The following is a 72,089-nucleotide window of genomic DNA, read 5'->3' on the forward strand; positions in this document are numbered from 1 at the left end:
ATTGATTATATCGATGGTTATGATTAAGTACTATCGGTTTTGCCGATTTCGATATAAAAAACCGGGTCCGCTTATCGTACACCTACCAAATCCACTACCAGACAGATCCTCATTCTGCCTCAGTGTAACAGTGCTAACAACACATAGTATGTCCGTAACCGTATTATCAGGAATACGACCTCAAGTACATTACTTGCATTGCTAATTAATTATTCTTTAAATATAGCATGCAGGACGCTACTGATAAATGGGATAAATTAAGGTGTGTCCTACACGTTAATGACAATGGAGATGAAAGATTGTTTATGGCGAGGAAACGAATTCGATATAAATTTTCTTTAATTAGTGTTGATAGACACTGGTTTAGACGGTGAATAAACATTACGTATTTTCCGCTTATATAATCGCCATCTATCATATCAATATGTTTTATCTCAGAGGATGAAAACATTAGTTACATAACTATTTATAGGAACCAATATAGCCTTCAGTTCTCATCACGTAAGGCTGGATGTTTTTAAGAAAGATTTTATCCACAATCCTCTTTAACAATAAAATAAAAGAGAATAAGTACATTTTCGGAATTCCCAGCGAGGCTCCGAGAAGATTTTCACCATCAATCCCGGGTTGTTGGTGAGAATGTACAATGCCTGCTTTGGTTGAAGGAGTGTTTCCATCTCTCATGCAAAACCGCCGGCTTGTACTTATCGCGCAAGGGAAATGGTGATCCTGAGCTGCCGTCTTTACTACACCTCTCTGCATGCTGGGCTATGGCTGGAAAACTTTTTGAAAAGTTGATTCGTTCCCGCCTGATTTCTGCCGTGGTATCTGTCGGGGGGACCGTTGCCACAACGAGGCATGGTCTGGGGTCGGTAGGAGATGATATTGAGGGTGTGTGCGTTGCTGTGGTTTTTGGTTGGGTTGGTTGGGTGGGTTTGGAGGTGTTTTTGTTTCGTTAGGGGTTTGGATGGGTAGGGTAGAATAGATTGGATTTATTATTGTTGGCAAAAGTTATAATTGTTTATTGTGGTTTGGTACTTGGGTGGGGTGGGTTTTGTTTTGGGTGTTGTATGGTAGTGGTAGTCTGAGGTGCGGAGTTTTTTTAGTGGGGCTGTATAGGGTTTCTGTTGAGGAGCGGGCACATGTCGCGGAGACGTTTTGACCTCTGGTTTATGGGTGGTTTGTCTGAAGAAGGAGTTCCATTTATATGCACAATGCGTAGATTTGAGAACGCATTTTACTGTGGATACATCACTGGGACTTGTGGGGTTTTAGATAGTGGGCGCCTCTGTGGAATGGCTCAACCAGGTTTTCACTCAGGTACGGAGCGGGACTGAAAAGGGTTTGGGATTCTATGGGGATTTGCTGGGTATGGGTAGTGGAGGTTTGGGGGGAGACATGAGTGTGGGGGCGGATAATCTATGGCGAGGGGAGTGGGGGGAAGTATAGGTCCTGGTCAGTGTTGAGTCAGTTCTCAGTCGCGAGTGTTTTGCTGCGTCTGTACCATGTCTCCAGTTAACGAGATGCGCACCGACAGGGTACATATGGTGGACATCGTAAGGATGTTAATAAGGGGTAATGATTCAGGGATAGGGGTTGGTGGAAAGTGGAGGTTCAGCTATGTGGGGGGTTTTGGGTAGCTGGGAACGGTATCTGTTACAGGGGTGGGCAAAAAATATAGTGAGCGGGTCGGGTAGTTTGGGTGTGTTTTATTGGTCTTTACGGGATCAGATTTGTTAACACAACACTTTGCTTATGCCGCGTCATATCTGCCGTAAGGGGGTTTATAGTGTAGGGCAGATGGAAGGTTTGGGGCTCTCTTCGCCTTATGGGCTTGGTCGGGTGGCTGACGGGTTTGGGCTTTAAGGTGTTGTGTTGCAATGGGGTGGCTGTAACGATTAATTGGTGGGGTCGGGTGCGTGTGGGGGAATACTTATGTTTGGGACTTAGATTAAGTGACGGGGGTGGCAAGTGAGGGTCGTGATGGTAAAGGTGGTGGGAGGATGGGGGAGGTGGCTTTATGGTCGGGGTACAATAGGGAAGGTGGTTGGGTGGGGTAGTTGTGGCTTCGGAATGGCTGGGTGGGATACTTAATATCCTTAAGGGGTATGAGTGTGTAGGTGGGATGAGTGTTATGAAGGTACAGAGGAGTAGCAGTAGTATTGGTTTTAGGGTGTGGTAATACGGGTTTGAGAAATGGAGGTTATTTGGTTCGTGGGGTATGGTGTATGTGATTGGCGGTGGTTTGGTGGGTTAGGACAATTTTGGGGGTGGGTGGGGTAGTGGTGTGACGTTTTGTTGGTTTGGGATTGACTTGAGGGGGGGAAGGAGTGAGCGGTTGTGGGTTAAGGGGTGGTTGGTGATGGGGGCAATGAGGTTATTTGGTGGGGTTTGGGAATACAACAAGAAAAATTTATATAAGAAAATGATGGTTGGTTGTGGTGGGGATGTTAGTGTTGTGTTGTGTGTGTGTAGTGTTGTTAGAGTGTGTGTGTCGTTTAGAAAGGTTTAGTAGTGGTGGGTTTTAATTGGCTGGTTTGGTTTGACTGGTGTGAGGGTGGATATTTGTCGTGTGTGGGTTTGGGAATTTTGGGAGAATGGGTGAGAGGGTTGGGGAGGTGTGGTATTAGAAATATTAAAATTAATATATGTATGTATATATGGTCTATAATAGACTCGTAGTAGTACAGTGTTGTGCTGAGGATTTGGTGTTGGGTTGTTGTTTTGTGTTTTTTTTTTAATGTTATGAGTGATGGAGCAAGTGTGGGAGGGGTGTGGGAGTTGTATGGGGGATATAGTCGTCGTGAGGGATATTAGTTATTATTGTGCCCATTAACTCTCGTTTTAGTTGTTTCTTTTGTTATTTCTTAATGTTTTATGATGTTTGTGGTTTGTTTTTAGGTTTAGTTGGGCGGTTGGTAGGTATATTGTGGGTTTGTTAGGCGGGATGTTGATATTTTGGGTTTGTTGGTTTGGCGGGTTTTGTTTGGGAAAGGGTAGCGGTTTCGGGGGCTTCGTGGTGTTTGGTTTGTGGGGGCCTATGGGGTTAGGGTAGTATGTCGTGACGTGAAAGTTGAACGGTATTTGCGTGTGTATGAGGCGGGGGGGGTAGGGTGGGTGATCGAAGACTGTCGGTTGGAAGTGGGAGTTTGTTGGAGGGAGGCTAATGGTGTGGGTTGGGGGCGCTTGGGGAGTCTTGGTCGGGGGGTGCTGTTTGTTTTGCTGGATGTAGTCTGGGGGGGGTTCGGAGCCTGGGGAGACCAATCATAAATGGGGCCATTTTTGTAGGTGGGGTGGGATGGGGGTTGGGGGGGTGCTCAGTAGGAGTGGGGGGGGACCTTGGGAGTAGGGCTTGGGTGGGTGGGACTCTATAGCATAATTTTGGAGAGGTGGACAGGAGAGGTCTGGATGGGTATGGGATTGAGGGGTTTGGTATGGGTAAGAGGGTATGGGATGATATGGTTGAGGGATGTATTTTGAGTGAGTATGTGTTTGGGAGGGGCGGGAGGCGGCGGCGTATGTTATGTGGGGATTTAGTATTGGGTTTGGTGGTTTGGTATTAAGGGGGGATGCGTGGAGAGGGGTGTGGTTTTATGTAAGGGGAATCTGAATTAATTGGGGGAGGCGGGGGTTTGGGGAGTGATGGGGTGGGCTAGATGGTGGGGATGGGGGGAGGAGTTCTAGGCTAGTTGGGGGTGGGAGGGGGGGTTGGGTGAGGTGGTAGGGGAGTGTTTTGGTGGGGTAAGGGGTTGGTGGTTTGGGTATGGGGGGCGTGAGTGCAGGGTATGAGTACAGGGGTGTTTGTGGTTGAAAGGGAATTTGGGGGGCTGATTGTGTAAATGTGTTGGTGGATGGGTTGTGACACCGCATTAGGGTGGGTGCTTGTTTGGGGTAAAGGGCTGGGGTTGGGGGTGGGAGATGGGGGGAGTGGGGAGTTGAATAGACTGGATGTGGGTCTAAATGGGTTGAATGGGGAGGGTGTGGGATGATTGTCTTGGGGATGTAGGGTTTGATATGGGGGAGTTGATGATGTGTGTGTGTGTGATCTGTGTGTATGTTGTGTGTGGGTGGGTGGGTAGGGTTGGGTCTGCGGTAGTGTAGCGGTGGGGATGCTGTGTGGGGGAAGTCAGTTTTCGGACCCCACATTCGTCGTTTGTTGGGTTGGCGGTCGGAGATTGGTTGGTAAATTATTTACACAAATAAGTAACAATACGTCACATACTTATTATTTAATAAATCGTTTGGGGTTGTAATACTTATATTAAAATTGAGTTTATGTTATTTCTAAATTTTATACAATTCTAACGGGTGGTAATATTATATTCCCCCTTCAAGTATATAAAATATTGTTTTAATGGGACTCATTCATTATTTTGCATGAATGTATCTTAAACATTATACTTATACTATATGCCTGAAATCTAGTGGGAATTATACGTTATGGCAATGCAAAGTTTGGCGTTGACCTTTAAATTATACTATTATGTTCTGTGTGAGTAAAAATAAATAAAATTTCAAATTACACAACATATTAGTTTTTAATTTGTATTATCATTTGACTAGAAAAAACGTTTCTATACTAACCAATGTAAATCAGTTAGGGCATTTATACTTTTACTAAAACAGAATTTTAATGCTAAGGACAACTTCCCTATCGAATTTATAACTTATTGTATTAGTTATTTAAAACCCTTTACCATATGATTATTTATATCCTCATATTAACTCTTATGGTTTTAAATACTCAATGATCCAGAATTTAAATGTTGTTTGTTAGTTGTGTTTATGACTTTAGAACTTGTCAGCTAATGTACAAAATTAAGCATTATTACTATTTTAATTGCATAAAATAGTGGTAAATCTCCCAAGAATATTTACATGTTATTGATACGTTTTAAAAATATACGTAGTAAATTTTTAATTAAATAGATATCTAAAAATTTGAATACCGAATATGAATAAAATTTGAATGCAGATATTGCCCCGGCTCTTAATGTACGATTCACATTGCTGTTTATATTTATCTAATATTCTCATATCCAATTGATGGGAAACACGAAATAAAAAATACAAAGTAGGTTATCAAGATAAAAGAAAATAGTGGGGTTTGTCTAAGGAAATTTTTAATAGCGTTGTACCTTTATTGATGTTTCACGGTAGAATTTGTAAATGTGAGATCTCGATTTGTTCATAGTCCATTGGCAAAAAACCCCCATGTTTGACAATTTATTCTAACACGCTACAGCAATCTCTGACCTAGGAGTTTCCAACATGGAGTGTTACGTGAACCATTAACCATCATGGACTCTGGCTACTTGTGGAAATTGTAAAGCAAGGCATGATTTGTGTAGTTATTTCTCGAAGTGACAAACAGAGTCATGCACCGTCTATAAACGGTGAGCTAATAACATTTGATCTCTTTTTATATTATTTCTTCCAGTTGGTAGTCTACAATTTAAAATGAATTATTCAAACCATATTAAAGTATGAAAAAAAATTTAAAACTGTAATATAAGAAAAGATAATTCAACGAACTGTTCATGAATTTGTATGTGCGGTTGGAATTTGACCAAGAAAAAAATGGAATATTGTACAATAAATAACAGTGGAATGGTGGACGTTTATGTGGCTATTCCTCGGAGACTACTGTACTGTATTTTATGTCACGCTCAGAAAGGGATTTCATATTAACTCCAATCACTGCTCTCTAGACCTCCGGTACAGCCTTGCTAATTTTTTCGTAGAAAATATGGACTAAATATACATGTAGACTATACAAAGAAATTTGTACATTTCTAATCAATCGTAAATATTCATATAAATAACCGAATATTTGCTGTACGGTTAAACGTTGTGACGCTATGCAATTACGCATTTAAAAAAAGTAATGTTTACAAAGAAAAAATATGTTTTAATAATCATATGCTATTTCAATTTATCCACACGATGATCCACAGAGAAATGTAGTGATTTAATTGTAGACCTTTCACCAGGGATAAGCGATTAGGGATGCAGATTGAAAGTAATTATTGCTAACTACTCTATTAGGCAGATACTATAATGATAATTTTGATATATTGGTAAAAATCATACGCCATAAAATTCAAACGTTCGAGTATTGAAATACTGGCTGTTACTTCAGTAGAATCTGCATCGGAAATTGTGTACCTTATAAAACCAGCCACTTCAGTTCTTGGTAAATATTTGCTTGACGTGTATCTAATTACAATACTGCAATTAATCTGTGTATGTGTTGTGAATAATAGTTGCTTGACACACTCTATATATCATGTCAAGTAGATACTTAACAACTGGAAAAGTCAGCCACATTATGTTACCTTTTCGCACTAACTACGCTGACGTATTAATGAGGTTTCGTTTATTGAATGGGGGCCGTTACTTTACATTCGGAGGAAGTAACAATGAATGCGTACAGCTCTTTCCTATGGCATAGCACTGGCATAGAAAAACATTACATTACAATAAGATCATTACGCTTTTAGTATTCCTCAAGCTTGGAAAATTATATTATTTGCTTGACTTGGGAATGGAATTAATTAGTACGCTATCTCTCCAAAATTAATATGTTGCAGAGCATATAACTGAAAACGTGCCCTCGCGATTGTTTACATCCGCTTATTTGATTGTGTATCATTGATTATGGAAATTTATCGTCCATACGAACGAGACCAAAATATATATTATTTCTTTCCTAATCTCGGCCACAAGTCTAAGAATTTTTTAGACAATCGTCATTCCTTTAACCAAAATTTTCTGTCTTATATTATTTTCTTTGCGTTCTTCTCTTCAACTTAACCCTACTCATCTATGTACCTTCTCACTAGCACTTTTAAATATAAGATATGTTATTCACTATTATTTGTATTCAAATTTGTTCTAGTTTTTCATTAGCGACACAACCGAAACTTCAGGCAACACACCAAATACGTCAGGTCAAGTTCGTATGGTAATAACTTATACAGTTTCCAAAATAATGAACCATTGCAACGGAGTATTGAAGGATTCGGTATAAAATAAAGAAAGAGCATGTGTACAGACGTGCATATATACAAACGGACCTTTTGACACAAAAACTAATAGCACTTTTTCTTGGCCCAAGATGAGTTGATGGATGGAGTTTCAAGATTCTAGGACCTATCTATCAAGGAGTTTCGTACTAATAGATGAGCGAAAGAATAAATAGACAATCGATGGACAACGACGTTAGGTAAAAAAGTTATTTAATATACAACATTACTATTAAAAAATCCTCGTATTTTTAAAACTGATATTGTGGCACGAGTTAAAGTTAAGTTACAGTTTGTTCAATGTAAAACTCGTATTAAAATTTAGAGATTCTTCTACAGAAAATTAAATGGTTTAAGATGAGAAACCCCTACTAGATTTTCATATCTTATGACGCGTCATATTATCTAATACACACTGGGTAGTAATGTCGTTTTATTAATAAGAGTGTTGTGTGAAACCTTACGTGGTACTGAAATTTGAATGGCTGCATCTCAATAATTCTTTAAATATTTATTAATTGTTTCCTTAATTCCAGTTTTATCTTACGTGACGGCCCAAACAGAGAGTAATCTAAATGAGACCCTCATCAAGTGCAAGGATCGGTCCTACCTTGATAATTGTCTCAAGAAGCTGCCTCCAATACTCGAAAAGTACGAGATGAAAGGAATCCCCTATCTCCAAACATGACGTCGATGCATCTTGCAGGTAAAATATCACCATATATGGTGATATTTCCTTATATCCTGATATTCCTGGATACATCCTTATTATATACAAGGTTGTACTTGTAAAGGTTTTAAAAAACGAAATAGTTATAAGCTGAAATTAAAAAATAAACAAATTACTTAAACAGAAAATATTGATACCATTAAAATGATTTTCTTTAATTAAAAAAAATTATTTTTTCTACTAGGATTTTAATAGGAAGCACATTACATTATACACCGGCCTTTAGTGGATTGGAAATACATTAGACTAGCTAAGGGAATCGGCCGTAATGGCTTCCGAAATTCCAATTATAATATTATATGAGAGAATATTTTTACTTAAAACAGATGATAACTCAATCACACGTAATGCTCTGGGTAGTTATAATTTCACTGACCTCCTTAATATAAGATAATTTTCTTTGTGACAGTTTTACACTCGTGTATTATGCATATGAAAATTGAAGTTAATTTAAAATCTTTCAACCTCATTATATTAGTGTAATTTAAGGTATAAATAGAATTTAACAATATATTTGGATTTGAATTTGGTGTTAAATTGATTTAACATCTATCTGCCTCAAATTCCCCCATAGATGTTTTAAACATTACATTGAGTTTTTAATGTTTTATTTATTAATGAGAAATATGTCGACCACTTATCCAATGTTGATAAGTATGTTTTTTTTCCTTGGGGTGGCCTACTGCCATGCACTTAAGCCTCATGGACTTTTTGCGCACCCCGGAAAACACACCATGAGGCCCACCAGTCTATAACTTCAGCAGTTCAACAAAACCGCCCGAAAACAACCTATCAAGGTCCTCCTGGGAAAATTCACCACCCCTGTCCAAACTACTAAAGATGGCAGACCACTCTCTTGCTATTGCAGGGCAATCAAAGAGCAGGTGCTCAGCAGTCTCTTCCTGCTCATTACACCTTCCACAGAGCGGATCCTCCTGAAGGATGCCAACTCTGTGAAGATGCTTCCTCAGGTGACCATGCCCCGTAATGAGTCAACGACCTTAGAAGACATTGATTTGTTTAATGGAGAGAAGGTCCGAAGCCACCTTGGAGGAAGGTGACTGTAATACCATTCTACTCACTCTCAAACCCAGATGCAAACTCCACCTTCTCCCATGCTGCACGCGCGAATCACATTTCGAGACAACCCTAGAGGATTCACACCCTTGGAACACCACAGAACGGTTGAGGGCCCGTCATAATTGTCGCTGAGCCCTGGATGGCCAGGGCATCAGCTCTTTCGTTCCCAAGAATCCCCTCATGACCAGGAACCCAACAAACGGTTACTTTGTTGATTCTGGCAAGGGAGGAAACGGTCTGATAGCAATCCCAAAACAAAGTTTGGATTTGATCACGGCAAGAATCCAGCGCCATCAGCGTTGCCTGACTGTCCGTGAAAATGTTAATCGTCTTGCCCCTATATCGCAGAACGAAGATTCTCACGAGCACATTCCATAATAGCTACGACCTCCGCTTGAAAGACTGTCGGATACGGACCCCATAGGAACCACCAGCTCCCTACATAGTCTCACTTCCCAGAATTCTAGCGCCTGTGCCGCTTTCTGTTTTGAGGCCGTCTGTGAACCATTCGAGGTCCGCTGGTGGAAGAGGTTTCTTCCCCTCTGACCAATCATCCCATGAGGGTAAAATAATCCTAAAGGGTTTGTCAAAGGAAACTTTTTGTGGCATCTGATCATAGATCATGTGCAAAACATCCTCCTGTATCAGAGTGCTAATTCTGCAGTGCCCACCGCTATCAGCAAACCCGACCCAGAGTCCCATCTGCTGAAGACAGTAGGCACTCCTCCTGGCCATAGCTCGAATTTACAATGTCCAGGGGGGCGAGAATAAGACAACAGTCCAGAGCCGCGCCTGGCGCACTAGGAAAAGCCCCCAGTGATAGCAAAGGCAGGCCATCCTTTAGATACCCGCCAGACGAGCTACCACCGACAGATACCACCGTCTTGGCCTCCGTTTTTGGCCACCATACGACAAGCTCCGTACATTAGTGCAGGTCTGAACCACGGAAACATAAAAGCCAGTACAAGAGCCTCGGCTTCAGTCCCCAGGGCCCACCTATCACACATCTGCATTGCATTAGAGACCACTTACCCCTGGCAATGACCCTTTCTAGATGAGGTCCCCAGTTTAGAACCCTATCTAGGATTACTCCAGGTACTTGACCTTAAGTATGTTTAGTTTTTTTTTCGTTGAACTTTAAATAAGATATGGTTTAATAAATTCTGTCTATTTAATAGTTCTTTCGCACGTTATGATTCAAAGCATAAAAATACTTGTAGTAAATAAAATAAATATTATTCCTAGTGTGATGATGGTTTGAACGTTTCAATATTTAAAATCAGATGACTTTTTCTCAGAGGTTTCAAGTAATCAAGCTCAAGGAAGAAAGGAGAGGAAGTAATTTGCTTCCTCTCTGGAGACAATACAACTGCCACCTCATCCTCGTTGCGTTATATTAGACTATACAGACTATGTACTGACCATACATGCCGTGAAATTTCTCCTGTCAAATCCCAAAATATTATATTTAGTCGTTAGTTACCCATTGTAAATATTTACACTCACCACCTTTAATTTCAACAATAAAATTATATTCTGCATGTTCTTTTTTTCAATACATCATTGGAATTTTTAAACTTGAGAGGTATGCCCACGGTACTTATAATTATTACTATGAAAACCAATAACTCTAAATACTGAAATATTATTTAAATTGCAAATGTTTGGCTGTATTTTTATATTTAAATTTTGTTTAGTGCATTCAAAATAGGGATGGGTTGCATGGATGAGTTCGCCAAGAAATGTCTTCTCCCACCAGGACAGACAGACGCTGGAGGCTCATGTCGCCGGCGCAAGACACACGTTCAAGTTCCTTTGCGATGATCCCTGTTTTTCAAACAGGTTAGGAGATTGACTACCGATGGACAAATTTTCATTAGCTAAACTCAGTTTAGGTATATATACAATTATCTAAATAACCTTAAAGTATATTACAAATTTGTAAACTAAACTCCAGGTAATTTTGAGGTGTATTTTTTAAAAACATTAATGTATCTTTCTTTTATGTTTTTCTATCTGAGTTTACTGATACACAAATTACACAGTCACATTTTATTTCTTCTATATTTTAATTAATTTGGGAGACAGGTCCAATCTAAATAATACAATGTAGGTGTACAAATTGAAACTTCACTGTAAACGTTCTATAATGATAGTGTCAAGTATAAAATATACTTTAATAATTTAAAAAACTACAGTGACAAATAATGGGTAAATAGATGTTAAACCATAACAGTAAAAAAACTAGATTTTATTTTAATATATACATGTAGTATACAATACATGCACACAAAATCTATTTTTCTAAAGAAATGAATATTAAAAATTAAACCTACACAAAAATATTATAGATTATATAAGTTCAGAAGAGTGAGAAATCTTTGTAATAAAAAATGCAACGTAATTATTTATAGAATAATGTAAAAAGGGTTTGGGCTGATATTACGCAAACTTTGTACATCCAGTTTTTATTTTGCTGGATTTTGTAATAGTTTAATAGTTTTTAATAAGTACTAAATATAAAATACGTTGTATAATTGTAGAATACCTGCAGTACACATCCTGTTACAAAGGCGATCAGCAAGGACTGGGACAACTGTGCTAACCGGTTTGTTAGTCTGGTCAGAGAGGAGGTCAGCCGCATAAAACTACACTATGGAGTCCAGATTACTCGAACTGTGCTGGTAAGTTCTTAATAAAAATCTCTATAGTGTATGGTATATGTTGCAGTTATAATTTCTGATATGAAATTACTAAAAAAAACTGCTATAAGATTACACCGGTAGATAGTTTTTTTCTTAAAAACATACTGTCTCTTGCTACAGATGTGACTTTAAAGCCCATTAGGAAGTAAACATTTCACCAATCACATTATATGAAGACTAATGATTGTAACTGTCTACAGTGCCAGACACGGTTTCCTCAAGTGCGTGTACGTCGCCAGCAGGCTCCAAATGCAAAGAAAGAGGAGGCTCTTTTCATCAAGAAGATCGCCGACACCCTGTCCAACATGAGGGTGTACTCGAAGCAACTGCAGGAACATCGATGTGGCGTTCTGTACTGGAGAAGGGACAAATCTCACATGGCACTTCCTTACCTCTTCGTTAGTGATGTTCTTAATCGTTTTCATAAAGTAGTTTTTACCTTGTATACTACTTGTAAATCTCTGTACATAGATTCTCTATTTTAGATTATGAGAAAAGTTTTGGCAGTTACTTATTAAATGTTTTTTTAGCTGTAGAAGTTTTTTCCCCTTGGAAAATTATTCATAAAAGAAAACCATTCACAATCCCTCAGTATTGAATTATTTTCATTCTTTTAGTTATCGATCAAGTTTGAACAAGTCTTTAGTGCTGTTGTAAATAACTAAATTTAATTTTTAGTAACTTCTGGGAATTTAAAATGAACTTTATTATTTCTCATCATATCTCCCACAAATTATTTACCAACACTTGTGCAAAACAGAAAATTTCTCATATTTAATAAATATGTTCATGTTTTCCTTCTTTGGCGTTGTAATATTTATTGTTGGCTGAGTTTTAGCAAAGGTTTTCATTTGTGGGCCTAGAAATGTTTTTTTGTCTGTAATGTCTGCTCACACGATATTTCAAAAATTAACTGGCATGTACTCTAGAAATCATGCATGAATCCTTATATATATATATATATATATATATATATATATATATATATATATATACAGTAGATAATAATAATGGGGTTCCTGGCGCACTTTCGGAGCCAACCGAAAAGCAATGTAAAATACTGTTCAAAGTACCATAAAGGAAGCTGAGAAATAACACAGCAAATCTCAATGAAAAATTAACCGAATCTACAGTCGTTCGTCTCCAAAAGCGATCGGTACATTACTATCTTACTCTGTGGAATGAAAAATTAACCGGAATCTACAGTCGTTCGTCTCCAAAAGCGATCGTTACATTACTATCTACTCTGTGGGAATGAAAAATTAACCAAATCGTACAGCTGTTTTGCTTCTACTTTCTTAAGCTGTGCTTTTGTAAAATGTTGTCAAATCTGCTACGAATAAAAGGAAAAATCTTCGAAATCTTAATAAAATTTAATCAATTTAAAACATTTTTACTAAAAACATACTGTACTTTAATAAAAAACTTTTCTACTAAATAAACAACATGAACTCACCAAAGTCTCTCTACAATTTTCTAGCATTAAAACAGTGCAACAAAGATGAATTCAGTGAATTGCCCGGTTTATTTTCAACAACAGTTGATACCGTCTTCGATACTTCCTTAAATGATACAGAATTCAAAGAACTTGTAAAGTCTTTTGCAGAAAAAACGTCTAATGGAGTGTTTTACTATCGGCAAAAAACTAAAAAAGTAAGGGATTACATATTTAATATAATTACGAAAGATATTGAAAAGAAAGTAAAAAATAAACAAACAGAGAGTTTTCATCGTTTTTTTATGACATTTTTCCCCATATTATACGTCCTTTCAAGATAATCAAGACTTAATTGATGAATTTCTTAGGAATTTTTGTGAGTATCAAGATTTATTATCAACACAATTCATTAAAGAGCATTATAGAATTTTTCTTATAGAATATAGCCACATTTTGTGTGAAACAAAACGTATTACTGTAGATAATATTCCATGTGATTCCTATGAAGAAAGACACCAACTATGGTTATCAAAAACAGTACTAATGACGTGGGGAGGGACTGCAAGTTTTAGAGTTAAGACTTTTATTCTACAAAGTTAAATTGTTATAATTTCTTTATCTTTAATAGTCTTCTTTCCAGTAACAACCAAGTGTAATTTTTCATTTTTGTTTTAATTCTTTAATCTTTTTCTCATCCAAAACAGTCAAAAATCTGTTCGGGTAAGTGTACTTTACAATCTTCCAACTCGGCAATTGTTGTGTAAACCCGAATTTATCTTTCATTTTCTCCAAATTCGTGATTTTGTACTTCTTTTTTTCTTCTAATTCATTCAACTTCTTATACTCTTTAAACTTGCATTCACCAATATCATTTAACTCTTTCAAGAACTCCATTTAAATAGTAAAAAATTCAAAGACGGGAAAAAATGAAATTCGCTATCCTTCACTCGAGAAGTCGGGGAGAATGTGAGTAAAAACCGCATTCTTTTCACGAGGTTCTTCGTTTAATTTCTCCAAATGTACTATAAAATCATCGAGGATTTCTGGTTCAAAATCATAAACAAATTCTACATCTAGATAATAAAAAAATACAGGTAATATCTTTTCATAATAAACGTGTGTATCGATACCTACAAACCTAATGTATTCTTTGAAAAGGAAAATAATTTTTTCAACGGTTCCAAGAGATAAGTAAAAATTTAATTCTGTTTTCTAAATTCTGTAACAAATTGTGTTTGTTTTTTACCTCTCCATTATTGCAATTTTGTAAGCAGATTATTCAAATGCGTTAGTTTTATTTCGAAATTTCTTAGGTTTAGGTCTTTCATACAAAATTTAAATTACAATCTCTACAAACTAAATATCTTTTTATCAATAATTTCTCCTCTATTATAAAACACTTGTAACAGTTGGCATTATACTCTTCCATTTAAAACAAAAAGATTTTTTTTATAAATGGAGATTATGGAACTAAGTCTGCCGAGGTATAAATTTTTTCAGCACAAATGTTTATGTTTTACATTTCTACAACAGAGATAAATATAAATAATTTTTCATTCTATTGTACAACTATTTGGGATATTTTGTCTATGATTACAAAGATTATTCCGGAAGAAATCAAGATTTTTCATCAGCGAAAGAGTATATTTTTGAAGTTTTAGAAGGAATGAAAGAGAATAATATTGAACATCATTAAACTACTGAATTTCTCTAATATCGTTCTTAATCACATCATAGGCTAAAAATTTCTCAGAAACCACAACAACATAACAAATCGCGTTTGTAACAGCATTTTTGAAAATCCATATTGACTAATTATATCGTTCTTCAATTGAACCAGAAATATTTGTCAAACTCTTTGTTGTATCAATGACATAAATAGGTCTATTCGCTAAAAATTCTTTAGGATTGTAATACATTTCCTTAATATTACAGTAAACTTTCTTAAAATCTTGATACATCTGATACATGATTCTGAAAAAGGACCTCCTGAAATGTTTAAGTTTTGTAATTCATCTCTGGATAATAAGAACCGTTTCAATTTTACTCTGATATTTTTTTACATTCAAACTATCAAACTTTGAAGGATTTTTCTCGTTGATTATTCTGTCTATCTGTTTGAAAAAACCTATGATATAACGAACTTGGGATTGAAGATATTTCTATAAATATTTGTGATATCGAACGAATAAGTTGTTCCGGAAATACCTTTTTGTTCAATACATTGCCAATCTAGAAAATTAAACATAATGTTTTGACTTTTTGTAATTTCATCAATCAACCTAATTTTACTCGTGGTTTTTATAATCAATTATTGGAACTCTAATAAAAAAAAATCTGTAATTGTTTATTTTTCCCATCAACAGGCATAACATTTCCAGTTGCAGTCTTCAGAATCACATCATCGGTCTTCTGCTCTTATAAAACTTAGATAAAATCCTCCTTTATAGATCGGAAATAGTAACATTTTCTCAAAAAATCCTAATCCAAAATGAGATAAATTTCCAGCTGCTTCTCAAACAACACCAAATTTTAAAATCTGATTCAAAGCCATTAGAAGTTTGAGAAATAACATCACTTTTTGAATACGAAATAGTTTCCTTTAATTGTGCTTAATTGGCCACAGTTTTTCGACTTCTTCTATGAATTTATTGTGTTTTCTTACTTCAATCTTAGAAAATAAAAAAAACGGTATAAAAATTATCGATTAATCTAACATTATCAGTTCCAAGATATGCTTGACCATCTTGTTTTGTTAAAGTTCCAGAAATATAAAACTGGAAGTTAGACGAGCAAAAGTTATCTCCAAAATCAATATTAAACTCAGTTCTTTTTATTCGGTTCATTCAAAGGTTGTTTACTAATTGGATAGAAATTTTTAAACTCCGCCCTTTCAATATCACTAGCATATTTTCTATAGTCCGCCATTTAATAAGAACCCAATTTTAAACATCATGTATAAGAAAGGATATCATTTTTTCATCGATCTAATGTACGTTTTTTATAAGAAAAAGATATAAATTTTTTAGTAAAAATAATTAAAAAGATTAGAGTCATTTTTAATGATCTACTTCGTCATATTCAGGATTCTCTTCCTTTAATTTTGCGATCTCTCGGTCACATATTTCAATAAAATTTGCCACAGGGATAGTAAACCGCTATCTATAATATTGTTCCAATCAACTGTATCTTTATTTTCATCCAAAAACTTTATACTCAAGTGTTGATAGAGACAAAGAACAGACATATGATCTTTTAATTGATAATGTATATTGTCTTGAATGAACTCTGGGGACAGAGTTTTGATATTTATGGCAATGTTATACCAATTCAATTTGTTTACGTACAATCTCATCATATCTTCGGATAATTCCATATTTTTGAGAAATGTCATCCCATTGTTCTTTTTTCAAATCTCTTTCGTGTTGCATGATAAAAAGATCGAAAGCACTGTAATGTCCCGCCAATCTCTATTTATTAGGAAAAATTTCAAAATCAAGTTTTTATAAATTGGCTCTTTTTTGCGTTACATTCAGCACATTTTCCAGAAATTTCTTTTAACTCCATTGATATTTGCGTAATATTTTATATCATTTGTTGCAGTTTTTGCCTTACACCTCACACAATATATGAGCGCCATTTATAAAGTAGAAATTTTGTCATCATAGCCGCCTAATCCCATTAAATCTGTTATCAAATATATTTCAAAAGTTTTATTAACATCTTCTTTAAAATTTATTAAAGTTTTCTTCTAGTTTATTTACTTTATCGAGATATAAAGAGTATTGATCATCTATTCTTTTAAGTAATTTCATTATTATGTGTTACTTTCTCATTGAAACGTGTACCAAAATTTTCAAAAAAGTTTACTTTCTCATTGAAATGTGTATCAAAATTTTCCAGAATTTTTAATTGTAACTACTCACTAACTAAATTCATTAACATTATTTTTATATGTATTAAAGTTTTCTTCTAGTTTATTTACTTTATCAAGTAATTCACCAACATCGTCTACTGATCTTCTATTTCTGGCTTCTAACTTGTCATTAGACTTCTGTTGTAAAATCTTTAACATGCTGTTTATGATTCTCATAATTTTGTTTTAGTTCATTAAACATTTTAATAGGATCTTCTAATTGAATCATTACAACAACATCAAATGGATTAATTCCTTTACTAACACCTGCTAATTCTTTTTCCTTTAAAATCTAAGGGATTTTTAACATTCGGATCATGTTAAATCAACAATATCGATGTTTTCTGATAATTTTAGAGGTTTTAAAATTTGTTCTTTAACAACAAACATCATGTTTGTCAATACCAGGTCGAACACCGACAATTCTTTTTTTTATTAGCCAAACTAACATAAATTCTTTTCAACTTTGATCGCTTCAGTAATTTTATCAGCTTTTTCGATATGAGACATTAAATTGGTAAATAATTTTTTTACACCATCATCAACTTCTTTTTCCAATGTTTTTATTTTATCAGCAACTTCATTTGAACTCATGAAATTTTGCAAGTTTGTTATCATATTCTGCTTTAAAATCTTCAATCTCGACCGCAAACATATCTGAATCTGGAAGGTTTTGTAATACATTTTCTAACTTGTTATCAAACTCATTTCTCAAACTATCAAAATTCAAACTATTATCTACATTTTGAATAATTTGTGTTCCAAATACGTCAAAAATATTTTGTGAATCCATATTTATTAAGTAATAATTTGTTAACAACTTCTTTAAAATCTTTACCAGTACTCAGTTCATTCAAAACAAAAACACATAAATGACCACAAATTGGGGGATCTTTATAGTCTTGAATCTGAGAATCATTGTAGTAGACGCTTGATTTTTTCAAATATTTAATCAATTCTATAGGTGGTTTGTCCTCAATTCTTCCATACGAATCAAAATAACATGCATTCTTATCATTTTTTATAATAACAAATCCAATGCGTTCCACTTCCCATAATCGAGTCTAAATTCCACAATTCCACATTCAAATTTCTTAACTTTTTCAGGTAATGTATCTCTCATGAAGATTCCTCTAAAATGTTTAATATTTTTGCAGATTTCTTCCAATTCCCCGAATGTTAAAGGTTTGATTTCAAATTTTTTTTTAATGTTTGATTTCACGTAATTCAAAGTTTTTTCATCTAATCCAGATCCTGTAACATCTTCCAACTCTTTATCTAACCAATTTAAAATGTTTCGAACAATAGGAATCACATCCTTTTTAACGATTGGAGCAGCTTTACGAAACATAAGGAACAACATTTTTAACAACTGGAATATTTTCTCCAAAATCTAATAAATCTTTCAAAAGTCCACCATTTTTTAAGTTCTTTCAACTGATTATAAGAAAATTCTATTATGGTTCCTTTATTGTTTTTCTTATGTTTTTTCGAGTTTATTGTATTGTCTATTTGTTAAAAATATCTTATCTTCGCCATTTTTTAGTTGATCTATTTTAAAATTGAATACTAACGGGTATTTTCTTCTTAAAAGCGGATTTTATTTTTTCTTTCTGATTTTTGCTGAAGTTTACGTTCACCTCCATTTATATAGTTAAAATTTCAAGTTCTCTTCGATTCCCATTCCTAGTTTTCTCTTCAAAAACATTGCTCCAGCTGTTGGAAGCGCAACAAATCTTTCACCTAAACTAGCATCTTTTGATAAAAATCTATCCATTGCTTTATCTTGCAAAACTTTATCTGCTATATGTCTGGAATTTGTGTCTCTATGTTTTGCATAACAAATATCGTGTTCCATAGCAGCTTGATCTAATTTATTTATACCAGGATCTCCTCTTTTTAGTCCTTTTTTTCGAGTTTTGTGCCAGGCCCCAGATACTGATTAAGTTGGTACGTGTAATTCAAAAGGTAAATTGTTGATAAAATCATTCAAAAGTCCACTACCCTCAATCATAGATGAACTTATTGTCGGCAAAATTCGTTTTAAATATTTAATTCAATCAGGTTTTTCAATCATTTCGTCAAGTTTGTTCGAAATAAAATCTTTAATTGCTTTCTTTTCATTCAAAAAAATTGTTATTTCCAGCCTTCTCTTGAGCATAAATATAATTAATAATTCCATCGAGTTTTGTCAAATCGTCGATATATCTGTATTCAATTCTTATTATCACTGTATTTTCTCACACCTGATCCTTCGATTCTTTTTTCCCAAATTGGTTTAATCAAATTGAGATATTTTTTACCTTTACTTGACTTTGGTTTCTTAGTTGATGGATCATTAATTTTTGTAAATTGAATCAGATTTCCATAAAATTTCAGTATACTTTTTCAAGTCTTCTTCAGAATATAAACCGTCTTTGGAACATCAGTGCCTGTTAATAATCTCCATAAACCTTGAGTTCCTTCATATGTTTTTTCATTAATAATGATATCATTATGCTCAAAATTCACGGGCAAATTTCCAATCATAAAACTTTTCTTTTTTTCTGTCCCAATACAAACCAAATTTATCATCCTTTGCTCTAGGAAGAAATTTTTTACCAATTTCACCAATTATTATATCCGTTGTTTCCAGGACTTATTGGTTCAACTATGGTAGAGTCTTCAATGATTCGAGGTCTAAAATGGTGTTGAAGATGGTAATTTTGGCAATTCAAAACTCAGATTCTGGTATCGAAATATCAGCAAATTGTCGTACAACTGGAACCAAAATTCATCAAATTTTGATTATCGCTTAAAACATTTTCAATTTTGCCCTCAACATTTTTTTATTGCAGATGTTACAGGTTGATTAATTTTTTTGAATAAATTCTTGTTCTTTTTCATCAATTCGAATCTGTTCTTTTAAATTCTTTGATTAATTTCTTTTCTATTTGATCAAGTTTTTTTTTGCTTCTTCTGAAGTTACGTTCGCCATTTTATTTAGGAAAATTTTGAAACGTAAACGTGGAACGTGGAAACGTGAACACGAAACGTGAACACGGAACGTGAAACGTAAACACGAACCGTAAAACATGAACGTGAAACGTAAACACGAACGTGAAACATGAACGTGGAACATAAAACGTGAACACGAACCGTAAAACATGAATGTGAAACGTGAACACGAAACGTAAAACACGAACTTGAAACACGAACGTGAAACATGAACGTGAACGTGGAACGTGAACGTGGAACGTGAACGTGGAACGTGAACAGATTTACCGTTTTTCTGTTATTTTCATAATGTAAATAAAAATTAAAGATAATATAAAAATAATTGTAACAAATATTTTATCAAGTAGATTTGTCAGACCACTGAGCAGCAATTTATATTAGAAAATTTATTCAGATATTTACCATTTTTAGGCTTCAAAGTTAGATTAATAGTTAAAAATCCGTAGTCTTCCTTCCAAATTTTATCACATAACTCAATAAAGTGGTTAAAACTCATATCAGATCCCACATAATTGTTATAAATCTTTCTCGAATAGTGATCATCTTGCTTAAAAATACACAACATATTCAGGTTATTTCTTATAACTTGTTTATCAACCTTTGAAAAGCATTGAGAAAGATAGATACAAGAGATATTTTTGTGACGAGACATTACGAAATATTCCTTAATAACGTCTTGATTTTCTAAAATACAATCATCGAAAACGATTAAAGAATTTGGTTTACATTCGCTTAATGGAACTATGTCCTCAGAAGCATTATAAAAATGTGATATTTTTTTTGTTAAGTTTTTCTCAATATTTTCAAATCTTTCTTGTAATTTTTTATAGGCGTCTTGTTCTAAAGATTTACTAAAAACATACAAATTGGAATAAGGAATCAACCTATTGTAGATAAAAATTCAATAGTAAAGTTGTTTTTTTTTTCCCACATCCACTTGAACCAACAATTAACAATCTGATTGGTTGATCTTTCTTATTTTCTTTCAAACGTTTGAAGTTTTATCTGATCTTTTGCTTTAAAAAATTTTTCCATTTAAATAGCGAAAATGAAGCTGTTCAAGTTGACTTCAGAAAGCTCTCAATTATTTTTAAACTTGGAACATCCTATACACTTAGAGGAAGAATCAAATTATTTTATCGGTTTAAGCGGTTTTTATTCTGACAATTTTTGTAATAAATATTAGTGAAAGTTCTCCTTATTGTATAGGATTTAGTGAGAAGAACATAACAAAATATTATGGTTTAAACAAAGGATATTATACCTTCGATCAAATAAAAAATTCCCTTAAAAATTATCTAAAAACATTCAAACAATCAGATAAATCTTTAAACTTTGACGAAAACAAGTTTGAAATGCAAAAAAAATTATCTCTCTAATAAAATTCAAATAAAATCACCAGTAAGAATAATGTTTTCAGCAATTATTGTAGATTTATTAGGGTTTTGTTCAAGAAACTATTGAGCCAAATCAGATATATTTAGGAAATAAAACGCCAAAATTTAGACCGTTCGATGTAATTGAAGTGCACTGCAATCTCGTTGAACCTAGTTTTGAAAATCATACCGAACATTTACACAAAGAATCTGAAATTTTGTACACTTTTTTCCCAAATGTTGCTTATGGATCAAAAATCAGTGAAAAAACCGAATGAAATTGATTATATTCCAATTAGAAAAAATATTAAAAGAATTCAAAAAATCGTTCTAAACTATACAAGACTCTGAGGGAAATCTATTGAAAAATGAGAGTAAAACAACAATTTATTTAAGATTGCAAGTAAACTAGTTAAATTTCTTTCTATCTAAATGGAGACAGTTGTAGATCTAATAAATAATCAACTCAAATTCAATAATACAGAAATTTTTACGATTGTTGACGAAAATAACGAAATTTGGTTCAAAGCAAAAGATGTTGCAGAAATTTTAGAATATGAAAACACGAGGCAAGCTATCATAAATAATGTCGATAATGACGATAAAACAACTTTTGAATGTATAAATTACAGGAGTCTATCCCATAGACCCCGAGAAAATATTCAAAAAACATACTATTTTCGTTAATGAATCTGGTTTATATTCTTTAATTTTGAGATCTAATAAGCCAGAATCGAAATTGTTTAAAAAGTGGGTTACAAAAGAAGTTTTGCCAAGTATTCGTAAATTTGGTGTGTACAAACTTGAAAACAAGATTAAATATTTAGAGACGAAGTTAAACACTTGCAAATTAAAGATGAAATAAAAACGAAAATAATCGCAAAACAAAGTGTAAAAATTGACTTAATGAAACCAGACCTTGTTTGTAAAAATTTTGATAAGAAAAAACACCATGTTTTTTGTATTAATTAAGAAGAATCACATGTGGGAATATCCTTATTACGTTATCAGAGCTCAAAAGAGAGAAATACCGAAAAGATTGAAAGAACTTGAAATTGATTACCCAGAAATGGAAATTTTATTAAGACATGGAGATCCAAATGTATAAATCTCTACAAACCAAATGAAAGAATCTTTGAATATTTTATACAACAGAAAACATTTTACTACAGATATGGCAGAATCTCGACTGATTTATAGAATATCTAAATTACACGATGAAAATGTTTCTAAATTTTACTAAAAACTCTCGATTTATTATATTTTGTTTGTAAATGTTTAGCATAAACTAGGTAACCATCGTAGAATTTTTTTTTTCATATTCACAAGGCATTTCGTTTTTATAACTTTCGCTGAAAAATTTTTTTAGCACAATCTTTGCAAAAAGCATCTTTTCTATCTTTACTATACTGCCAGTTATTAAATTCAGAAATATTTTTAATTTCTTTACAAAAGTAACACTTTTTCTCTTCTAAAGTTAATTTGTTCATTTTATCATATAATTCCTTACAATAACAGTCTTTTCTATTCTTTTCCTTATAAAATTCTTGACACTTTGTACATTTCTTTTGAGACTCCCATTTATATAGAAAAAAATTATTACACGATGAAAATGTTACTAAATTTTATTAAAAACTCTTAACTTATGATATTTGGTTTGTAAATGTTTAGCATAACTAGGTAACCATTGAAGAACTCTTCCACATTCGCAATGAGTCGGTTTTATTTTGACTTTCTCGGAAAATTCTTCTAGCACAATCCTTACAAAAAGCTTGTTTTTTATCTTTACTATAAAGCCAGTTGTGAAATTCTGAAATATTCTTAATTTCTTTACAAACGCAACATTTTTTCTCTTCTAACGTTAATTTTTCTATTTTTTCGTACAATTCTCTCTCATATATGTTACTACGACAATCCTTACACATAGACCCTAATCCTTCTTTTTTTATTCTTATTTTTATAAAAAAGCTTCAAAATCTTAAAATTCTTGACACTTTGTACATTTCTTTTGAGACTCCATTTATATAGAAAAAATTATAGCTTTGACTTTCTCAATTCATATTCATAAAAACTTTCCGGTTATTTCTTCATTATTTAAATCTTTTATACTATAAGTTACAGGATCTGTGTTATTAATTTGATAAATCACAAAGATTTCTCTTGACCAATTGTTCTTATATTTGTTCGAAAATGTTGTTTTTTTACTAACAATTCTTACATGTTCATTGACTTTAAATTTAGTTTTTCGTGTGAATTTCAGGTGGAACATACTTGAAAACTGTCTCTAATAACTCCTTTTCTGCATCTTTATCTACGACTTTGGGCTTCATTTTGATTGTGCTGTGAACTGTATCGTTATAATTGTTTACGATTTTTTGAAGAATATCGATCCATTTAAAGTTTTTATTAATCTCAAAAAATTACTTTCATTCTCTCATTTTGAGTTCTGTTATATCTCCTCTACAATACTTGATTTCTCTTCGTTTTCAGTATGATAAATCTTGATGTCGTATTTTCCTCAAAACATCATTAAATTCTTTATTTTTAAACTCTAAACCCTTATCTGTATGAAGTAGGTTTGGAGGTTTGTGATTGATCCTTATGGCATCTTTTACTATATCTTCGAAAGCTTTTGAAACATCCTTGCCGTTTTTTTCTTTTGATAGCTCTTGACCAAGCATATTTTGAGAAAGTATCAATAACATTTAACATATACTTAAATCCATCATTTTTGATCTGAATAGTTAGACATTATAACTAAAATCTGCTGCCCATAAATCATCAATTCCTAAAGTTATAATTTTTCTCTTTTTAAACTTTTTTCGTACTGGTGCATGAATTTCTCTAGCTTCAAATCTCGATTTCTTTCCTTATTCTTAGATTCTTTCTTTACTTGTTTTTCATAAGGATTCTTTATAAATTTTACTCTTATTTGTCTTACATTTTGAACATTTTGCTGCAATTCTATACAATCCCGTTTTGAGTTTGAACAATCTTAGAAATCTATATTTTTCGTTTTTTTCTTGCATTTGTGGCAGTGAATCAAATCAACTTCCATTTACATGTCAAAGTTTTCCAAGTTTATTTAACTCATCTAATATATCAGATTTTGCTTCATTTTTATAGCCATACGGTACTGTATCGATCTTATTTTCTAGGACAATTCTCTTATCATCTTTAGCGTTCAGTGCAAGCTTGTTTATGGTAACTGTGTACAACTCATGTTTGTAGCTTTTGATTACTGTCATCTCCCTAAATTCTTCCTTTATCTTCGAACAAACATTTTCTTCAAGTTTTCGATATTTATTGTTTTATTTACAACGCTTCTCTTAATCCCTTTGCATCTTACTGGATTTTTGTCTAGATATTTGTACGAGTACATTTTCGATCTCAATCCACAAAATTCTTCTAAAACTTCGCTATTTAACTCATCTTTGAATTTCCCTATTACCTTCTCTTATTTTTAGTAGTGAAACATTCGTGATCTTTTGGATAATCGCTCGTATCAAAGTCATCTATATTTTCTTTAATAATAATAAAAGGATCTCGTTTCAATTCTACGAAATAACTGTCTGTATCCATGTAACACAGATTCAAATCTGGATCATAGTTCTTTAATTTGTTGTAATAAAACTCGTACATTAGCAATTTTGATAGGTCAAGAACTGAAAAATCCTATGTAGATCGGTTGTTAAATTTAACCTTTTGTTTATACATGTGACTCGCTATACAGTTGTCGTCAAAGATAGTGAAGCTTTTGAAGTTCGTTTTCTTGGCCTGTTTCATTGAAAATTCTCATTTCCTAGTCTAATATCGCATCTATTTCGCACATTTTCCATACTTTTTCCAAAAACTGAGTTGTTCATCAGCTTATAAAAATCCTTCTCAAAGTCACTTGTAGCTTTGGTCCTCATATTAGTATTAAAATCAATGTACTCTTTCATAAAAGGCTTTCTGATCGAATGCAATAACTCTATTCACATGTTTCAAAATCATACCTTGTTCCAAATAGAACTTCAAATTTCTCGAATGAACAACGTATTCAGTTTTATCCAGTAGAGTTGTGCAAAGTTTTGTTTTTAAAATGTTCTGGAGCAAGAGGTAAATCCTTGTGATGTTCGTGTAAATTCGTTTGGGATATCCAAGATCAACTTCGAGAATATAGCCATTAATCTTCGTCGCCAGTGAGTTCCAAAATTGTTTCTTTCCATTCTGCAGTTGTGTAAGTTTTTGGATCCATCCACTTGATATTCACTAAACGGCAGTTTTTGCATTAGGCCATACCCATAAAGGTTATTAGCATCAACGTATAACAAATAGTTTTCGGGCTTTGTCTTATCGAAATCTTTCAAATATTTGTTATTTGCTTTCACATATCGCTTAAATTACATTGGAGAAATACCTCCACGAATACCTTTTTCAATCATTAAATACATAACGTAATCGTGTATCAGTTGAAGCTCAATTTTCGTTAATTTTTAACATAGCATCCCATGCGAGAACTTGGAGCTGTTAGATAATGTGCCGGATCAAGTTTATAGCAATTTAAGCAAATATTTCTGAAATTTTCGAATATATCAGCAAGCAATAAAACATCTTGAATGTTGTACAAATCAGAGTAATTCCCTAGATTTTTTCTCTTTTAATTTGTTCCATACATTTAAGTAGTGTTGATTAATCTTTCTCAGATATGCTCTCGTCTGTCAAAAGTGAATAGAAATCTTGAATTTTCAGCTGTTCTGTGTAATCAAGTTTTTCAATACTATCGATAAATTCGTAAGGAAATATGCCTTTTTCCAGATAGAAATTTTTAAAGATTTCTTCTTCGTCATTTGGCTGTCTTTCTATAATTTCATTCAGTCCATCCTGTATAAAATGATTTGTATGTTTGAAGTCTTCTTTCTTTAAATTTTTTCGCTAAATTTTTCAATAGACGAGGCCATGAATCTAAATGTGTCTACGAAAGAGAACTTTATAAATTTTCTAGGTTTATCATTGTCAAACTCATAGCCATATCCAGAATTTACTGAATATAATTTATATATTTTTCTTCTGAGTTTGCGATCAATCATCAACGTTTCCATATTTCTTTAGCTAATTCTTTTATGTACAAATGTGTGTCATAGTTACTCATATTGTGACAGAAAACTGGAATGTTTTGTGGAAATTTCAAATTCAGATTGCAACATGCATGAGCTGCGCCTCGAAACTTGCCGGTTAAATGACAATGATCTCTCACTTTATTATAACTATTATCTTTCCAACTATCAGGAGTAAAAACCATACTGAATTGACCCAACATCATAAGCAAGAAGACCATTCACAGATATGACAAACGTTTGAATTTTGATACGAAATTTCTTCTTCTTCTTCTAGTCAATTTCATAGGTTTCATGTTCTTAGAATTATATTTTTTTCGCTATGTATTTCGATAATTTATTGAGTTCTTCAAACAATTTTGTCGGGACGTCGTTTTTCAAATCTTCTTCATTTTTGGCACGATAACATATCGGTTTTGTACATGCGATTGGTCACATTCGACACTAAATAATAGAGTAAAACCATAAGGAATGTGCCTCTGAATCTTGGTTGTAGTCGATCCTTTGTGGATTGTTTCTTACATGTCGAAATTTTTCTCTAATATGCTCTCAAAATCCATATATAATAACGTACGGATGGCTACACTTCTTTTGGTAATTGGTAAATTTAGTTGTTTGACCTGGAAATGGCATAATTTGGCTTTACAAACTTTCATGATTTTTACAAATTTCTAAGTGATCTGTTAAATCTCCAGATTTGTAGAAATGGCTTAAACATCTTCTACACAAAAATTTTCTTTCTTTATGTTTAGACAACTGCGAAGAAACAAGCTTATTTAAATCGGTTATCAAAACATAATGAGATTTATCATCTTGTTATAACATACAATAAATTCAATATGTTTGTTTCAGCGTCATATTTTTCAGAAATTTGTAACGGAACAATATGTAGTTTTTCATCATAAGTATAGATATTAATAGACATTTTTGGATACTTATACTTGGAATATTTGTAGCTTCGTTTTTCAAACAACTTTACATCTTTAAATGGACATTGGATACTCAAAACCTGAAAAATATTTCATCATTTAAAAATTTTCTCGTATTGCTTTACACGTTCACAGTCTCTTTTAGGTTTATTTTCAATAGCGCATCGGATAGAGTAACAATAAAACAAAAGTCATCTTTATTTTTGATATTTACACAAGCTTTTTTTTTTTTTTTGGGGAAAGATATATTCCTTGGGTTACAAAAATTTTTTTTTAAAAAAAATTTTTTTTTAAATTTTTTTCCGGGAATTTTTTTTATTTTTTTTTTTTTTTTTTAAATTTTTTTGTTTTTTATCGTTTCATTTTTTTTAATTTTTGGGGAATTTTTTCCCTTTTAAAGGTTTTTTTTTTTAAAAAGATATTTTTTTTTTTTCCCCAAATTTTGAAAAATTTTTTTTTTTATTTTTTTTTCCCCCCTTTTTTTTATTTTATTTAAAAAAATTTTTTTATTTTATGGGTTTAAACCCCCCCTTTTTATGGCTTTGCCGGGGGGTTTTTTTTGGGGGGGTTTTTCCCCTTTTTTTTTTAAAAAATTTTTTTAGTTTTTTTTTATTTTAAGATTTGGAAATTTTTAAATTTCTTAATTTGGGTTTTTGTTTTTTTTTAATTTTTTAGAAAATTCTTTTAAAAAAATTTTTTGGAAAAATTTTTTCCCTAAGGTTTTTCAGTATTTTCACGTTTTAGGCCATTTATTTTTTTGAAAAAAATTTTATTTTAAAAAAGGGGTTTTTATTTAACAAACTTTTCATTTTTTTTGTGTTTTTCTTGGGGTTTAATTTTGGAAAACAGGGGAAAAAAAAAAACCTTTTAATAAGGGGAATTTCCAAAAATTTGGGGAAAAAAAAAATTTTTTTTTTTTTTTTAAAAAATTTTTCTTCAAAAGTTTTTTTTAAAAATTCCGATAATTTTAAAAACCCCTTTTGGGGCCCTTTAAGGGAAAATTAAAAAACCCAATTTTTCCCCCAAGGGTTAAATTTTTAAAAGGGGGGGTTTTTTTTAATTTTTTTGGGTCCAAAAAATTTTTAAGACAATTTTCCCCCCCGGGGGCATTTTTAAATTTTTTTTAAAAAAATTTAAAAAAAACCCAAAAAATAGTAAGGCCTTGGACTCAAACCCGGGGCGTTTATCAAAATTTTTGGTACGGGCCCCCAAAAAGGAAAAAACCTTGGGGGGAAAAAAAAAAAGATCCCGGTTTCCCCCCTTCCCTGGGTCCCCCAAAAATTTTTGACAAAAAATATTTCCTTGAACCGCAAACTTACTGATTTGACTTTGGGAAAAAAAAACAGAAAAACTGGCATATGAAAAGTTTTTTTCCCCCTGGTAAAAAGGGAAAAAACCCCCCCCCGGGGGGTTTTCCCTTTTTAATTGGGCCTTTTTTAAACAATTTTTTTTAGCCAAAAAATTCCCAAAAAACCACCGGTTTGAAAAAGTGGGTCAAACATTCTGAATCATTCGGGTAATAACAGGATGAGTAAGAGGACAACGTTCTCCGGTAAGTGAAGGTGACACTGTTCCAAAATGTTTGTTGAAATCGGGAAGGAAATAAACGTCTTTTCAGACCGAGGATAGTAATACGGACAATAGTTTTGAACGATTTCAAGTAGCTCTGATTTGTGGATGACTCTGGACGCAGATCCGACGTATAATCCAGACCTACCGGAGTACTTTTCTGCAGGGTCCTGGTAAAGTGTACAGTTCCAAATCCAATTGGTTTACGCCTAGGCCAGATGTAGGCAATTTTTCAACATCAGGAGATGACTAGTGAAGATGAGAGTAATCTATAGGACTCCAAATCCCTCTCTAACGTAATTTGGACGAGTACTCCGCTTAGGCGTGGTTCACTGTATTGACGAGTTTTCTTCATCTTGAGAGTGATATAAAATAATGTCAACACACAGAGAGGAAATATGTCACAGGCCTAATCAGAAGACGTCAACCAAGAAGACGTGTTACCATGCAATTGATATCGGTTGAGGCTAAAGGGCCCGACAAAGATGACCCCAGAAAGCTCTAGCTGGGACGAAAAATAATAGAGAACGAAGGACTCTGGCTTCCATTACACTACGGTTCCAATACGCGGAACTGCCAGGCCCAAAGCACCCCACTGCCCCCCTCAAAGATTCAAAACCTATTACATACTTGAACCTGTTTCAACATCTACAATTGATTTCGACATTTGTACTCAGAGACTAATAGGTATGCTACGGAACTATCTTGCGCAGCTCATGTAAAACACGTTTGTCTCCACATTAGTAGGCTAAAAAGATTGGTCACCAATGTTACAGTCGCTGAAATGAAGGCGTTTCCTGGCCCATTGTTTTGAATATGGGCCGTTATTTGTAAACCAAACAGATTGAGAGTTACTGGAGCCAAAAAGGTCCTCCCAATCAACCACCTGGTTTAGAAAATTGATGAGTCGTAAACAGGTTTGAAATAATTGGTTGAAATTTTTCCATATTACAGATGTTCTCTAATATACCTCAACATGGCCAACCTAGATTACAACCCATTGGGCCGGTTTTCAACCACTGATTGACCATGGGGCGAATATGATTATTTCGTCCGTCAAATTCCTACACCCCAAAAAACCAGTCAATGGTCTATTGATGAAATCCGTTGGTAGGCCACCTAAACTAAAAACGTATTACTGGTCTAACCCAGTAACCCCCCCCACAGTTTTTTTTTAAAGTACCATGCCAAAAAAAGTAACATCACGCACAGATGGGGAATATAAAACTGTGGGTGTTGTGTTGGATGCAATAACACACTATTGTGTTTGCATTTCTCGTCCCCCTGCTACAATGCGGCGCCCAGAAACATGGAAGATATTGAGCAAGAGAGCAGAATGTGGCTATAGCCCACACCAAAGTTTAAACTTACGTTTAAACCAGAAAAGGAGTCCCTAAAACAACTAAAAAGGTGAAAGTACAGGGTAGGCCCAGAAAGTATATGTGCGAAATAGGGACTCAATAACTGCAGATGGCTTGGAGGAGAAAAGAAATCGAATCAAGTCACAAGTTTATTATTCTCTCAACCAACAGTGAGGCAACATCAGTTATCGTTACACTATTCGTAGGGAATAGGAATATAATTATAAAGACCAAAAACCGAAGATTGTTCATCAGTACAACAGAGGGGATGGGTGGATATTGATGCGAAAGCCGGATCAAATGTTGTTATACGTAATCTGGACACGAGAAGAAAAAAACTTAAAACCCCCCCCCTGGAAGAGAAAGTAATTTTTAATGTTATCATCCGGACGAATGGTACTAAACGCTTACGTGTTGTACACAAAAATAAACACAGCTAACAAAAAGCCAATGTTGTCGGTATGACTTCATGGTAAAGAACATTTGTCCGAGGGAACTGGGCTGCCTGATAAGATAACTGGAAGAGCTGACGCTGGCACATGCGGCGTATGGGGTCCTGGAGGAAATAATTGTGGCCTGGAAAAAAACCTGCCTTACATAACAAAAACAGAAAGACTGCTGCTCTGTTTTGTTCAGGAAAAAAGCAATCCTGAAGGTAAAAGAAAAAGATCCAGACATGCAGTTGTACAAATTGGTAAGGTTGTCGAGTACACCCAAGAGTGTCTCTGGTCAAAACATAATTGTGTGTAAGGATTCACGCTAGGGACATTTTACAAAAGTGTAAAGACAGTATATTTTCTTAGGCTAGTATTACTTTTTATTTATTACTATTTCTATTCTAACTGTTTTCCTATTATCATCTATAATGTATATTTTATTAATTGTGAATCTTAGTTAAAATTCTCATAATTAGAACCGTATAGTTAATTTAAAAGACGCATAATGATATTTTAAGTTTTTTCTAGTTTGTGAAATTTAACATTTTTAGTTTTCTTGTATCTTTTTATATCTTTTTATAACCTTTTTATATAAGTGTTTGTAGTATTATTATTATACATTATACTTTTATCATCATTGTATTTTATTTTAAGGTAATATTTGATTAGGTTTATCTGTTGTCATATAATTTATAACTTACAAAACACATTGTCACGATTTTTTCCAAATTTTCATTTTGTACTTGTACAATAAAAAGGTTAAAACATATTTCAAATGGTTGAATTATTTTTTGAAACTTCCTGAAGTTCTTTTTAGTTAAATTTAAAATAGTATTGCATAAAGATTTTGTGGTAAAAAAGAACAAACTTTGGGACTTATAACACTTCAAAGTTAATATTTGTTTGTATTAAAAAAAGAAATAAAAAATTAAGTTAAAAAATTAAGTATTTAAAAATGTATTACAGCCAACATCTACACATAGAAAGTTAGCGCATTTAAAAATAAAGAAAACGATACCAACAACATCGTTTTATTTTGTAATTAACGAAAATATAAGTGATAATGTAAACATGTGTAAAACTGAGCAAAATGCCGTGGCGGAGTAGCGACACGCTCCCAGACAGAGGCTTGGCGGTCGGACCGCAACTACTCATACAGATATCGGTTGGCGGTCGACGCGCCAAGTGTGGCTTGCGGCCTGGCGGTAAAAGGGTTAAACTTTTAATTTCTGGCCTCATAATTGATAGATATTTGTAAATTGACATGGAATTATCGTTTAATTTGTTTAAAATGTATTGCTTGAAAAGACCGTGTATTGAGGATAAAACTTCAACATCTATGATATTTTCAGGTTTTTCGTTAAGAGTTTTGTCAATTTCTTCGATTATTTCAGACTTAGTTTTATCGTTTGTTTCAATGGACAATTTTTCAGCGATTGATTGAATTTTTTCATCATTAAATAGATTGGAGATCTTTTTTATCTTCCTTAAAGTCTTTCTTTAATTCACGCAATTTTTCTATATTATTCATGTTTTCGTGATCGGCAATTTGATTTTCTCTAGCCCCCTGTCTTAAATAATTTAGTTCATTATTGTAAATTTGCTTTTTTTTCATGACTTTTAGAATTATAATGGCGATCATAGTTTTTTTTCTTAAAATTTCTATTTTGCAGAACGGACATGATATTTTATCGCGCTCCATTTTATATAGAAAAATTTATTTATCTAAATGGTGATTGTAAACCAACGATTGTGCCTCTCACGGCGTGATATCACTAACGGATATGACGCGGGCGAAGCGATTATCGTGATGGTCGGTCTGTAGTGGCACACCTCGTGCATAGCGCATTCTTTCGGAACTAAAATGTCGGTAATGCAGATTGCTATAAAGAAATAAAAATTGTGTTTCCGTTAACTATTATAACATTTTTCTTTTTTTAAATGTAAGATAATTTTACCTATTTTAAATATGCGTACATTTTGTTACTTGTAATTTTCAAATTATATTTTAAATTAATTTGTTAAATTTTTACTTCTCGATTTGGATGTTGTAGTTTTCTTGCTCAGTATATATGTCCGCGAATTCGGTTTGGTCGGTTAGGAAGGTTTACTTCTGAACTGTTTCAATGCGAGTGGCCATAGCGGAGAAACACCAAGTTCAGAAGTATTCAGATCGTATTCCGGAACCATTTCTCTATCCGTATCTGCGCTCTTCTCTCTCTCTAGCCTGAATATAGATCCTAGCCTATAAACGGCAGAAGTGATCGTGTCATAGGCATAAAAAGAGAGGGAGAGAGAAAGAGACAGAGGGAGGAGAAAAGGTCGACCAAGAAATGGTTTTGCACTTTTTGACTTTGAATTTTTTTCTATTTAAATGGAGTTCTTGAAAGAGTTAAATGATATTGTGTGAATGCAAGTTTAAAGAGTATAAGAAGTTGAATGAATTAGAAGAAAAAAAGAAGTACAAAATCATGAATTTGGAGAAAATGAAAGATAAATTTCGGGTTTACAATAATTGCCGAGTTGGAAGATTGTAAAGTACACTTACCCGAACAGATTTTTGACTGTTTTGGATGAGAAAAAGATTAAAGAATTAAACAAAAATGAAAAATTACACTTGGTTGTTACGGGAAAGAAGACTATTAAAGATAAAGAAATTATAACAATTAACTTTGTAGAATAAAGTCTTAACTCTAAAACTTGCAGTCCCTCCCCACGTCATAGTACTGTTTTGATAAACCATAGTTGGTGTCTTTCTTCATAGGAATCACATGGAATATTATCTACAGTAATACGTTTTGTTTCACACAAAATGTGGCTATATTCTATAAGAAAAATTCTATAATGCTCTTTAATGAATTGTGTTGATAAAATCTTGATACTCACAAAAATTCCTAAAAATTCATCAATTAAGTCTTGATTATCTTGAAAGGACGTATAATATGGGAAAATGTCATAAAAAAAAACGATGAAAACTCTCTGTTTGTTTATTTTTTACTTTCTTTTCAATATCTTTCGTAATTATATTAAATATGTAATCCCTTACTTTTTTAGTTTTTTGCCGATAGTAAAACACTCCATTAGACGATTTTTTTCTGCAAAAGACTTTACAAGTTCTTTGAATTCTGTATCATTTAAGGAAAGTATCGAAGACGGTATCAACTGTTGTTTGAAAATAAACCGGCAATTCACTGAATTCATCTTTGTTGCACTGTTTTAATGCTAGAAATTGTAGAGACTTTGGTGAGTTCATGTTGTTTATTTAGTAGAAAAGTTTTTTATTAAAGTACAGTATGTTTTTAGTAAAAATGTTTTAAATTGATTAAATTTTATTAAGATTTTCGAAGATTTTTCCTTTATTCGTAGCAGATTTTTGACAACATTTTTACAAAGCACAGCTTAAGAAAGTAGAAGCAAACAGCTGTAGATTTGGTTAATGTTTCATTCCACAGAGTAGATAGTAATGTACCGATCGCTTTTGGAGACGAACGACTGTAGATTCGGTTAATTTTTCATTCCACAGAGTAGATAGTAATGTACCGATCCGCTTTTGGAGACGAACGACTGTAGATTCGGTTAATTTTTCATTGAGATTTGCTGTGTTATTTCTCAGCTTCCTTTATGGTACTTTGAACAGTATTTTACATTTGCTTTTCGGTTGGCTCCGAAAGTGCGCCAGGAACCCATATTATTATCTACTTATATATATATATATATAATATATATATATATATATATATATATATATATATATATATATATATAAGGCACGCTGAGTTTGAAGATGGTGTATGTCACTCCATGGAATTTGGCTGGGCATTAGTGAATTCTTTTACATTGATTCTTACGGGTAATTAAGATGGCAACGAAGAATATAGCAGAGTAATTAAATGGGTAAACAAACACAATACTTATGTTTGTAATACTCATGTTGATATTTACAAGTTTGTAATAAGACATTCAAACATGTACAAAATTAAAAATATAACTTAAATACACCAACAAATACAAAATTATTTCATAGTGGTATGGTATGTAGACTTTTGTTATTTTAAAACATTTTATGAATCCCCATTTAATGAATATAATGTGAATGTATCATGTGGCAAAATATGCAAGCACTAAATTAACATGAAATTTTCATTCTTTTCTTTTCTTATTGTCAGTTTTTATGTCAGCTTTTTTTGTATCTTTCATTGTCTGTCTAACTGTCCGCAGGAAATCTCTAGAATTAATTTAACATCAAATCTCAGTTCAGTCCCTTACGAAACATTGTATGGCGTACTTCTACCTTGTACATTGAAAAGTATTCCAAAAATGGAGACTTCACCACAAAAAAGTTTTAAAATTATTATAATAATTGCTGTAACAGTACAATCTATATTTTTTATACAAATGAAACAACACATGTTGAGGTAAGGGTAAGAGTAATAAATATGAATATGATGAACCAGATAGGAAACTGTTATTGAATATTTACTTTATTTACATTTATATAAAGGGTTTGTTACTGATTCGATATTTTTCAATGCAATACAAAAGATAACGTCTTACAAATTGAATATTCCGATAATTTATTTTTAATGATAATCAATAATTAATATTTAGGAAATCCAGTATACCTAACGTTTTAAAATGTGAAACTCATATCAAACACAAAAATTATTACCTTTTTATTTACGTGAAAAACAAAAAAAACAACCTTAGGAGATTTTCAACCGTAACGTGATAAACTTGATGTTTTGTAGTCCGGGTTTTTAAGCGAGAAACTCGTGATTGACCTAGCTATCTTAAATCAAATCGATTATATGCCGTTGACTGGTTGAATGAAATACGTAAAGCAATTCGTACGAATCGAATATTTGAACTAAATTCTACTCCTAATATTCGAAAATAAACCTATTTATATAGAAATCTAGAATGCGCATTGAAATTGAACTCAAAATATGCCTAAGCGAATTAGGGTATGGAACAGATAACGAAAAAATAGAAATTTAGTTTAGTATCTTTACTGGACACGTATTATAAATATAATAGCTAATTTTGATTCATTAGTATATTATACTGTATAAAATAATAACTTTTTCTAATAACTTATTTTTAAGCACTAGTATATGCCGTATGAAATTAATAAACTTTTATTAATTATAGTTGAATGTGTAACTATTTTATCAATATTTTGCATATAAGTATATTTATTTTTAAAAATGTACCCTGTATTTCTGTTACGAACGCTTTACAACCCAAAAGAATTAATGTAAAGCTGCAGGTATAATGTTTTACTAGTCTTACTAACTATTGCAAGTCAAATAAACTTAGCAAGAAAGTGGAACATATACTGTGACAATAGCTCTAACGCTTTTTCTTCCTAGCTGAATGTAAGTTATACAAACCAAGCAACTGAGTAGGAAATGTTCTGTAAAAATAACACATAATTTGCATAAATTTTTACAGCAATCTTATTTTATCAAACCACAGTGTTTTTATTATTTTTCTTTAATATAAAATTTTTTGTATATTTTTATTAGTAAACAAATTTCTTACGATATACATATTGCTAAATCTCTGGTAAATGTAATATTATCAGAAGAATTATGTATGTAAACGGGTGCGTGCAGAGGAGAACAGTCAACAGACTCTAACAGATTAATATAATCAATCTCAATTATAGATAACAGTAATTACCAGTATCACTGTCCAATAAATTCCCGGTCATACCGAATACGAACCTTCCTGTTTTCCCTTTTAATTGTTAATTTAAAGAGCTTACAATCAATAACGAGTTCGGTTTAGCGGTCCCTTAAAAATCTATCCGTAAAAAATTATTTTACAATGAATAACAGTTTTTAAATTTAATACTATTAAAACCGTTAGCTATTCAGATGGTATGTATTAGGTTTCATATGTTATTAAATCACATCAAATCTTTATCTCTACAGAAGCATTAACTTACTAAAGTATATACTGCGATATGCTGATTTCGAGGTTTTTCAAACGATATTTGTTCCAATAAGCGTATAAATAGCATAACCGCACGCAAACTAACATTTAAGACTAAAAAAAATGCAATTCTGATTATTTTGTAATTTTTAAAAACCATAGTCATTAAAATGTAATTTTGAATTCATTTTAAAAATATTCCATTTGAGTAGACAAAATGAAGTATTTTTTATACATTTATTTAACATTGAACTTAGAAAAGTGGTCATGTCCATATTTTCAAATGAATCTTCATCAATAAAAAACCATAAACCCTTAGCTGAAATAGTAGCTAATGTTAACACTTTCCACTTATTTGTTATTATATTTTATAAATAATTACACTTTTTGCTGCAAATGCAATATTGTGTATATGTATAAATTAATAAAGATGCTCAAATCTTTAACAAGATTTTAAGGTGGCTGATGGATACAAGAATATAATTCAATATACAAGTTTACCAAAGATAGAAATTGAAAAGTTTTTATACTCTACAGATATTGCGTACTCAAAACTAGACAGAATGCATGATATAAAATACTAATTACTAGTATTTAGTGTGTGTATATTACTGTTTTAATAAAAATAGTAGGTAAATTTTTTAAACAATTTATTTTTAACTAAACTTTAAGGTCTCTTTAACGGTAAAATGTTGTATAAGCATGGAATTTAATTGATTAACGTTGTTTTATTAAGACAACAAAAGCTCAAATTATGCCACTAGAAACAAGATTTCTTCGAATTTAAATTTGTTTCTAAACGAGAATCCGAGGCATAAGCTCCATGCGTTTGGTAATTTAAAATATCATTCATCATATTATATTTAGATAACTGTTTACTAAAATAGGTAAGCCTCTTGACTACTTACATTAGAGAGCAATCGAAATAAAATTTTCCTTATTAAATAATTGCTGTAATCTTTCAAGACTAATTAATATAAAAGTTTTACAATTATTTGAAACTTTTCAAGGTATTTTAGATTTATTGATTTATTCATGATTGATTCTTAAAGTAATTTGTATGCATTACAAGTACATTTTCATTTTAAAATTATTACGAATTAGAACTATGAATATAATTACTACACTATAGTTGTTAGTCAGATAAAATAATAATTATTAACCAAAACTATTTTAACAACTACTTTTATACAGCTTTTGAAATATCGACTCCAAGTTTTGAGGTCAAGACTCTGTTGTTAATACACTATAAAGAGAAAGCAAATCGCCACAATGGAAGTAGTCATTTGACAAGTCAGTGTTTCTATAATTAAATGGATTGGATCAATGTTTTTAGGCGGTTTAATATAAATTTAATATAAATTCATTGATAATTTTCATATCTTAAAACACTAGCTAATATGTATTAGAAATATCCTGATGAACTCTTTAAAAAGCGTACGGCTTTACATTTAGAGTAGATAGCAATGTACTGTTATTCTTGGTAGATTACATGTTAAATAGTGGATAAAGCAATTCTTATAATTTCTACAGTGTAAGGAAGTATAAATAAGGTAAGGAAGATCAATTTGCACAGTTAGTGGAGCAATGTGGCCCTAACCCACATTTCTCTCACACCATCATTTGTCAAATATCGCACTCTAAGGATACTTGACCTTTCTCTAACTCAGGCAGATCATCCATTGCTGTCCAATCGTAACATTGGTCAGTTACCGTGGTGCAACAACTAACACTCCATTTATCTTCATAAGTATCCAAGTGACCAGATATTTTTTTTAACATTAAAACATATTTTAAGTAATTTTGATATTCTTTCTCTCTCCAGATTCAAATTTTAATTTTGGTACAACTAACCAAAAGAACTTTTCATCAGATTATTTCTAAATTTGCTGGGATGCAGACATTAGGAACGTTACTAAAATGTAATTATGAGTAACCAATAGTTTGTAATACATTTCCCAACAATATATAAATTATTAACATTATCAAAGAAAACTATGCGACATGAAGGGTTGCAAGTTTTAAATGTTTAAGTGCATCCTCTTTTTCATTTGGAAAACACATTGTATTTATTAATGAAACCAAACATATAGACAAAACTCATTACCTCAATCTAAACATTCAACATTATTTTATGTGAGAAACAATATAAATAAACCAATGAAAATTTTCTCTTATATGTATACAACATTTTGATCTAAAACATTTATTTTAACTCATAAAATCATTAAAAAATATATCAAGCAGCTAAATATTTATTGACTAGGAATAAATGAAGAAGTTATCAAGTACTTATGTATATATGTAACATTTATTAAAATCAATTAAGTCTGTATCACCAAATGTAGAATGATTAGGTTCATTGCCGCATCTCTATGGCACTTCAGTCAGGGAGGCGCAGCACTAGTATGAAGCCTCACTCAGCAAGCTGATGGATGTATTTACACTGCATTTTAATCGGAAGTATTCCGTACATTACATGGCCAAACGCGTAATTACTCAATTTACAAAAGGTAATAGATTCCTAGTCGATTGGGCAGTTTGTTAGATGAAGAAAAACTATTGAATAATAATTAGTACTCGGTGTTACAAACAATAACATTCTTATACAAATGCGATAAATTATGCAGTCCGTGTAGGACTTTCCAAGAGGAATACGCCAGGCGTAATATATTGTGATATAGGCCATGTGACACCTCGGTATAAACGCCCCAAAATTTCAACAAATAAATTAGTTTAACCTAATACTACGAAAATGTCTTATTGTTACTTTAGTGATTATTTTAACCACCTTTATACTGGTAAGACCTCCACAATATGTAACAATGCTGCCGTACACACCAAGTGCCATCCGGATTAATATAGGAAAATATAGGCGTTAGGCCACTTCAGAAGAAAGGGACAGGAGTTCTGCTACAGCCTGTATATGCAATTAAATTGAAGCCCGCGGTGATGCGACAACACCGGTGTTTGTCGCAGCCACATGTGCGGAATGCGCTGAAATCAGGAATAGTTGTGTTTGTACGCAAGCCTTGAGCAGTCTAAAAGCACCATGTACTTTATTAATTACTAAACGAATCGCCCTAGGTGGCAGCACCTCTCAGAGTACCATCCTAAGACAAAACGCGCTCTGATTGGTTTGGAGCTTTGGCAGCGGGAGGATCGGGCGATGTTGAGGGCATGCTCGGGGAGTCGGCTAACTTGTGCGGAACGCGACAGACGTTAACTTAGGCCCTCCCTCTCTCCCTCTCTTCTCTCTCTCTCTCTCTCTCTCTCTCCCTCTCCCCTATTTTAACTTTTCGGAACCTAAATTCTAAATTCTTAATTATGCATTACTCTAACCTAATTCTTTTACTAGTCTAATCCACAGAGTGTGCTAATTTTAATAAACTCATATATTAGTTCGACTCCGTTGTTTTATTTTTGAAAAGTTTTTTATACAACCTTCCTCGCCACGAACCCAAGAGAAGATTCTTTCGCCTCCCACTGGGGCAAACGAAGGCAACCTACCACAGCCAGGACATTTATGGTTAGTAATGTGAAGTCTACTATCGGAACGTGAGCATGTAAAGTATACCAGTAGAGAAAAGACTAAAAAGTAGTATATAACCCTTATGAACTATAACGGAAAATAACCATCCATTGATTCAATATTTTTGCTATCAATTCGTTTTGCATTTATAGTATAACCTTCCATGTTTGATGGTCAAACTGGTAAGAGAAATGGACACGTTTTAGACACGTGTTATAGAAATCGTGCTGTTGTAAGCGCCTCATAACGGAATTTCTGTAGTATTTAGATTTGCTTTCTCCCAAAAACCATCAAATGAAAATAATAATAATAAAAATAATACATATACACGGAGTGTTTAGAAATTTTAAGAGGCTGAGAGTACTCATAATTTCAAACAAAAACATTTTATCTAAACATAAGTCTAAGAAAGTGTCGTTTATTCCATAATGGATACCTTCTTACTGGCAGATGTTTGAGCTTTCGACTTTTCGGATGAAGTAGCGTGGAGATGTATTTAGGGTTTCGGGTACAATGGGATACTCTTACTTGACGCGTAAAAGCACTGTTCAGAGAATGCAATATAAGCTAGTGAGCTGATCCAGTGACCATTAGTGGAGTCATCGTTCGGTCCCGTCTGTCTACCGTTTAAGGAGCGTTCCTTAACGGTAAATTCTAAATTGTAGCCAGTCGTACCATCAAAGCAGTTATGGAGACGTCCGGTCGTGGTTACTCGCAGTCTCGCAACTTTGTTCTCTCTCTTTGACAGAGCAGTCCCATTCTTGGGTCTCGATGCCCTCTTTGTAGTACTTGCTGGTAGAGTAGTGCCATTCTGAATCTCGATGGCCTATTTCTCATAATCGTTTGTAGTGTAAGTGTCTCCCCCGGGTCCCAATGCCTTTTTAAGAAACCAGACGGTTGTCGATGTAGTGCCGCGCTGAAATTACTCGGTGTAAGAGAGATAAATACTTCGTTTCTAAACATGTGTACTACCTTGATGCCAGCATCAAAATAAAGATGTTACAAGTGAACAACGTTCCATAGATCCCACCGCATACCTGGAAGCCCTGGATTGAGCTGAGGTCCTCCCTCTGATGAAGCGAGGCAAGTTTGCTTCTATCCTTATTAAGTGCACCCTTTCATCTCATTGTACAGGATGTTCATTTGAAAATTTAAAACTCGTATTAAAAGGTTTACAGCCCAAGTATCAAAAATTCTGTAAAACGGGAGTGCACTAATTGAGGGGTTTTGTTCAACATTTTAAAAATGGGGGGTGCTTACCCCCATGCCCCCCAGTAACCAAAGTCAAAATTTTGAAATGGCAATTAATAGTGTGTGACACCTCAAATTGTGACCCCACTAAACATATTCTAAGGGTGTTAAGTCTTGATAATATTTCTACATTTCATGAAGATGTAGCTCGTCCACATTATGCTCTTCCTGTGGCGACAATGGCTAGGATGCATACTACCACGATCACTGGATCGGTAGAAGAGGATCAATTGACGTGACCGGCAAGGTCTACAGTACTGTAGTCTTTCAATACGAGTTTTTTACGGTTTCAAATTAACACCCTGTATAAGCTGCCTTTCCATCTCCAGATTTAATTGTTTAGTTTTATTGCAATTCCTCTCTAGGATTTTTACGCTTTGATCAACGAGATGGTATAATCTCTTTTCTAATTTTTTATCCTTATTTGTAGTAAAATGTATTATTACATTTTGTTCTCTCCGATTAAGGATATCATTTTGGCCTCGCTGACCGGATCTCTCTTTGTTTAATTACTCTTTATACGCTCTTACAAGATTCCTTCGAGCCTAGATGTAAGTGTTTCATTTCATTGCAAATGCTTCTCTAAAGTTACGGAACCCTTTGATCGTCCGAGACTGTATGCCTCTTTGTTTTCATTTTAATATTTATCGTATTTCCTCAAATTAAACAATTTATCTTCGGGTGAGATTCTATTTTCATGATAATATCAAGCCTATTTTATATCATAATTGAACTGCATACATATTATTCTTGCTCCTATTCTCTAAGGCCATTCTAAATAAAGGGTTTATCAGTTAAGACTCCCATCGGAGCTTGGCAATAGTTCTGTTGACACAGTTATGTTCCTGAACATCAACTAGCTCCTCGATTCCGATTAGAAGCTATTTTCAATTCCTTTGTGTTATAAAAAACAAACAAACGAAAAACAAAAGTTAAAAATGAAGGAATAAGCTATGATAAGGAAGTAATAAAACGGTGTTGTTTAGTCTGTTTACTATTAATTAAACACTGTTACCTTGCCAACCATAATCAGTATTTAAAACGCACTGTTGATGGTGTTTTAAACATAAATTTGTTTCTAATGGGTGACATCCATGGTAGGGAAGTCACGTTACACATAGCAGGCACTGAGTGGAATTTAGTGACAAGTATTGACTCAGGATAGGTAGTAACCTCGGTCTCTATATTGAGGGCTAAACGGTTAACACATTAGTGACTGACAGATCTGAAAATTAGTACAGTGGAACCCGGCTAATTCGGAAACTTTCTATAATTCGAAAATCTTCTTTAATTCGAATATTTATATTGGTCCCTAGCATTTTTTCTATATAAGTAAATGCAAAAAATAGCGTGGTTAATTCGAAGTTTATTTTGGATAATTGGAACTTTTTATTCGAACCCGATGCCGATTTTAAAGTGGAATGATTCGCGACAAGACCTTGCACTCTTTCTAATCGCAAGGCACTTGCTTCAAGGCCATTGGACACAGATCTAGCCACCCTTCCGCCCCGCCGCCGGCCGTACTCGGCCCTATGCTTCCGCGCCTATTGTTTTGTAGACGTGGACTCATCGCGACTTGCACAAGTTGCGCTGCCTGCAAGACCACTCCACCCCCACCCACTCCACTCCCATGTCGTCGTCTCGTAATCCTCGAACATACAAAACTGTCTTTGGCTCAAAACATAGTGGCAATCAAAGAATTAGAGAAAGGGGTTAAGAAAAAATCTGACATTCCCAAAGACTTTGGAATTCCTCATAACACATTGTCCACCTACTTAAAGAATAAAGAAAAAATTCTCGGGAGAGTGAAATTGAGAACATTAAAGACCGGAAAAGGTTAAGGGAACCCGAAAATCCAGATTTGAACAAGCGTGTTTTAAAGTGGTTCAAAGAAACTAGGGATAAGAAGGTTCCAGTGAGTGGTCCTCTCATAAGAAGCTAAGCTGAACAATTTGCTACTGAATTGGGGAAACAAGATTTTAAGGCTAGTTCAGGATGGCGTGATGGCTTCAAAGATCGCAACAAAATTTCGTCGAAATCCATTTTTTGGTGAAAGTGGAAGCGTTAATCAACAAGAAGCCAAACAATGGAAAACAGATTTGGAGGAGATGATTCAGGATCAGGACGAAAGGGACATCTTCAATGTGGATGAAACGGGACTTTTTTTAAATGCACCCCTGACAAAACACTCGCATCTAAAGAAGAAAAATGCCACGGATAAAAACTGAGTAAAGAGAGAATTACTCTCCTGGTTGGTGCAAACATGGATGGATCAGAAAAGCTGCCTTTACTAATGATTGGCAGGTCGGCTAGTCCCCGTTGTTTCAAGAACGTCAAATCAAAACCAGTGGAGTATGGTGAACAGCGCAAGAGCTTGGATGACCAGTCTCCTTTTTGAGAAATGGTTGTTGATACTTAGACAAAAAGTTCATAAAAGAAAAACGAAAAGTTATCTTGTTTATTAGACAACTGTACTGCGCACAACACAATTCCAGTAATGGAAAATGTTAAAGTAATTTTTGTCCCTGCCAATATGACTTCGGTTGTCCAGCCTATAGACCAGGGGGATCATAAAAAAATTAAAACAGTTTTTACATTCGTTTCTTGGTTGAGTACATAGTGACTGAAGATTGTGACGCCCTAAAAATCAAGTTAGACATTCTTCAAGCCTCTCGCATGTGCAAGAAAGCTTGGGACAAAGTAGCGCCCGAAACGATCAAACATTGCTTTAAAAAAGCTGGTTTCGTAAAAAATGAGGACGATGCTGAAAAAGCCAACGACATTATAGCGGACAGCGGTACCTTCAGTTGACGGCTGGGAGGACGTCATTGCTGACCCTACCATCTCGTTTGAAGATTTTGTCAAGGTGGATGAAGATGTTGCAGTATGTGGTGAGATAACAGACGCGGAGAGCATCGCTGAAGTGCTCAACAATAAACAAGATGGCGACATGGTATCGGGTGACGAAGACGGCGAGTCATCAGTTGGGGCGGAAATAAACGTTCGGAGTGCGGCCGAAGCAGTACATCACATCATGGAACTTAGACTTTTTTTTTTAAAGTAAAAATAACGTAAGTGAGTCTATTTTCAATTCATTGAATATGTCAGTCTTTTGTCACTTTTGAAAGACTTAACTTTAGAAACCAAGTGAAGATTTCCGACTTCTTTCGAAAAAAATAATATTGTACTGTATAATGTTCCTTATCACCATTAAACTTATTTTCTTTTATTCATAAACATATACTGTAATTGTATAATTTTTAGATGATTCATGATTCAATTTTGCACTGTTTTACCATACTTTGCTTAGTAGAAATGCACAAAAAACATACATTTACAACCATTTATGTTATTTTTAATAAAGGTTTACAGCAAAGATGTGAAGTTTCATTATTTTTAGCCTTTAATTCTTAACTTTTTTAATTCGAGTTTATGGATAGTTCGAATTTTTTTATTGGTCCCTTGAGATTCGAATTATCCAAGTTCCACTGTATCTTATAAAACATAATAAACCTTTAACAAACTGGAAATTGTATTTCGAGGCCAAAAAAGTCTGTAATTGCGCGTTTAAAACCAAGTATCAAGAAAATATAATTCGATCTAACTAACTGGCGTTTTACACTTAAAACGGATGGGACCTGCCAATTTTAATCAATACGTTTACTAAAGTTAGATCATTTTTGTAATGAATACAGAAAGAGAATGTAACAAGTAAAGAATCCTCACCAAATAAAATAGAGACACATTTGGTGCCCTGCAGATGAACAACGAAGGACATGAGTACAAAGAAAATCCGAAATCGTTCCAATTTCCCTCTCACCCTCACCTTCCGTCTTCTGTCTGCCCAAAGTGTTCACTCGTCCTCATTACGGAACATCCGATAAGTCACTGCTCACCGACTTCTTTGTTGTAAACTGATGTTTTGTTCAGATTTCTTTCACGTAGGCTTTAAATGTTTTGAAATGCACATAGTTTTAATTTAAGTTTGATTATGATAATATCACAAACCACACATATTTATATTTCAAGTTATATGTTTGGTTAACACCTTTATTGTGGCACGAGTTGTGTAAGGGTTTGAGGAGAGCCGGGATAATATTAATGTGCGCCCACCGCAGTCAATGTGTTAAAAATATACGTATCTAGTTACAGTATACGTTGTTTACACCTTTACTGCAACACGAGTCATGTAGCTGCTTCTTTACCTCAGCACAAGAAGCTTATAAATTGCACTTAGTCCCTGTAAGAACCGTAACGCTGCTTCCGGTAGTGACAGGATATTCAGGATAGGTAAGGTTAGAGTTTGGGGCCACCTCCTATCGAGATCCACGAGGATTCAATTAGGGCACTAATCTCAAAGTCATGTCTCCCGGAAGGAGGGGAGGCCAGCTCTGAACCAATCTCTCCAGTCGAAGCAGACAGGGGGTGGCACAACCTTTCTGAGGCTAGGAATAACCTCTGATAGTTAGGGAACGAACCCCACCACACTCCAACAGTCATATCCCGCAGTAGGCTAGACCTATTTAGTTGCCCATGAACCCCAGAATCTCGAAATTTGCGGTTAGTGATGTGCCGCTCCTGGACATCCAGAGGGCTGCCCAGATTTAAATGACACATCGGATTTTGCAGTGCCCAGTGGTAGTTTCAACTGGAAGGTATAAACCAGCCAGAAGTGATCCTTGCTGGGCTATGTACAGGCTTTAGGAGAGCCAGAATAGTACTAATTTACACCCCACCGCAGTCAATGTGTTATGCTTACGTGTATGTTTATATATTCATATATATATATATATATATATATATATATATATATATATATTATATATATATATGAATGAGTGATTTAAAATGTCACGTCCTTGTTCTCATTTTTAATACTTAATATACACATGTTTACACATTTATTTGTTCATATTTACTGTCCACAAAATAGTTAAAATTATATTAAATGTTTGGGATTCAATATTATTTCAACAATCCCTTTCATCGGTACATCCTATAACATTACATAAGTAATCTTGTTGACCATAATGAATTGTTAAATAAGACATATAACAACGACCTATTGAGGAGAAAACAGTTTAATAAAATATTTATTATTTGAAAAAATTAATGTTCCACTAGGCGTCGGTACTGTTTGTCTGCAGACGTCTGATCGAAATCTTAGTTTACATTCCACTTGACCTCTCCGTGAAGTTATTATTCTCTCCAATTCCTCAAGGATTGCTCTCGGAACAAACCTGTACTGATCCAATATCAATTCCTTTTTAGGTTTTATTTATTTTAAAAGGTTTTGCTTTCATATAATGAACAATTTTAAATAAATAATAGACATATATTAGAGGGAATTTTAGACACAATAATAAAATTAATATTCCACAAAATATTAAAACTTTAAAATGTTGGTAATATTAAACATTAAAACGCTGTTGTTATTATCATTAGTGTTAAGGAAACCGATTTACTCAATTCCAATGCATTAAAATTTGTTATAACATCGTTTACATTTATACATGAATACTTTATTACACATGAAAAGTATGTATGTAAATACTCATATACATGCATTATTTGCTTCATGCAACGATATAATTGCAATCTTTTAGGAATAACTTAAGGACTTAAGGTATAAAATAAAATATTGGCAATTTATAACCAATAGTAATAAACCCTTTGAACTTAAACCCTTAAAGATTTTTGAGCTTTTAATATTTTGAGCGGAAATTTGTACGTATTTTTGATACAATTCTATACGGCCTATTTTTTTCACTTCAAAATGTTGATGACGATATTTCGAGGCTTGGCTCACCGCAGAACATTATTAGTATATAAGAAAGATCTCCACGTCGTGTTGTTATTTACCAAGGAATTATAATAAGAGCACGAGTATTGTTATCTAAAGGTCATAATCAGCTCTACATGGAAGAAAAACAAGCCTCGTTACTGGTATTGTTTTATGAGTAAGGGTTTATCATAAGAAAATAACGTCTAGAAATACACCTAGCAAATACCAACGACTTAGCACGCAATTCCCTATTGAATAGTAATTTTTTTATTAGTAATCTAAGGTGTTTCAGGTGTTTTTTTCTTGTTGTCCAGATCAAGGAAGTATACGAGTATACATGTATAGGTCTACTAATTCGAAAACATAAACATCAATGCGTACTTAATATTGAAACAATGTATAAACGTATACAGTGGGTTTACATCGTGACAAATGGCAAAAATATCACTATCAAAGATTTGTAACAGGCAAAAAATTTTTTTGTTTTGGATTAGATTAAACTATTCTGGTGGTTTTAATAGTATGGCTGTATATTATAGGATGTACAGTACACAGTTAATATCTTGTATAATATATATATATATACATATACATATATATATATATATGTATGTATGTATATATTTTATTGTATATAAATGTATATATATATATATATATATATATATATATATATATATATATATAATTTCAATAAACATTGAATCACAAAAAGTAATTGCTCCGCCGGGAGTCGAACCCGGATCTCTCACATGCCGGGTGAATGTGCTACCATTTACACCACAGAGCGCTTACTTTTTCCGATTCAATTATTTTGTATTTGGCCGTATCTGTCACATATGCGTTTTAAATAAGCAAACTAACATATGATCGGAAGACAAAATCATGTCAAAACGACTTTTGAATTTTTGAATTTTAATAAAATTTTTTATTTAAATTCAATGTTAATTGAGATTAAATAAGGCTATTGCCATTTATACAATTAAATGTAAAATAAAAGTCGTTTGACAGGTATTTGGTCTTCCGGTCATATTTTAGTTTGCTTATTTAAACGCATATGTGATAGATACGGCCAAATACAAAATAATTGAATCGGAAACAGTAAGCGCTCTGTGGTGTAATGGTAGCACATTCACCCGGCAAGTGAGAGATCCGGGTTTGACTCCCGGCGGAGCAAGTACTTTTTGTGATTCAATGTTTATTGAAATTATAATAAGGCTATTGCCATTTATAAAATTTAATATATATATGTAATATATATATATATAACCGTAGGCACTTAAATTTGAGATGATTGTAGGTAGTGAATTTGGTGTGGCGAAAAAGATAAAAACTGTCAGCCGTGCTGCTTTTTGTTGATTGTTTTTGACAACGAAACCAACAGTGTTACCATTTTCAATATACCTTTCATTCGAGAACAATTGCATCCTTATGTACAGGACAGTTTCATAACAAAACCAACGTTGGAAAACTCATCATTGTACATCTCTCCTGAATATATGTCAATAAAATAACCGACTTATTGTATTTCTCGTGGTATTATGATTTGAAACAATCATTTGATAAAATCTTTTACTGCAGAAATTGCCTTATTGTACACCTACATATAGTTAAATGATTATTTTGTACACTATGTTTGCAAGTAGGCTGCTTTGTTTCTGCACATAAAATATGATTTTTTAGTTGGATTTTGTTTATGATGTAATTATTTAACTTAATAGCAAAATTAATATCCTTTATATACCGCCATCCACAGTAAATTAATTAAGTTAACAATTTCATTTTTTAGTTGAAATAAAAATTTTTATTTTCGGCGCAGCCATTTTCATCTGAACTGTAGTTTTTAAACCTATTTGCAGGGCTATTTGTTATACTTAATAGATACCAATTTCAGATCAGCTGACTCACCAGTATATTTCTGTGTTTAAGCATGGTCCTATGATCATAAAGTGCAATTTGTTCTTACTCTGACCTCCTTATTTAATTTTTTTCTAATAATAGTGTCCTATACTTTCAATATCTAGTACAGCTAGTAACTGGTTTTGTGATAATACTAGACTTTTTAATGTTTCTGTTACGTCCGGTACTCGTATGTGAAGTTCATACCTCGTACAGTTTGATTAACAATAACATGTCCAGCATTATAAGTATCACAAAATCTGCAGCATTCAGAATTTTTCTCTATGCGTCCTTAATATTTCTACATCAATACCCCATTAAATATATAAATATTTGTTATACTTATTTTGTATAAAATAATTAAAAACATCTACATGTAATTACGTTTCCTCTCTAATTGATGCTACCTACAATTTATTGATTTAAAGCTGAAAATATTAGCTACAGAATTGTGTAATGTGTATTCATATTGAAACCAATTACAGCTTTATTTACATTTAATCTTTCTTTGTTAAATTATTGTTTCTTCTATTTCCAGAACGATATGAGTTATATATTTGAAATTTTGCATGCAACTTAAAACAAACCTTGTCACGTGGCTTACTCCTACCTTTTACGCAGTTGAAATTAAATTATTTTTCTTGTAAGATTATATAGTTGCTTTTAAATTATTTAGTGAATTCTAAATGAAGCCTATGATTTGTGATGTTCATAAACCTACCAAATTGTTATTATTAACAAAACGAGGAATAGGTATGTCCCGAGTCACGACAAATTAATTATATAGGACATAAGGAGGACTACAAATCCCATTGGTATTTTTTTAAAGAAGAATGTTTGTATAGATATTATTATAACCCAATTAAGCAAAACATACTTAAAACTTTGTTTTTACTCAACTCTTCACTCAAAAAACTTTATTTGCATTGCTAATACATCAACGTCTACATTTAGCATCGACTTGTTTGCCGGCTTACATAAAAGGTTTAACTAATGTTACGCGGAAACCAAATTACTAAGATAGCTGTGCTTGTGCTTGCAACTCATTTATAAAACTTGTGTATTAACTGTTTTATTTATTCACTATATACTATATTAACAATCAATATCATGTAAACTGGTAGAAAAGTTTTAATTGATGACTAGGAATTACTTAATATATTCCTTTCCTTGTATCCAATTTTAAATAATTATCTATTTTGGCTGAAAGTGTAGTGACTTATCCGTTTGTTTTATTCGTTCTGTCCGTTTCAACATCTCATAAAACAAATAGATCTATAGACTTTAAATTATGCATGAAGCTTTATATATTTATAAGCAGGACTGAATTCTATGATGGTGTATGTCACTCCGTGGGATTACTGAATACCTTTATGTTGCTCTTATGGGTACCAGTGACAATAACGGAAAACATGCCGGAACAAAATAAGTTAATAAACAAACCGAGTACAATAATATGAGATTTTAACATTTAAAACGTTTTATTTATAGAGGAAAACGAAAAATAATAAAGTGGAAGTGGATTAATGTTCATTGCAGTTTATCAGATTTCTTTAGAGCTCTCTTACGTTTACGTTGTAGTACACTTCCGAGCACAACGCAACTTATATTATGGGAAAAGTGCTATAAAAAAATGGGAGATTATCATGTGTCAAGGTGTCAAGATTTATATTGAGAAAGATTTTATTCGTAGACTTTTAGTTTTTCATGAAACTTTATTTTCCCCACAGACAAGAATGTGTTTTATTACGTTTCCAACCATAGACTTTGGGTGAAAAGTATTTTGTATAAACAATACTCTGTGTGATTTCCTGTCTGTTTATCTGCCTACAGGATATGTGCAGAATGAATTGAGTTATATATTTTAAATTTCGCATGCAACTTCAATAAAGTATGTTGAATGGCGTACTCCTACCTTTTAAGTAGTTGAAATTAAATTTCTTTCCTATAAAATTATGTAGATGCTATTAAATTATTTAATGAATCTCTAAATGAAACTTATGATTTGTGATGTTTATAAATGTATAACATTGTTTTTTAATAAAACCATGAGGAATATATATCAACCGAGTCACTACCTGACTTTAAATCCTTTACTTGTGTTCTTTTAAAATATGAACAGCCCCTTTGTTTACGTAATGCAACAGTTCTCTTCATGCTGTCCCCTATTCACTTTAGACTTCCTTCTTTCATGTCCATTTGGTCCTCAGCTTAGGAAATGTATTAAACTATGTATGAACAATTAATATTATTTTTCACAACAATTCAGTATAGAATCAACGCTGTTGGAGGGCTTCCTCGGCTCATGAATAAAAATCAACTTTAAATCTGCTATATCATTTTATATTTCGTTTTGAAATGCACAAGTGCTCTCATGTTACAATATAAATGTAGTATATTTGTGATGTCAAATACAAAAATGTTAGTAATTGCTCTCTCCTTAGACTTAATCGTATATTCCTAAACTTCGTATCGTAATAAATTCCTTACTAATTTATTGTAATTCTTATGTAAACGTGCCTTCTTTTACAGTGTCGTAGTGTTATAGTGTCTAATATGGACTTTATTTCTTCTTGATTCCTCAATTGTCTATATATATATATATATATATATATTATATATATATATAAGTAGATAGTAATATGGGGTTCCTGGCGCACTTTCGGAGCCGACCGAAAAGCAATGTAAAATACTGTTCAATGTACCATAAAGGAAGCTGAGAAATAACACAGCAAATCTCAATGAAAAATTAACCGAATCTACAGTCGTTCGTCTCCAAAAGCGATCGGTACATTACTATCTACTCTGTGGAATGAAAAAATTAAACCAAATCTATAGCTGTTTGCTTCTACTTTCTTAAGCTGTGCTTTGTAAAATGTTGTCAAATCTGCTACGAATAAAGGATTTATCTTAATAAAATTTAATCAATTTAAAACATTTTTACTAAAAAACATACTGTACTTTAATAAAAAACTTTTCTACTAAATAAACAACATGAACTCACCAAGCTCTCTTCAGTTTCTAGCATTTCAAAAACTTACAAAGAAAGACAATTTTAACGAGTTCAACGAATTACCAAAACATTTTAAAGAACAGTTGATACTTTCCTTAAATGATACAGAATTCAAAGAACTTGTAAAGTCTTTTGCAGAAAAAACGTCTAATGGAGTGTTTTACTATCGGCAAAAAAACTAAAAAAGTAAGGGATTACATATTTAATATAATTACGAAAGATATTGAAAAGAAAGTAAAAAATAAACAAACAGAGAGTTTTCATCGTTTTTTTATGACATTTTTCCCATATTATACGTTCTTTCAAGATAATCAAGACTTAATTGATGAATTTCTTAGGAATTTTTGTGAGTATCAAGATTTATCAACACAATTCATTAAAGAGCATTATAGAATTTTTCTTATAGAATATAGCCACATTTTGTGTGAAACAAAAGGTATTACTGTAGATAATATTCCATGTGATTCCTATGAAGAAAGACACCAACTATGGTTAATCAAAACAGTACTATGACGTGGGGAGGGACTGCAAGTTTTAGAGTTAAGACTTTATTCTACAAAGTTAATTGTTATAATTTCTTTATCTTTTATAGTCTTCTTTCCAGTAACAATCAAGTGTAATTTTTCATTTTTGTTTAATTCTTTAATCTTTTTCTCATCCAAAACAGTCAAAAATCTGTTCGGTAAGTGTACTTTACAATCTTCCAACTCGGCAATTATTGTAAACCCGAATTTATCTTTCATTTTCTCCAAATTCAAGATTCTATGTTTCTTCCTTTCTTCCAATTCATTTAACTTCTTATACTCTTTAAACTTACATTCTCCAATATCATTTAACTCTTTCAAGAACTCCATTTAAATAGAAAAAATTCAAAGTCAAAAAGTGCAAAACCATTTCTCGGTCGACCTTTTCTCCTCCCTCTGTCTCTTTCTCTCTCCCTCTCTTTTTTATGCCTATGACACGATCACTTCTGCCGTTTATAGGCTAGGATCTATATTCAGGCTAGAGAGAGAGAGAAGAGCGAGATACGGATAGAGAAATGGTTTCCGGAATACGATCTGAATACTTCTGAACTTGGTGTTTCTCCGCTATGGCCACTCGCATTGAAACAGTTCAGAAGTAAACTTCCTAACCGACCAAACCGAATTCGCGGACGTATATACTCAGCAACACAATACAACAGCCCATCGAGAAGTAAAAATTTAAGAAATTAATTTAAAATATAATTTGAAAAATTACAAGTAACAAAATGTACGCATATTTAAAAATAGGTAAAATTATCTAACATTTTGAAAAAGAAAATGTTATAATAGTAAACGGGAACACAATTTTTATTCTTAAAAGCAAATCTGCATTACCGACATTTTAGTTCCGAAAGATTGCGCTGTGGTGTATCAATGACAGTCGAGGTGTGCTACTACAGACCGACCATCACGATAATCGCTTCGCCTGCGTCATATCCGTAGTGATATCACGCCGTGAGAGGCGCAATCGTTGGTTTACAAGCACCATTTAGTTAAATAAATTTTTCTATCTAAATGGAGCGCGATAAAATATCATGTCCGTTCTGCAAAATAGAAATTTTAAGAAAAAACTATGATCGCCATTATAATTCTAAAAGTCATGAAAAAAACAAGCAAATTTACAATAATGAACTAAATTATTTTAAGACAGTGGGCTAGAGAAAATAAAATTGCCGATCACGAAAACATGTTTTAATATTGAGAAATTACGTGAATTAAAGAGAAATTTCAAAGTTGAAAAGAAAAATCTCGACCTATTTAATGATGAAAAAACTTCATTCAATAGCTGAAAAGTTGGCTATCGGTACTAACGATAAAACCAAGTCTGAAATGATCGAAGAAATTGATAAAACTCTTAAAGTAAAATCCGAAAATATCATTGATGTAGAAGTTTTATCCTCAATACACGGTCTTTTCAAGCAATACATTTTAACAAACTTGAACGACAATTCCATGTCAATTTACAAATATCTTTCAATTATGCGGTCAGAAATTAAAAGTTTAATCGAGAAATTTCAAGAAAATGTTAAAAATATGAAGGGCTATCTCTCTTTGGAATGTGAATACGAACGAACTTTAGTGAATGGTGAACCGCAAACATGTCTAATGTATTTTACTATCAAAGCAGACGAAATCTTTGACGTAAACGACTTTATTACTAAGCAATTTAATAAATTAACACATCGAGAACAAACGAATAATCCAAATAAAGGTTCCGGATGGACATTTAAAAGTTGTAAACAACTAGTTTTGAGCCTTAACAAACACGAAATGATGAATGCAGGATCATACATCGATTTACCAAAGAATATCAAAGATAAAAAAGCTTGTATAAATATAAAAAATAGAGATGATTTTTGCTTTATTTACTCAATAAGATGTGCTATTGAAAAACCAGAAAGAGACTGTGAACGTGTAAAGCAATACGAAAAATTTGTGAATGACGAAATATTTTCAGGTTTTGAGTATCCAATGTCTCTGAAAGATATACAAATATTTGAAAAACGAAGCTACAATTCCAAGTATAAGTATCCAACAATGTCTATCAATGTCTACAGTTTTGATGAAAATATTAACATTGTTCCGTTACAAATTTCTGAAAAAATATGACGCTGAAACAAAACATTGATTTATTGTATGTTAAACAAGATGATAAATCTCATTATGTTTTGATAACCGATTTAAATAAGCTTGTTTCTTCGCAGTTGTCTAAACATAAAGAAAGAAAATTTTTGTGTAGAAGATGTTTAAGCCATTTTTACAAATCTGGAGATTTAACAGATCATTTAGAAATTTGTTAAAAATCATGAAGTTTGTAAGCCAATTATGCCATTTCCAGGTCAAACAACTAAATTTACTAATTATCAAAAGAAATTTAACCATCCGTACGTAATTTATATGGACTTTGAGAGCATATTAGAAAAAATTCCGACATGCAAGAACAATCCACAAAGATCGACTACAACCAAGATTCAGAGGCACATTCCTTATGGTTTTACTCTATATTTAGTGTCGAATGTGACCAATCGCATGTACAAACCGATATGTTATCGTGCCAAAAAATGAAGAAGATTTGAAAAACGTCCCGACAAAATTGTTTTGAAGAACTCAATAAATTATCGAAATACATAGCGAAAAAATATAATTCTAAGAACATGAAACCTATGAAATTGACAGAAGAAGAAGAAATTTCGTATCAAAATTCAAACGTTTGTCATATCTGTGAATGGTCTGCTTATGATGTTGGGTCAATTCAGTATGGTTTTTACTCCTGATAGTTGGAAAGATAAGAGTTATAATAAAGTGAGAGATCATTGTCATTTAACCGGCAAGTTTCGAGGCGCAGCTCATGCATGTTGCAATCTAAATTTGAAATTTCCTCAGAATATTCCCGTTTTCTGTCACAATATGTCAAATTACGATACTCATTTGTACATAAAAGAATTGGCGAAACAATATGGAAACGTTGATTTGATTGCAAACACAGACGAAAAAATATATAAATTATTCTGTAAATTCTGGATATGGCTATGAGTTTGACAATGATAAACCTAGAAAATTTATAAAGTTCTCTTTCGTGGACACATTTAGATTCATGGCCTCGTCTATAGAAAAGTTAGCTAAAAATCTAAAGAGAGAAGACTTCAAACATACAAATCATTTTATACAAGATGGACTGAATGAGATAATAGAAAGACAGCCAAATGACGACGACGAGATTTTTAAAATTCTATCTGGAAAAGGAATATTTCCCTATGAATTTATCGACAGTATTGAAAAACTTGATTACACAGAAGAATTGAGAATTCAAGATTTCTATTCACTTTTGACAGATGAGAGCATATCTGAGAAAGATTTTTCAACACTACTTAAATGTTTGGAACAAATTAAAAGAGAAAAATCTAGGAAATTACTCTGATCTCTATAACATTCAAGATGTTTTATTGCTTGCTGATATATTCGAAAATTTCAGAAACATTTGCCTTAATTGTTATAAACTCGATCCGGCACACTATCTAACAGCTCCCAGTCTCGCATGGGACGCAATGTTAAAATTAACGAAAATTGAGCTTCAGCTAATTAACGATTATAATATGTATTTGATGATTGAAAAAGGCATTCGCGGGGGCATTTCTCAGTGTATTAAACGATATGTGAAAGCAAATAACAAATATTTAAAAAGATTTTGATAAGACAAAGCCCGAAAACTATTTACTCTATCTCGATGCTAATAACCTTTATGGGTATGGCCTCATGCAAAGTTTACCATACGGCGATATCAAGTGGATGGATCCTAAAACGTATACAAAAGAAGAGTGGCAAGAAACAATTTTAGAACTCACTGGCGACGAAGATTATGGCTATATTCTCGAAGTCGATCTTGGATATCCAACAAATTTACACGAACATCACAAGGATTTACCTCTTGCTCCAGAACATTTTAAAAAACAAACTTTGCACAACTCTACTGGATAAAACTGAATACGTTGTTCATTCGAGAAATTTGAAGTTCTATTTGGAACAAGGTATGATTTTGAAACATGTGAATAGAGTTATTGCATTCGATCAGAAGCCTTTTATGAAAGAATACATTGATTTTAACACAAACATGAGAACCAAAGCTACAAGCGACTTTGAAAAGGACTTTTATAAGCTGATGAACAACTCAGTTTTTGGAAAATCTATGGAAAATGTGAGAAACAGATGTGATATTAAGCTTGGAAATGAAGAATTTTCAATGAAACAAGCTAAGAAAACAAATTTCAAATGCTTTAACATCTTTGACGACAACTGTATAGCGAGTCACATGTACAAACAAAAGGTTTAAATTTAACAAAACCGATTTACATAGGATTTTCCAGTTCTCGACCTCTCAAAATTGCTAATGTACGAGTTTTATTACAACAAATTAAAGAAGTTTGATCCAGATTTGAATCTGTGTTACATGGATACAGACAGTTATTTTCTAGAATTGAAACGAGATCCTTTTAAAAATTATTAAAGAAAATATAGATGACTTTGATACAAGTGATTATCCAAAAGATCATGAATGTTTCACTACTAAAAATAAGAAGGTAATAGGGAAATTCAAAGATGAGTTAAATAGCGAAGTTTTAGAAGAATTTTGTGGTTTAAGGTCTAAGATGTACTCGTACAAATATCTAGATAAAAACCCAGTTAGGTGTAAAGGAATTAAGAGAAGCGTTGTAAATAAAAACAATAAATATCGAAAACTTGAAGAGATGTTTGTTCGAAGATAAAGAAGAATTTAGGGAGATGACAGTCATCAAAAGTTATAAACATGAGTTGTACACTGTTTACCATAAACAAGCTGGCACTGAACGCTAAAGATGATAAGAGAATTGTCCTAGAAAATAAGATCGATTACAGTACCGTATGGCTATGAAGCAAAATCTGATATATTAGACGAATTAAATAAACTTGGAAACTTTGATATGTAAATGGAAGATGATTTAATTCACTGTCACAAGTGTAAAAAGAAAACGAAAAATATAGATTCAAAAATCGTTCAAACTCAAAATGGATTGTAATAGAATTGCTGCAAAATGTTCAAAATGTAAGACAAACAAGAGTAAGTTTATAAAGGAAATCCAAATCCAAAACCTGTTAAGCAAGAATTGAAGACTAAAGATGAGATAGAGATTGAAGCTCGAGAAATTCATGCACCAGTACGAAAAAAGTTTAAAAAGAGAAAAAATTATAAACATTAGGAATTGACGATTTATGGGCAGCAGATTTAGTTATAATGTCTAACTATTCAGATCAAAATGATGGATTTAAGTATATGTTAAATGTTATTGATACTTTCTCAAAATATGCTTGGTCAAGAGCTATCAAAAGAAAAAACGGCAAGGATATTTCAAAAGCTTTCGAAGATATAGTAAAAGATGCCATAAGGATCAATCACAAACCTCCTAACCTACTTCATACAGATAAGGGTTTTTAGAGTTTAAAAATAAAGAATTTAACGATGTTTTGAGGAAATACAACATTAAGATTTATCATACTGAAAACGAAGAGAAATCAAGTATTGTAGAGAGATATAACAGAACTCAAAATGAGAGAATGAAAGTAATTTTTGAGATTAATAAAAACTTTAAATGGATCGATATTCTTCAAAAAATCGTAAACAATTATAACGATACAGTTCACAGCACAATCAAAATGAAAACCGAAAGACGTAGATAAGGATGCAGAAAAGGAGTTATTAGAGACCGTTTTCAAGTATGTTCCACCTGAAATTCACACGAAAACTAAATTTAAAGTCAATGATCATGTAAGAATTGTTAGTAAAAAACAAACATTTTCGAACAAATATAAGAACAATTGGTCAAGAGAAATCTTTGTGATTTATCAAATTAAATAACACAGATCCTGTAACTTATAGTATAAAAGATTTAAATAATGAAGAAATAACCGGAAAGTTTTATGAATATGAATTGAAGAAGTCAAAACTGTAATATAAATTTTCTATATATAAATGGCGCATGAAAAGAAATGTACAAAGTGCAAAGAATTTAAAGATTTAAATGAATTTTATAAAGATAAAAATAGGAAAGATGGAATGCATTATAATTGCAAAGATTGTGAAAGGGAATATCATAAAGAATTTATATGTTAAAATAGAAAAATTAACTTTGGAAGATAAAGAATGTCTTAAATGTAAAGAAACTAAAAAAATTTCAGAGTTTAATAGTGATCACTATAGTAGAGATAAGAAAGACTCATATTGTAATGATTGTGTAAAGAAGAATCTTCATAGATTATATTATGAAGATACTCAATGTGAATGTGGAAGAACTATAAAATGGTTAAATAATTATCAAAAACATTTACAAACAAAATATCATAATTCAAGAGTTTAACATTTTCATCGTGTAATAATTTTTTCTATTTAAATGGAGTCTCAAAAGAAATGTACAAAGTGTCAAGAAGAGAATAGAAAAGACTGTTATTGTAAGGAATTATATGATAAAATGAACAAATTAACTTTAGAAGAGAAAAAGTGTTACTTTTGTAAAGAAATTAAAAATATTTCTGAATTTAATAACTGGCAGTATAGTAAAGATAGAAAAGATGCTTTTTGCAAAGATTGTGCTAAAAAAAATTTTCAGCGAAAGTTATAAAAACGAAATGCCTTGTGAATATGAAAAAAAAAATTCTACGATGGTTACCTAGTTATGCTAAACATTTACAAACAAAATATAATAAATCGAGAGTTTTTAGTAAAATTTAGAAACATTTTCATCGTGTAATTTAGATATTCTATAAATCAGTCGAGATTCTGCCATATTTGTAGTAAAATGATTTCCGTTGTATAAAATATTCAAAGATTCTTTCATTTGGTTGTAGAGATTGATAGAATTTGGTTCGTCATCAATGAACAAAATCTCTAATTCAGGATAATTTATTTTTAGATGTTTTAATCGGTTTGGTATTTCTCGTTCCTGAGCTCTGATAACGTAATAAGGCCATTCCCACATGTGATTCTTCTTAATTAACACAAAAAACATGGTGTTTTTTCTTATCAAAATCTTTACATACCATATCTCTCTTCATTAATTCCATTCGCAATTCTTGATTCTCTATTTTCAAGGATTTCATTTGACCTGAAATTTGTAACTGTTTTATTTCATCTTTTAACTGCTTATTTTCGTTTTCAAGTTTGTACACACCAAATTTACGAATACTTGGTAAAACTTCTTCTAAAACCCAATCTTGAAACATTTCTGCTATTTTCATTTTAGATTTCAATATTAAAGAATATATGCCTGCTTCATTTATGAAAACAGTGTTTTTTTGAAAGTTTGAAGGTAAGAACGATTCGTTCCCCCCTTCTGAATCTATGTTATCGAAGCTTTTTTTATATTTTTCTTTAACGTGATCTCTAATCGCTTTCATCGTATTTTTAAATTCCAATATTTCTGCAATATCTTTTGCTTTAAACCAAAATTCATTATTATCATCGACAATTGTAAAGATATGTTTGTTTTCAAATCTAAGTTGATTATTGAGTAGGTCTACAACTGACTCCATTTAGATAGAAAAGGAATTTAACTAGTAATTTTTATTTCGAGAATAAAGGCCAGATTCATTAACGAAAATAGTGTCAGGATGAAGAATTTGAAAGGGTCTATGGCATAGACTCTTGTAATTTATATATTTAAAGGCTATTTTCTCGTCATTATCAATATTATTTATGATAGCTTGTCTAGTATTTTCATATTCTAACACCTCTGCAACATCTTTCGCCTTAAACCAAAATTCATTATTTTCGTCAACAATTGTAAAGATATGTTTGCTTTTAAATCTAAGTTGATTATTGAGCAGGTCTACAACTGATTCCATTTAGATAGAAAAGAAATTTAACTAGTAATTTTTATTTCAGTATAAAGTCCAGATTCATTGATAAAAACAGTGTTTTTTTGAAAGTTTGAAGGCGGGGGCGAATCACCCCTACCTTCAGAATGTATGTTTTCGAAGCTTTTTTTATATTTTGGGGGTCCATTTTATTCCTTTTTCAATCTTAAATATATTTTTGTTTTACTCTCATTATTTAATAGATTTCCTTCAGAGTCTTGAATAGTCAGAACGATTTTTTGAATTCTTTTCATATTTTTTCTAATTGGAATATAATCGATTTCATTCGGTTTTTCACTGATTTTTGATCCATAAGCAACATTTGGGAAAAAAGTGTACAAAATTTCAGATTCTTTGTGTAAATGTTCGGTATGATTTTCAAAACTAGGTTCAACGAGATTGCAGTGCACTTCAATTACATCGAACGGTCTAAATTTTGGCGTTTTATTTCCTAAATATACCTGATTTGGCTCAATAGTTTCTTGAACAAACCCTAATAAATCTACAATAATTGCTGAAAACATTATTCTTACTGGTGATTTTATTTGAATTTTATTAGAGAGATAATTTTTTTGCATTTCAAACTTGTTTTCGTCAAAGTTTAAAGATTTATCTGATTGTTTGAATGTTTTCAGATAATTTTTAAGGGAATTTTTTATTTGATCAAAAGTATAATATCCTTTGTTTAAACCATAATATTTTGTTATGTTCTTCTCACTAAATCCTATACAATAAGGAGAAATTTCACTAATATTTATTACAAAATTGTCAGAATAAAATCCGCTTAAACCGATAAAATAATTTGATTCTTCCTCTAAATGAATAGGATGTTCCAAGTTTAAAACTAATTTAGAGCTTTCTGAAGTCAACTTGAACAGCTTCATTTTCGCAAGCGTTGCTTCAAGATGAAAATCTTCTATTTAAATGGAGAAATTTTTAAAGCAAAAAGATCAGATAAAACTTCAAACGTTTGAAGAAAATAAGAAAGATCAACCAATCAGATTGTTAATTGTTGGTTCAAGTGGATGTGGAAAAACAACTTTACTATTGAATTTTATCTACAATAGGTTGATTCCTTATTCCAATTTGTATGTTTTTAGTAAATCTTTAGAACAAGACGCCTATAAAAAATTACAAGAAAGATTTGAAAATATTGAGAAAAACTTAAACAAAAAAATATCACATTTTTATAATGCTTCTGAGGACATAGTTCCGTTAAGCGAATGTAAACCCAATTCGTTAATCGTTTTTGATGATTGTATTTTAGAAAATCAAGACGTTATTAAGGAATATTTCGTAATGTCCCGTCACAAAAACATATCTTGTATCTATCTTTCTCAATGCTTTTCAAAGGTTGATAAACAAGTTATAAGAAATAACCTGAATATGTTGTGTATTTTTAAGCAAGACGATCACTATTCGAGAAAGATTTATAACAATTATGTGGGATCTGATATGAGTTTTAACCACTTTATTGAGTTATGTGATAAAATTTGGAAGGAAGACTACGGATTTTTAACTATTAATCTAACTTTAAAGCCTAAAAGTGGTAAATATTTGAATAAATTTTCTAATATAAATGCTGCTCAGTGGTCTCGATAAAATATTTGTTACAATTATTTTTACATTATCTTTACTTTTTATTTACATTATGAAAACAACTGAAAAACGGTAAATCTGTTCACGTTCCACGTTCACGTTCCACGTTTTCACGTTTCGTGTTCACGTTCCACGTTTCGTGTTCACGTTCTCGTTCACGTTTTACGTTCCACGTTCACGTTTTACGTTCCACGTTCACGTTTTACGTTCCACGTTCACGTTTTACGTTTCCACGTTCACGTTTTTACGTTCCACGTTCACGTTTTACGTTCCACGTTCACGTTTTTACGTTCCACGTTCACGTTTTTTTACGTTCCACGTTCACGTTTTTACGTTCCACGTTCACGTTTTTTACGTTCCACGTTCACGTTTTACGTTCCACGTTCACGTTTTTTACGTTCCACGTTCACGTTTTACGTTCCACGTTCACGTTTTTACGTTTCCACGTTCACGTTTTACGTTCCACGTTCACGTTTTACGTTCCACGTTCACGTTTTTTACGTTCCACGTTCACGTTTTACGTTCCACGTTCACGTTTTACGTTCCACGTTCACGTTTTACGTTCCACGTTCACGTTTTACGTTCCACGTTCACGTTTTTACGTTCCACGTTCACGTTTTTACGTTCCACGTTCACGTTTTTACGTTCCACGTTTCAAAATTTTCCTAAATAAATGGCGAACGTAACTTCAGAAGAAGCAAAAAAACTTGATCAAATAGAAAAGAAATTAATCAAAGAATTTAAAGAACAGATTCGAATTGATGAAAAAGAACAAGAATTTATTCAAAAAATCAATCAACCTGTAACTTCTGTTCTGCAATAAAAAACGTTGAGGGCAAAATTGAAAATGTTTTAAGCGATAATCAAAATTTGATGAATTTGGTTCCAGTTGTACGACAATTTGCTGATATTTCGATACCAGAATCTGAGTTTGAATTGCCAAAATTACCATCTTCAACACCATTTAGACCTCGAATCATTGAAGACTCTACCATAGTTGAACCAATAAGTCCTGGAACAACGGATATAATAATTGGTGAAATTGGTAAAAAAATTTCTTCCTAGAGCAAAGGATGATAAATTTGGTTTGTATTGGGACAGAAAAAAGAAAAGTTTTATGATTGGAAATTTGCACCCCGGTGAATTTTGAGCATAATGATATCGTTATTAATGAAAAAACATATGAAGGAACTCAAGGTTTATGGAGATTATTAACAGGCACTGATGTTCCAAAAGACGGTTTATATTCTGAAGAAGACTTGAAAAAGTATACTGAAATTTTATGGAAATCTGATTCAATTTACAAAAATAATGATCCATCAACTAAGAAACCAAAGTCAAGTAAAGGTAAAAAATATCTCAATTTGATTAAACCAATTTGGGAAAAACGAATCGAAGGATCAGGTGTGAGAAAATACAATGATAATAAGATTGAGTACAGATATATCGACGATTTGACAAAACTCGATGGAATTATTAATTATATTAATGCTCAAGAGAAGGCTGGAAACAACAATTTTTTGAACGAAAAGAAAGCGATTAAAGATTTTATTTCGAACAAACTTGATGAAATGATTGAAAAACCTGATGGAATTAAATATTTAAAACGAGTTTTGCCGGCAATAAGTTCATCTATGATTGAGGGTAGCGGACTTTTGAATGATTTTATCAACAATTTACCTTTTGAATTACACGTACCAACTTATCAGTATCTGGGGCCTGGCACAAAACTCGAAAAAAGACTAAAAAGAGGAGATCCTGGTATAAATAAATTAGATCAAGCTGCTATGGAACACGATATTTTTTATGCAAAACATAGAGACACAAATTCCAGACATATCGCAGATAAAGTTTTGCAAGATAAGGCAATGGATAGATTTTTATCAAAAGATGCTAGTTTAGGTGAAAGATTTGTTGCGCTTCCAACAGCTGGAGCAATGTTTTTGAAGAGAAAACTAGGAATGGGAATCGAAGAGAACTTGAAATTTTAACTATATAAATGGAGGTGAATGTAAATTTCAGCAAAAATCAGAAAGAAAAAATAAAATCCGCTTTTAAGAAGAAAATACCCGTTAGTATTCAATTTAAAATAGATCAACTAAAAAATGGCGAAGATAAGATATTTTTAAACAAATAGACAATACAATAAACTCGAAAAACATAAGAAAAACAATAAAGGAACCAGAATAGAATTTTCTTATAATCAGTTGAAAGAACTCAAAAATGGTGGACTTTTGAAAGATTTATTAGATTTTGGAGAAAATATTCCAGTTGTTAAAAATGTTGTTCCTTATGTTCGTAAAGCTGCTCCAATCGTTAAAAAGGATGTGATTCCTATTGTTCGAAACATTTTAAATTGGTTAGATAAAGAGTTGGAAGATGTTACAGGATCTGGATTAGATGAAAAAAACTTTGAATTACGTGAAATCAAACATTGAAAAAAAAAATTTAAACCTTTAACATTCGGGGAATTGGAAGAAATCTGCAAAAATATTAAACATTTTAGAGGAATCTTCATGAGAGATACATTACCTGAAAAAGTTAAGAAATTTGAATGTGGAATTGTGAATTTAGACTCGATTATGGGAAGTGGAAACGCATTGGATTTGTTATTATAAAAATGATAAGAATGCATGTTATTTTGATTCGTATGGAAGAATTGAGGACAAACCACCTATAGAATTGATTAAATATTTGAAAAAATCAAGCGTCTACTACAATGATTCTCAGATTCAAGACTATAAAGATCCCCCAATTTTGTGGTCATTTATGTGTTTTTGTTTTGAATGAACTGAGTACTGGTAAAGATTTTAAAGAAGTTGTTAACAAATTATTACTTAATAAATATGGATTCACAAAATATTTTTGACGTATTTGGAACACAAATTATTCAAAATGTAGATAATAGTTTGAATTTTGATAGTTTGAGAAATGAGTTTTGATAACAAGTTAGAAAAATGTATTACAAAACCTTCCAGATTCAGATATGTTTTACTGTCGAGATTGAAGATTTTTAAAGCAGAAATATGATAACAAACTTGCAAATTTCATGAGTTCAAATGAAGTTGCTGATAAAATAAAAACATTGGAAAAAGAAGTTGATGATGGTGTAAAAAAAATTATTTACCAATTTAATGTCTCATATCGAAAAAGCTGATAAAATTACTGAAGCGATCAAAGTTGAAAAGAATTATGTTAGTTTAGCTAATAAAAAAAGAATTGTCGGTGTTCGACCTGGTATTGACAAACATGATGTTGTTGTTAAAGAACAAATTTTAAAACCTCTAAAATTATCAGAAAACAATCGATATTGTTGATTTACATGATCCGAATGTTAAAAATGCCTTAGATTTTAAAGGAAAAAGAATTAGCGGTGTTAGTAAAGGAATTAATCCATTTGATGTTGTTGTAATGATTCAATTAGAAGATCCTATTAAAAATGTTTAAATGAACTAAAACAAAATTATGAGAATCATAAACAGCATGTTAAAGATTTTACAACAGAAGTCTATGAAAAACTTGATGAAAGAAGTAAAATATCAGTAGACGATGTTGGTGAAAATTAATGAAAAACTTACTAGATTTAAAGAGTCTTTTGATAAGTTTAGTTTAGATGCTACGAAAACTTTTGAGAATATTGGTCATAAATTTGTTGAATACAATGATTCTTATGCTGTCAAATTTCAAAAATTAGAAGAAAACTTTAATAAATTTAAAGAAGATGTTGTTATAAGTTTTAGAGCCATCGACATCAGATTTAATGGGATTAGGCGGCTATGATGACAAAATTTCTCCTTTATAAATGGCGCTCATATATTGTGTGAGGTGTAAGGCAAAAAAACTGCAACAAATGATATAAAATATTACGCAAATATCAATGGAGTTAAAAGAATTTCTGGAAAATGTGCTGAATGTAACGCAAAAAAGAGCCAATTTATAAAAACTTGATTTTGAAATTTTTTCTTAATAAATAGAGATGGCAGGACATTACAGTGCTTTCGATCTTTTTATGCATTAATCATGCAACACGAAAGAGATTTGAAAAAAGAACATTGGTGATGACATTTCTCAAAAATATGAATTATCCGAAGATATGATGAGATTATACGTAAACAAATTGAATTGGTATAACATTGCTAAATATCAAACTTTATCATCAGAGTTCATTCAAGAAAATATACATTATCAATTAAAAGATCATATGTCTGTTCTTTGTCTCTATCAACACTTGAGTATAAAGTTTTTGGATGAAAATAAAGATACAGTTGATTGGAACAATATTATAGATAGCGGTTACTATCCTGTGCAAATTTTATTGAAATATGTGACCGAGATCGCAAAATTTAAGGAAGAGAATCCTGAATATGACGAAGTAGATCATTAAAAATGACTCTAATCTTTTTAATTATTTTACTAAAATTTATATCTTTTCTTATAAAAAACGTACATTAGATCGATGAAAAAATGATATCTTTCTTATACATGATGTTTAAAATTTCTAAATTTTCTCTTATTAAATGGCGGACTACAGAAAATATGCTAGTGATATTGAAAGGGCGGAGTTTAAAAATTTCTATCCAATTAGTAAACAACATTTGAATGAACCGAATAAAAGAACTGAGTTTAATATTGATTTTGGAGATAACTTTTGCTCGTCTAACTTCCAGTTTTATATTTCTGGAACTTTAACAAAACAAGAAGGTCAAGCATATCTTGGAACTGATAATGTTAGATTAATCGATAATTTTATACCGTTTTTATTTTCTAAGATTGAAGTAAGAAAACACAATAAATTGATAGAAGAAGTCGAAAACTGTGGCCAATTAAGCACAATTAAAGGAACTATTTCGTATTCAAAAAGTGATGTTATTTCTCAAACTTCTAATGGCTTTGAATCAGATTTTAAATTTGGTGTTTTTTGAAGCAGCTGGAAATTTATCTCATTTTGGATTAGGATTTTTTTTGAAAATGTTACTATTCCGATCTATAAAGGAGGATTTTATCTAAGTTTTATAAGAGCAGAAGACGATGATGTGATTCTGAAGACTGCAACTGGAAATGTTATGCCTGTTGATGGAAAAAATAACAATTACAGATTTTTTTATTAGAGTTCCAATGATTGATTATAAAACCACGAGTAAAATTAGGTTGATTGATGAAATTACAAAAAGTCAAAACATTATGTTTAATTTTCTAGATTGGCCAATGTATTGAACAAAAAGGTATTTCCGGAACAACTTATTCGTTCGATATCACAAAATATTTATAGAAATATCTTCAATCCCAAGTTCGTTATCATAGGTTTTCAAACAGATAGACAGAATAATCAAGAAAAAAAATCCTTCAAAGTTTGATAGTTTGGATGTAAAAAATATCAGAGTAAAAATTGAACGGTTCTTATTATCCAGATGAATTACAAAATTTAAACATTTCCGGAGGTCTTTTCAGAATCATGTATCAGATGTATCAAGATTTTAAGAAAGTTTACTGTAATAATAAGGAAATGTATTACAATCCTAAAGAATTTTTAGCGAATAGACCTATTTATGTCATTGATACAACAAAGAGTTTGACAAATATTTCTGGTTCAAAGAACGATATAATTATCAATATGGATTTTCAAAAAGCTGTTACAAAACGCGATTTGTTATGTTGTTGTTGTCTCTGAGAAATTTTTAGCCTATGATGTGATTAAGAACGATATTAGATAAATTCAGTAGTTAATGATGTTCATATTATTCTCTTTCATTCCTTCTAATATTTCAAAAATATACTCTTTCGCCACTGAAAAATCCCGATTTCTCCCGTAATAATCTTTATAATCGTACACATAATATCCTAAATGGTTGTACAAATAGAATGAAATTATTTCTATTTATCTCTGTTGTAGAAATGTAAACACAAACATTTGCGCTGAAAAATTTATATCTCGGCAGACTTAGTTCCATAATCTCCATTTATAAAAAAATCTTTTTGTTTAAATGGAAGAGTATAATGCCAACTGTTACAAGTGTTCTAATAGAGGAGAAATTATCGATAAAAGATATTTAGTTTGTAGAGGTTGTAATTTAATTTTGTTAGAAAGACCTAAACCTAAGAAATTTCGAAATAAATTAACACATTTGAATAACCTGCTTACAAAATTGCAATATGGAGACAAGAAGCAAACAAAATTTGTTACAGAATTTAGAAAACAGAATAAAAATTTTTACTTATCTCTTGGAACCATTGACAAAATTATTTTCCTTTTCAAAGAATACATTAGGTTTGTAGGTATCGATACACACGTTTTATTATGAAAAGATATTACCTGTATTTTTTTCATTATCTGGATGTTGAATTTGTTTATGATTTTGAACCAGAAATCCTCGATGATTTTATAGTACATTTGGAGAAATTAAACGAAGAACCTCTTGAAAAGAATGCGGTTTTACTCACATTCTCCCCGACTTCTCGAGTGAAGGTTAGCGAATTTCATTTTTTTCCGTCTTTAAATTTTTTCTATTTAAATGGAGTTCTTGAAAGAGTTAAATGATATTGGAGAATGTAAGTTTAAAGAGTATAAGAAGTTAAATGAATTGGAAGAAAGGAAGAAACATAGAATCTTGAATTTGGAGAAAATGAAAGATAAAATTCGGGTTTACAATAATTGCCGAGTTGGAAGATTGTAAAGTACACTTACCGAACAGATTTTTGACTGTTTTTGGATGAGAAAAAGATTAAAGAATTAAACAAAAATGAAAAATTACACTTGATTGTTACTGGAAAGAAGACTATAAAAGATAAAGAAATTATAACAATTAACTTTGTAGAATAAAGTCTTAACTCTAAAACTTGCAGTCCCTCCCCACGTCATAGTACTGTTTTGATAACCATAGTTGGTGTCTTTCTTCATAGGAATCACATGGAATATTATCTACAGTAATACCTTTTGTTTCACACAAAATGTGGCTATATTCTATAAGAAAAATTCTATAATGCTCTTTAATGAATTGTGTTGATAAATCTTGATACTCACAAAAATTCCTAAGAAATTCATCAATTAAGTCTTGATTATCTTGAAAGAACGTATAATATGGGAAAAAATGTCATAAAAAAACGATGAAAACTCTCTGTTTGTTTATTTTTTACTTTCTTTTCAATATCTTTTCGTAATTATATTAAATATGTAATCCCTTACTTTTTTAGTTTTTTGCCGATAGTAAAACACTCCATTAGACGTTTTTTCTGCAAAAGACTTTACAAGTTCTTTGAATTCTGTATCATTTAAGGAAAGTATCAACTGTTCTCTAAAATGTTTTGGTAATTCGTTGAACTCGTTAAAATTGTCTTTCTTTGTAAGTTTTTTGAAATGCTAGAAACTGAAGAGAGCTTGGTGAGTTCATGTTGTTTATTTAGTAGAAAAGTTTTTTATTAAAGTACAGTATGTTTTTAGTAGTAAAAATGTTTTAAATTGATTAAATTTTATTAAGATAAATCCTTTATTCGTAGCAGATTTGACAACATTTTACAAAAGCACAGCTTAAGAAAGTAGAAGCAAACAGCTGTAGATTTGGTTAATTTTTCATTCCACAGAGTAGATAGTAATGTACCGATCGCTTTTGGAGACGAACGACTGTAGATTCGGTTAATTTTTCATTGAGATTTGCTGTGTTATTTCTCAGCTTCCTTTATGGTACATTGAACAGTATTTTACATTGCTTTTCGGTCGGCTCCGAAAGTGCGCCAGGAACCCCATATTACTATCTACTTATATATATATATATATATATATATATATATATATATATATATATATATCCCTACGACCAACTGAACAAAAACTAGATAACAAGTTTTGATATCTGAAATAAAAGAGTAACCAAAAGTATCAATCGTTCCCTCTGTATGAGAAGCAGAATTAGCATATTCCAATTAAAATATGGCAGGGAGTTAACTGGGCTAAACGTGGTTGGTTACCTGAGAAAATATATTAATGTACGCCTTCTTGTTAGTACGGAAATTACATTTTTAATATAGATTAGAATATAACCAAAACCACAATGATATGCACATATAAATAAATAGATAAACATTAATATTGCTCAGATGTATTTATAGTATAAAGTATATGCACATAGAATAGAATGAGTAACTAATTTCTCTTTAAGATTAACGAAAACTGAAAAGCATTAACGTTCATATACGCCTTTGGAAAAAATATAAATATAGATAATTATATGTATAAAATTAAGATAATATTGATATGATCTTAATAAAAAATTAAACTGTTACTATTCATTTCTCAACTCTAAAATATAAAATATGTTAGTACCTTAATTTCGATACGGACACGATTAAAATCAATATAAATTCTTATACATTGCCCAATAATGCTCATAATTATATTATGTACGGTAGAATACTTAAAATTATAATAGGATGAAAAAATATTTGCCGTAGTAAGGGGTTACTACCACAGAATCAAGACAGAAATCTTTTAGATCAAGGTATTAGGGGTACAATTATACGGGTATCAATTTCTAAAACGTAGCCTAAGATTAAGCGTGCAAAGTACAAACTTTCAACACTTTTGTAAGTGGTTTTAATATACAAACGTGAGCTTGTTAGAAATAGCTCTGTTGCAATTCTTGTAATTAGTTGCAATAGAGAACCACGATAATTCAACGAAATTTTATACAAGAAAAATATAGACCACCACGTTATTCATATCAAAACGTGTATTATTCTAATTTGATATAGTACTAGTGACCTTTATTCAAAGTTTACTTATAATTCGTCGTGAGCTATCCCTTCTCTGATATGACAAAAAAGATAAATACTAATGTACAGTATTGATGTGTAAAGTTTTAATGCCTTATTCTTTAAAATACTTTAAATCTTGTAATTTAAAAAAACGTTAGTAGGACGAAGCTCCAAAGTGAGTAAGCTAAAACAAAGACTAAAAATATTTTCAATATTCTTTTATGTCCAAAACAGCAATAATAAATAGGGTGTTTCATATGAATCTTTAAGTTTATATCTTTAATTTGTTATATGTTCTTCTTTAAATGTTACTATGTGTTAGTCGTTTTAGTGATACCACTGGATAATTTAAAATGGATACCCTTTATACCCTAAGTAAATAAACAAAATCATGTTCAGATCAAAGCTGATTTCGAACGTATCATACCATATGGTAGATAAACAACGTTATTAAACTGAATATAGGGAAGTGTGATTTACTTCACATTCAACTACGTGTTTATATATATATATAGTCTCTTAAGCAGTTCAAAAGAAAACTACAATTATCTTGTACAATATTTCGTTGTATTAACAACTTTTTCAAGTACACAATAATAACACAGAATAAAATAAACAAACAAAGGAAGAAACACCTGATAATAAACATTCTAAATGTAAATACAATTTTGACATGTACACAAGGTTTGATTAGTTGTTTTTAATTTAACAATAATAACATAATATAATATAATATAATTTTGAATTTAGGTAAATTTGTATCACAATCTAATTATTCAAGTGGAAAACAATAATTTAGCGAATGTTAAGTCCATATGGTTGTTTTGATTTTAATATAAGTTGGTGTGCCAATTCAGTATTCCTTAAATTTAAATCATTTCGAGAGCTGTTTTCACAAGGAGTAATTTTGCTTATAGCTTTGAGTTTGTAACAATCCTCAAAGCTTTTGTTATGGTGAATAGCGTGTAAGGCTACTGGTTTTTTGTCGTCTTTGTGATTGATAGAAAAACGGTGACCGGTCATTCTTACCCGCAAAGAATTAGAGGTTTGCCCAATGTAGTCCTTGGGACAAAACCTACAGGTTAGCTGGTAAATTGAATTGTTGGAGGTACAGTCCAATTTACCAGCTATTGGATAAGTTTTTTTAGTTTACACTACTTTGGAATTGATCGGTCTTATCCATAATTTTGCAAATACCACAACGTGGTTTATTACAAGGTTCACAGCCAAAAGATAAATTTTCATAATTTTTTCC

At 32.0% G+C, this 72,089-nt stretch overlaps 1 protein-coding gene and 1 pseudogene across 1 annotated transcript; one reads left to right on the forward strand and one right to left on the reverse strand.

The window, feature by feature from the left end:
* Positions 1-3,591: 3,591 nt before the first annotated feature.
* On the reverse strand, positions 3,592-4,146 carry LOC124372253 (extensin-like). The gene has a single exon (XM_046830629.1). The coding sequence runs from the start codon at positions 4,144-4,146 to the stop codon at positions 3,592-3,594; it is 555 nt and encodes a 184-aa protein (XP_046686585.1).
* Positions 4,147-5,338: 1,192 nt separating this feature from the next.
* LOC124372252 lies at positions 5,339-43,035 on the forward strand (annotated as a pseudogene).
* Positions 43,036-72,089: the final 29,054 nt, after the last annotated feature.

The sequence above is a fragment of the Homalodisca vitripennis genome, unplaced genomic scaffold, assembly GCF_021130785.1.
Source record: "Homalodisca vitripennis isolate AUS2020 unplaced genomic scaffold, UT_GWSS_2.1 ScUCBcl_2789;HRSCAF=7886, whole genome shotgun sequence".
Lineage (NCBI taxonomy): Eukaryota > Metazoa > Arthropoda > Insecta > Hemiptera > Cicadellidae > Homalodisca > Homalodisca vitripennis.

What these genes read in the sequence shown, in the direction of transcription:
- LOC124372253 (XM_046830629.1), bottom strand. Translation starts at nt 4,146, where the DNA reads ATGTGGGGTCCGAAAACTGACTTCCCCCACACAGCATCCCCACCGCTA.